This window comes from Cricetulus griseus, assembly GCF_003668045.3.
Source record: "Cricetulus griseus strain 17A/GY chromosome 1 unlocalized genomic scaffold, alternate assembly CriGri-PICRH-1.0 chr1_1, whole genome shotgun sequence".
In the NCBI taxonomy this organism is placed as follows: domain Eukaryota; kingdom Metazoa; phylum Chordata; class Mammalia; order Rodentia; family Cricetidae; genus Cricetulus; species Cricetulus griseus.
In genome coordinates, this window is record NW_023276807.1 from 230,146,614 (window position 1) to 230,218,702 (window position 72,089).

General features: G+C 44.6%; 1 protein-coding gene across 1 annotated transcript; it reads right to left on the reverse strand.

The window, feature by feature from the left end:
* Positions 1 to 657: 657 nt before the first annotated feature.
* Slc25a30 (solute carrier family 25 member 30) lies at positions 658 to 27,751 on the reverse strand. The gene is made up of 10 exons (XM_027390124.2): positions 27,636 to 27,751; positions 20,583 to 20,713; positions 18,458 to 18,605; positions 14,704 to 14,798; positions 13,858 to 13,943; positions 11,013 to 11,108; positions 10,032 to 10,156; positions 7,938 to 8,076; positions 3,766 to 3,846; positions 658 to 2,976 (listed from the first exon to the last, which is right to left on the reverse strand). The coding sequence occupies exons 2-10, from the start codon at positions 20,644 to 20,646 to the stop codon at positions 2,935 to 2,937; spliced, it is 876 nt and encodes a 291-aa protein (XP_027245925.1). The 5' UTR covers positions 20,647 to 20,713; positions 27,636 to 27,751; the 3' UTR covers positions 658 to 2,934.
* Between the last annotated feature and the right edge of the window lie 44,338 nt (positions 27,752 to 72,089).

Sequence of the window (72,089 nt, forward strand, 5' to 3'; positions counted from 1 at the left end):
ATAGGCTCTGGGCACAGGTAACATGGTGTATCGATGCAGGTTCATCAGCTGTAACAGGCACACGTCTCTGGTACAGGACGCAGATGAAGCATGACAGAGGGAAAGTACAGGAACGTGTGTACCATCACTGAATTTTCCCATGTAACCAAATGCTCTAAGGAATGCATTGATTAACAAGCAAAGCTCCCCTCTTTTACCCAGTTCTTAACAAACCATTATATATATATGTACCTCAAATGCTAACAAAATGAACATCTGGAAAATTCTTTTAAGTAACTAAAAGGTCTTGTTTTCCATGAAACGAGTGTCCCTGTCTGGTCCAGGTGACCGAGGATCCCAGCTCGGGCTTCCAGCAGCACCTTGCACTGGCTAAAAGACCCAGGAGTTGAGTCTAGCCTGTGAATGTTGAGCCAGCCTTGGAATCAAGTTCATTCATCTCTACTAACCTGTGGAGTACTTCACAAAAGGATGGGGGGGGGGGAGCATCTCCAAAGTACAAAGAAGCAAAGAGCAAGGTAATCAAAAACCTTCTCCGTGCAGTGGGAAGTACCCATGACCACTTTCACAAACACTGTTCCTGCCCCAGCCTTCTGGACCCCTGGAGTTCACCGTTGTCTAAATATGTCTATGTATCTGAAATAACAATGAGCCATTGTGTCATTATCTATTACTTCAGTTTATTAAATAATGGAACAAGGTTTATGCCATACAATCCGACCATAAGAGCTTGAAATAGAAAAGCTTGTGGAAAATGTATATTCTTTATATAACACATACTGTTTATAGCACATGAATAAATACAGAGAACAGGAGCCACTTTTTATATCACAAACAACACAAACACAATCTCCTTCAACTTAGTTACAAATACTCCATATAGTTTTCACCATACTTAATCAAAATTCCAGCGGAAGTGTTAGGGCCACATCCTTTACGGCCACCACACACTTTAAGTTGTCTCTGGGTTAGGAACATCAACTTGTATTAACTCTAGGGGCAAGGAAAGGCAGGTTAAGACCCTGTCCTATAAGGCACTTAGGAAGTTGGCACCACCCTTGTCTGAAAATACTGCAATTTGCCTTAAAACATGCTGAAGTTTTACAGTAAAATTCAAGTTTCTTTTTATCCAGGTACAGACACACAAAATTTGAATAAACTGATAATACTGCCTGATATCTACTCTTTATATGATCTTCAAAGTGGACCTGTTTCTACTTTAGAAATTACCTTCATATTTTAAAAAGTGGTGGGGTTTTTTTTTGTTTGTTTTTGGCCAGTCCGTGGTAGTGCACTCAGGAGGCAGATGCAGGAGGATCTCTGTGAGTTTGAGGCCAGTCGGTCTTTAAAAAAAAAAAGAAGAAGAAGAGTTCCAGGATAGCTAGAACTGTTACAAAAATAAAACAATCAAGCAAAAAAATAGTTTGAAAAAACTTCAATCTTTCCAATTCAAGAGAAAGCCTCTGTGGAGTCTATCACTTAAGGGAATGTTCAGGTCAGAAGAAAAATCTCTCTCACACACAGCGGAGGTCAGCAGAAGCTCCGGTCCTTTACTGCCATCTAGTGGCTTTCTAGGGAGTTGTGGACTTTCTTCATCTCTGTGATGACACTGTCTTAGCTTTTACTTTTAGAAAGCAAACCCTGCTTCTCAGACTGTTTTTCAAAGAAAACATTAATAAAGAAGCCAAGATGAAAATGTACGAAAAAAAGCGCTCAACCTTCAAAGAAAGGAAAACCTGCACACCTCTGCCTCAAGAAGGAAGGAGCCCTACGGGACAGATACGGAATGCACCTGGCATTGTGGCCGCTGAGAGTTCCAGCTAGCCCTGAGACTTTCACAGGGTACCACCTGAAGAGACTGGCCTTCCTTCTAGAAATAGAAAGTTCTTTGCTCTTAGAGACATCTTTTGCTTTGAAAAGCATAAGAGGTTTAATCAGTCTCAGAAGGAACAAAAATAGAGGGGTGTTAAATACCTCTTTTCAGAAAGGAGATAAATAGGCGATAAAGCCGTCGCTCTGGGGTGGGGTAGGGCTCAGTGTGGGCAGATAAACAGGGTGAACAAGGGTTTGATCCCCAATATCACAAAAAAGAAACAGGAAGAAATAAATTATTTTTTAATTTCTAGGAAATTAACTAGGGTTTTTAGACAAACCCACTTTGAGCTAAAGTGAAGGCTAGAAGTCTAGAGACATCCCTCTACAAAAAGCAAAACACTTCACCTGCCGAGTTACTTAACAATGGCCTGGCCTTCAGTCAGGAGAACCCCGTGGTACCCAACTGTTTACTGTGAGTATAAACACACTCACCTTTTAGACAGCAGCCTTCCCTTCATCTGACACCTTCTTCATTCAGCATAACTATCCCCATTTGATCAATATGGAAATAATAAACTTCCATTAAAAACCATAGGGCAAATGGCTAATGGTACCTCACAAAGGTCGAGTCTTCAAAAGCTTAACCTCACTTACTGTAAGTGAAAGATTCTGCCCAAACAGAAACTACAAAGCAGTGCAATGTTCTAAAAATCTACTTCTGGCACTGTCAAGGTCTGGGGGTCGGGGAGGTGGAGGTGGGCTCCATCACTCCAGAGCCTTCTCAGAGCAGCAAAGCTGCTCTCCCAGAGGAAAACTGCACACGGTTCTGATTTCCCTGCAAGTTTTCTACAGCAAGAAGCATGTATTGTGTGCATCATCTTGGGTGTCAAAGAGCAAGTCCATGGTAAAGACTAGTGAGTACACGTCATGGTTTAATCTCTGAACTCGAATGAAAAGAGTCCAGTGCCAGCACATGACAATCTGAAGAACCCAGCCTTCACCCATCGCTCCCATCCTAGAAGCTGTGATGAGCTGTGCAGTGAGAAGCAGCCAGAAGCACGGGAGGCTCTACCATTGCGGATGCTGGCTTTTCAGAAGAATGTCTTGTGTAGCATGGACTGGTCACAAGTCCAGTTTCTTCAGCTGCTCATATGTCAAAAAGAACTGTGGTTATCGGTTAAGGTTGCCAAGAAAATGTCATGTTCCAAGCCCGGCACATAGAGCAGACAGACAACTCAGCTTCTCTACTAACCAATGCCTGCAGGTCGCTTGCCAAGGACACCATTCCACTAGAGTTCCATGCAGTGTCTCAGGTTATCTCCCCAGATGCCCAAGGTCAGCTCAGAATAGAGAGGGCAGAGCTGAGACCCATAAACCCCTCAGCCTTGGGCTCTTCGGGAATGATATGCATTCTTATTAGCAAAGACCTCACTGGGCAGAGTACAACAGAGCCCCCTGGAAGCTCTTCCCCAGTACTTCCCCATTAACAAGGAGAGGGGATGCCAACCCCAGCAGCCCTACCTCTAACTTCCTTCCGTGTCTACTGACCTACCCCTCCTTGCAGGCCACCTGGATGTCAAACACTTCCAGAGCCAAGTCAGGCCCACGTTCGGCAAGCAACCTACAGTAAGCATGCTTACACACTGATGGCACCCACATCCTTCCCCCGGAGAGCAGGGGTCCATCAATCGCATCACTAAGGAATCCCGAATACCTTGAACTCCTAGAGCAGATTCTAATGAAAATACCTTCCACTAGCAACACCACCCGACTAAGAGCCTTGTGTCAAATGATGAGACCCCATACTTCCTAAAGTAGAAATGGGATGGCTATTTCTTAGAATCAGAGGAACTCAAAAGGACAAAACTCACTTCTACATTTTAATTCATAAACAAAACAAACAGTATTCTTTAGTATCAGCCTTTTTGGATCAACCACAATGGAAAAGGATACAATGATATTCCAAGGACCAAGGCGCAACCAATTTGGCCAAAAACCCTTATATAGAGCAAAAAACCCTTCGTTCTTCCATGTCTATTAAAAAAAAAAAAAAAAAAAAAAGCATTAACATCCCATTTTCCAATTATGTCGAATGCGTTAATAATGTGTCAAACTGGTATACTTTTTAGTCAAAACTAAATCCCAAGGTGAAGGATGCCCCAACCTCCGACTTAAATGGTGGAAGACAACTGAATTCCACAGCTGTCTCTGAATGAGCCTAGAGAAACCCAAGCTTGCCAAAGTGGTCTTTCCAACTGCCCTCAGTTGTGGTAAGAAGTGTCCCCATCCTGCTGCCCAGGCCACCACCCTCCCCTGCCCCACCACAGCCCATTGTGCTTAAGGTTGGTATAGCCAGCCAGTGTGTCGTGCCTATAGAGGTTACTATGTAACAAATAGAAGCTGCAGTTCCTAATGGAACTACCCATTGGCTGCTGGAGGCAGGGGATTCAGAAGATGAGGAAATACAACCATTGTTCTTTCCTGAGACCTATTCCAATCTAGATGCAAAGGATACAGGGAAATCAAATGTGTGAGTGGACTCAACAGGTTTTGGCTGATGCCATTTATAGACTGCAATTGTGTTTGTTTGTTTGTTTTGCAAGACAAAGCTTCTCTGTGTAGCCCTGGCTGGCCTTGAACTCACAGAGATCCACCTGCCTCTGCCTCCCGAGTGCTGGGATTAAAGGTGTGTGCAACCATCACCCATTACAGTATTCTTCCAATGAAAACCATCAGGGGCTGTGCACAAGGCTGAGCTCTTCTTGGCCATTAACTCTACTCAAATGCATAATATCACAAAGAACTGCTGAATATTTTCAGCTTTTGCAGGGAGCCGTAGGAAATGTACAGCAGTGACAAATAGTGTTTGGTAAGTCAACACACTTGGGGAGCCCTACTTGGCAAATCCATAGGTTATTGACTGTGAATAACTGGTTATTTTCTTTGCCCAATTTTCTCAGGTACCACTGCTACGCCTCCCTAATAAGAACAGCTGTGGGGTTCTTTCCACAGCCCTTTGGTGGTGTTTTACACTTGTAAAACATATAGCTGTGGATGATCAGGAAGATGATTTCTGCCTAGCTATATAGTTCTGATGAGTAGAAATAATACTAGGATATTTTATATCGCTCAGAGACTGACATAGGAGTCTCAGTCACAAAGACAGTCTTTTATACAGACAGCTAACTTCAGACTCCAGAACAAATTCAAAGCAGGCTGGTTGCCCCTGGAGACAATATCTGGTTGCCCCCTAGAGACAAATACACGATGTCATCTTCCCAGGTGTTGTTTTGCTGATTCAAGGTCAAAATAGAAGCAACTTTTATAAACATAACTCCTTGCAGCAATGGACCTTTCTGCACGTACTCCCCAACCAAGGTTCAGCCAACTGTTTACTGTCTGGGGACCCTCACCAACTTAGAGCTACGTGCATGGGTCAATGTGACATTCCTAGCCTAAGAGAAACTACGTGACTTACCTTGTGTTATGAGAATGGGTCTGGCCCTGAACATCTAACTTATAATTGTCCAGAGTTTGGCTGTGAGAGCAGGAGTGGCGACGTGGAGAGAGGAGACAGCTGTGGAGAAAGAAGTGTGAAAGAGCGAGAGACGTGTGAGAGAGTGAGAGTGGGTGAGGGGTGCGTGAATAATATAGAAGTGAGAGAGAGAGAGAGAGAGAGAGAGAGAGAGAGAGAGAGAGAGAGGGAGAGAGAGAGAGAGAGAGAGGGAGAGAGCTGTGGGGAAGAGCTGCTGCTGCTACACGGAGGAGCCGCACCTAGGAACTGTGTAAAATGCTGCATGGTGAGGAAGCTATGTAAATGAGATGTTTAGCTGTGTCTGTGTGGAGATTTGTGACTGCTTGGAGGTAAGGATGATAAAGCTGTATAGAAAAGAGATGAAGAAGAGAGAAGTAAAAGGTATGTCAAAGAAAGATGTGTAGTCACATGAAAAGAGATGTAATTAAATATAGAAATATGTAACTGAGCGGGAGAGGGACAAATGTGTGTAAAGAGACAGACTAAATTGAAGTCAAAGAGAAGGTCACTATCAGGAAAGCATGTGCTTGTTCCTTTTTTCTCAGGTTAGTGTGAGAGTGTGTGTTTAGCAGCAGAGAGTGTGTGTTTTCTTATTTACCCCTCAGAGAGAAAAGTCTACAACCCTCAGATAAGAATTTTTCCTTGGGGCTGGAGAGATAGCTCAGAGGTTAAGAGCACCACCGACTGCTCTTCCAGAGGTCCTGAGTTCAATTCCCAGCAACCACATGGTGGCTCACAACCATCCATTATGAGATCTGGTGCCCTCTTCTGGTGTGCAGATATACATGGAAGCAGAATGTTGTATACATAATTAATAAATAAAATATAAAAAAAAGAATTTTTCCTAAGCCCCCACTACTCTGAGGTCTTCTGTTTATTACCCTGAAGCAGATCTGGGAGATGGTCTCCACAGTCTGCATCAAGCTTTACCCAAAAAAAATGAAAAAAAATATTCATTTTATATGCTTACTCAGAATAAATAAAATAATAAATAAATGAAGTCTGTTTAAAGGGATTGATTAGAGACTTTGCTCGGCCTCTTTGTTCCTTAAAGGCTTCTGCACGCCAAACCGGCAGGCAGGGAGGATAAACCCCACACAAGGCAGGTAAACAAGAATTCAATGAGTAAGAAAACAGACTTAATTCTAAGTGGGGGCCATTCCCTTCCATGCCATCTGAGTTCCTAAACAAGCCAGGAATAAATAGCATTTCTGATAAAGATACCTTTGAGAGCACTTCCGCTTGTCTTCCCAAGTTTCCTATCTCTGCTTCATTAAAGCAACACTGGAATATCAGGGATGGAGCTCAGGCGCTGGAATCCTTGCCCAGCAAGTACAAAGCTGGTTCAGTCCCAAGCACCACATAAAACCCACTATGATGGCACATGCACCCGTAATCTCAGCCCTTGGGAGGTAGAGGCAGGAGGATCAGAAGTTCGTGGTCACACCCAGCTACCTACCAGGTTTGGGGGGAGTTAGATTATCTAAGATCCTGTCTCAAAAAAAGAAAAAGCTGGTGGGACAGCTCAGCAGGTAAAGCCACCTGCCGCAAATCATGGCAACCTGAACTTAATCAGTAGAATCCATAGGATGGAAGGAAAAACTGATCCGTCCCAGGCATCCTCTGACCTCTACCTGCTATAATCATGCCATGGTACAGTATGTGTACATAGCCAGCACCATCACCACCCACACCTCTGTCAACACAAAATAAATGTACTTTTAAAAATGTAAAGCAGGGAACTGGAGAGATGGCTCAGAGGTTAAGAGCACTGGCTGTTCTTCCAGAGGTCCTGAGTTCAATTCCCAGCACCCATGTGGTGGCTCACAGCCATCTGTAGTGGGATCTGGTGCCCCCTTCTGGCCTGCAGGTGTACATGCAGATAGAGTACCATATATACAAAATAAATGTTAAAAAACTATTTTAAAAAAACGTAAAGCAATCCTTGAAGACTAAGAAGCATTAGCACCATGCTGAGACCTGAAGCAAGTGTCCCTAAGCTTTGGCTGCTGGCAGGGAAGATAAACACTTTCCTCTGCTGAAACCAGTTCTCTAAGCTGTGGTCACATTGATGATGCTCTCTTGTGAGACACATCTGGACGGGATACTTATTCCGGTTTGACTCAAGAGGGAAAGGGTCTGCTTTGGAAAGGGACAGTTTTGTAACCACAGATAATGTTACTATTTTAGCATCCTTCCTAGCAGGGGAAAGAAAAGTATGTGGAAAATGAACTTTAATTTATAAAATTAAATCTACATCTTGGACTTTCAACCCCAGTGTGGTTGAAACTACAACATGATAACCAAAAATGGTATACGGTATGTCACACCAGGCACAGTGGCACATGCCTTTTATGTCAACGGAGGCAGGTGGATCTCGGACTACACAGCAAATTCCATGCCATTAGGGCTGCATAACTAAGACTCTGTTAAAAAAAAATAATATATGTCACATGTATCCCCCAAGGGCTGCATGGCCTCACCCATCTTAGTTTTAATGCTTGTCATAGTATAGTTACTTCAGTATGTGTGTGAGTGTGAGTGTGTGTGTGTGTTTAACTCACAATCCTACACAGACACTTATTCTCACCTGCAATAGGCAATCCAAGGTACCTTTGTAGCCAGAGCATCCGCCATCTCGAAGGACTCTTTGATTCATCATACGCGTTCTCACAACATCCACAGGGTTTGAGGCCAAAGCTCCCACCAGACCACAGGTGAAGCTGGAGCTATGGAAAAAACAGTATTGGAAAAGAAAGGGATTCCCACTCAAGTATAGCTACAAAAGGTGGGAGACAAGAGAGCTTCCTCCCAAAATTATCTTAAAGTAAATATAGCTACACCAAAAATGAGGTCCATGGGGCTGCAGACGGCTCATCAGTTAAGAGTACTCATTCTTACTAAGGACCCAGGTTCAGATCCCAGCACCTAATGGTGGCACACAGCCACCCCTAACTCCAGTTCCAGGGGATCTGATGCCCTGATCTCTGCAGGCGCATACACAGTGAACACACACACACACACACACACACACACACACACACACACAGGTAAAACACTCACACATGTAAAAACTAAGTCTAAAAATAAATAAATAAAGCACAAGATCGCCTCACTGCGTGTCCCCAGGGGGCTTGGGTTCTAGTACACTGTCGGTCTCACTAAACTGCCATCAGCCACACCAAGTATCATTGCTAAACTGAGTTGTATTTTGTCCAAAGCTGCCTGTGTACATAAGTAACTGTAAGCTGATTTACTTAACTTGCTGAGTTACATACAGCATAAAGCAGAATGGTTAGACTTTCACTTCCTTGCTGGAAAATCCTAATGTGAACATCGTGGAGAGCATCTGTACAACACTTCCGTTTCTTGGGCGGCAAACGCGCCTGCACGCACTGTAGATGCAGCTCTCTGAACCACCTTCCATCCTGAGTGCCACTCTGTTCCTGAACATTTTCTTTTTAGACTTTTTGAAACATGGTTTCTCTGTGTAACTGGCTGTCCTGGAACTCTCTTTATGGACCAGGCTGGCCTCAAACTCACAGAGATCCGCCTGCCTCAACCTCCCAAGTGCTGGGATTAACCCCGCTCCTGAACACTTCTGTTCAAACTAAACTCCGCTGACTTTCACTTCACTGCAGCTTTTATTTTATCAGTATCAACCAGCTCGGAGGTTTCCCCACCTCAGCATCCCTCACATGTTGAATTAACCATTCTTTGTTGTGGAGGTTGTGGTGCTCACACGAAGGTTTATTCATATTTGCAGCATTCAAGCTCCGCCTACTAGTCGTAACTAGTGCTCCCCCTAGTGGTGAAAATCAGCACATACGCCACACTTGCCTAAATGTCCCCGTCGAGACCGGCACTCAGCCCATCAATGGATTAAATGATCTACGACGTGTTCATATAAACGTGATACCTTGTAGTTATCAAAAACAAGTGAAGGGAAGAGAGATAGCTCAGCAGTTAAGAGGGTATACTGTTCTTATAGAATCCAAGTTAGAGCCCCAGCACCCATACCTGATGTTCACAACAGCCTGTGACCCCAGCTCTGCAGACACTTGCACCATGTGCATACACACAAACACATACACAAGCAATCAGAAGCAACTAAGCTGCACGAACAGACATGGGAATACATTTGGGATATGTTGTCACTTTCTCTTTCTTTCTCTGTGTGACCTGCCTCTGTCTCCCGAGCCAGGATTAAATGCATGCACCACCACCACCACACTATGGAAAACCAGCCTGGCCATGTTTTCACTGCTTTAAAAACAATATAATACAAAAATGACCTTACTTGCTTCTAAACTACATGTGATGTTTGTCCGCAAACATACTGTTTGCATACAGCTGCCTATGTAAAAGGCATAAAGACTTTTACCTCGTCTTGCTTGACTTCTGTATTATAATTTTTCAAATGAGAAAATATAATACTATAATATTTTCTCTAAAATTTGCATAAATTTACACAAAAATTTCACCCTAAGATAATGCATACCTAAAATATTAATTTTTGTCTATTTGTTTTTCAAGCCCTGGCTGTCTTGGAACTCGCTCTGTAGACCAGGCTGGCCTTGAACTCTCAGAGATCCACCTGCTTCTGCCTCCCTAGTGCTGAAATTAAGGGTATGTGCCACCACGGCCCAGCTAAAACATTAAATTTTCAAATCCATAAACATACAGAAAATGCGTAGAGACGGTGTCTCCCATCAGGCCTGAGAGTATCAGGTGCTTCTTGGTGATGTCATAGACTGGAAGCTCCACACCAACAACAATGGCAGCCCTCTGAGCCGTGAGTGACACACCCTGGGTAAAAACATGAGTCGGAAAATGGTTTTCACATCCCTGCAGAGAATGCCAGGGTACGGAGGCTCTACCCCACCCATTACTATTTCTGTCATTAGGTAGAAGTGTGGAGTAACAGGAAAAACGCTGTTAACAGAGTAAGAACTCAAAAGCTCTGGTGTCAGTTCTGACCCTGGTCAAACCAAGGCTAGGACAAGCCATCCGCAAATCCTCCAGTTCCTGTCACACTGAGGGCTAGCACAAGGTGATATTTAGGGTCTATTCTGTGAACCAATGAGTCAGGCATCATTGGGCTCCCAGGAAATAGCACTGTACATCAGCACTTGCCTGACCACAGACTTCACCTAAGCCATGAAACTGTATAGGTCAATCACCCAGTGGGATGGAGACCCAGGGACACTCTAAGAACGGAAACAACAAAAAGCAAGCATCAGATAAACAAAAACTGCCCAGCTTTCACAAAATCTCTTTATGTTCATTATCTGAAAGGCATCTGAAAACCACAACAGGGGCTGGAGAGATGGCTCAGCAGTTAAGAACATTGGCTGCTGCTCTCCCAGAGGTCCCAGGTTCAATTCCCAGCATCCACATGACAGCTCGCATCCATCTGGAACTCCAGTCCCAGGGGATCCAACACACTCACACAGGCACACATGCAGGCAAAACACCAATCAATGCTCATAAAATAAATTTTAAAAGAAGAAAACCACCAAATATTCCTCATGTTCACATTTTAAAGATGAATTAATAAACGCAGAAAATGGCATTCTTCTTACTCCCTAAGGACACATATTACAACGCAGTGAGGAGGAGGGGAGGGAAAAGCCAGCGTGTGGACTCTGTTCTGCAGGCTCACCTTCCACAGCCCTCTGGTCCCTTCCTGCTGGTAGATGTTAATGAAGTTGCCAATCATTCCCCCTTGAATGGCACTGTTCTGCGCTTGCATTCGGATCTACAGGTCACGGGAAAGAACAATGTAAGAAGGAAACTGGTCCATTCCCCACCCCCTCACCACCAAGGACTTAAGAAAACCACCCCAAGGGTACTTGGGGAAAACCAGCATAAACCTGACTGTGATGCTCCCTTCAAATACCCTTGGTAGACCAAAGGCATAGGTTGGCCCTTAGCAACCCCAGAGTTTCAAAGGCATTGTGTTAAGTCTTGGGTTTTTTTCTTTTCTGTCTTTCTTTTTTTGGGGGGACCATCTGTGAGTTAATGAGAAGGAAAAAGATAGGACACCCCACCCACCCTCCCACCCCCCCAGACATTGTTTCTCTGCGTAGTCCTGGCTGTCCTGGAACTCGCTCTGGCTTCAGAAACCGGTGAGAGTTACCACCCAGTGCACTCAGCTGCAGTAAATTACAGCAAGCTTAATTCTTAAATAGCTCCAAGTCGCAATTATTTCCAACTTGTCAAAGATATGCAAATAAGCTTTCTGACAGGATGCTGTTACACTTTCTTACACTCGAACTTCCACAGTTCACACAGCTCAGGAGAGCCACATGACTGAGATGCCACAGTTACATGGAGTGTTCAATGGAACCCTTTGTCTTAAGAGTGAAGAGGTGAGCTGGGCATTGGTGGTGCACACCTTTAATCCCAGAACTCTGGAGACAGAGGCAGGAGGATCTCTGTGAGTTCAAGGCCAGCCTAGTCTACAGGGTGAATTTCAAAACAACCAGGTCTACAGAAAGATAGTGTCTTGAAAAACCAAAAGAAAAAAGGAAATAAAGGGGTATGGATATATGTGCTACACCTTGTCTTTAGAGCATGTATTAACTACTGTGCACCCAACATGTTCCCAGCATGCAACAGTTTTGATGTTTGTCAGAATCTATTAGTGAAGGCTCAGAGGGCAGGGCCTCCCTTATACATTTGGTACGCTAGCACAGAGTCCAAGGAACAGAGTCTTGTTAAACAATGAGAATGGAAAAGGGAATTTCAGATGGCATTTGTAGGGGAAGCTGTAGCCACGCCTACTTAGGGGCTGGCTACATGTGTGCCTGACCACGCTTGTGAGGGCGTGGTCAGAGTGACGTAGTGTGACTGCATTTGCTCTTTCGGTTTCACTTTGCTTCTTGCTGTACAGACTACTGCCGTGCCTGGCTAGGTCGCTCTGTAAGTAAGGCTTTTCCCTATTAAATACCCTTATATTTCTACCTGACTCCGTATTGGTAATTTCCCACTATAGGCATTCCTATGGGATTTTTTAAATTACTCATCATTCCTTTGCCTTAATCCAAAACAGATTAGTTTCTATTCATTCTGTCCTCAACAGTTCAGCAATCAGTTGCTTCTAATTGTTATAGGTGATATATTTTCTTCCTTCCTTCCTTTCCCTTTCTTTCTTTCTTTCTTTCTTTCTTTCTTTCTTTCGTTCTCTCTTTTTCTTTTTTTGAGACAAAGTTTCTCTGTGTAACAGCCCTAGCTGTCCTAGAACTAGCTCTGTAGGCCAGGTTGGCAAGTGCTGAGATAAAAGGTGTGTGCCGCCACCACCTAGCAGGTGACATATTTTTGTTTGTATTTCCAGATATAAAGGTAGTAGGAAACAAAACATGTTCAGAAATACTAATGAGGGGCTGGAGAGACACCTCAGTGGTTAACAGCACTTGAGCTGGGACCTGGGTTCCAACACCTATGTAATGGCTAACAATGTCTGTAACTCCAGTTCTAGAGGATCAGATGCCCTCTCCTGGCCTCTGTAGGCACTGCACACATACGGTGCAGACATACATACAGGCAAAACAACCATATAAATAAAATAAAAAATAAATCTTGTCGGGAGTTGGTGGTAACACACCTTTAATCCTAGCACTCGGGAGGCAGAGGCAGGCAGATCTCTGTGAGTTCAAGGCCAGCCTGATCTACAGAGCAAGTTCCAGGACAGGCTCCAAAGCAATAAAGACAAATGCTGTCTCGAAAAAACCAAAAAAAAATAATAATAATAATAAAAATAAACAAATAATCTTTAAAAAAATTTAACAAGAAGCCTAGATTTATGTGATTTTGTGTAGCCCTTGCAGTTCTTAATGAACCAACAAAGTATTTTCTATGAAAAACAAAAATCAAATATATATAAAGAAAAGTTTTTTTTAACCTCTTAATCACTAAAATCTTTATCTTCAAAATGAACCCTATGTAATATTAACCTCATCTGTATCAGTGAGAAATCCATTTAGTGGCTATTTAAAAGTTTGAAATTCGGCATGCATAGTGTGGTGGTTTGAAGAAAGAAAATGGCCCCTACAGGCTCACAGGGAGTGGCACTATTAGGAATTGTGGCTTTGCTAGAGTAGTTGTGGCTCTATTTGAGTAGGTGTGGCTTTGCTGTAGACACTGTGTCACTAGGGGAGGGCTTTGAAGTCTCTGAAGCTCAAGCCAGGTCTAGTGTGTCTCAGCCTCTTCCTGCCGCCTGAGGATCCATATGCAGAAGTCTCAGATACCTCTCCATCTTGTGACCATGCTTCCTGCCATGACGAATGGACTAAACCTCTGAAACTGTAAGCCAGCCCCAACTAAATGCTTTCCTTTACAAGAGTTGCCATGGTCATGGTATCTGTTCACAGCAACAAAACCCTAACCAAGATACACAGCTTGTTACATTTGCAGAGTCTCATTATCTGAATGCTGTCCCCAGTTTAACAAACAAACAAACAAACAAAAACTGTAGAATATGCCTCTGTGATGCAGCCAGCACTTACTTTCAAAACATCGGTCGGATTAGCAATAGCTGAAGATATGACTCCAGACAGAATTCCACATACAACATTGATCAGCAGGGTTTCATCTATAAACAAAGATGAGTTTTTCCTGTAAATGACTCCAATATAGATAATGTAATCCGTTACACTCTACCTGTTCACCTGAAGATAAATGAATGCTCTGTGAATCGAGCAATTAATTTTAAAATAATTATCTACGACTCGTTTTCCACATGAAGATGTAGTTCAACTACCTTGTAAATATTCATGTTTATCCCACTCATGTTACTACCAGAGCTCTTAATAGTAAGACACGTACTCATTTAGTGCGCTCCTGAAAATGGGTGATAATTCATTCAATTTTAGAAAATTTTCAGTTGATAAGTGGAAACAATACAGCACGTAGCTAAGCATCTTGAACATAAGAGACAAACACTCCTAGCTAAAGAGCTACTGACAACTGATGACTTCTGGGCTAGGGAGAGCTGCTTCCCTTTAAGAGAGCATATGGTCTTTGGTAGGTCAGCCACACTCCAGTGGATGGCCTCACATCCATGAGCACATGGCAGCACACATTAGGCTCTGGGTCCTAAAGAAATGAACATGATGTCGGGAGAGGGTGAGGAGGTAGGGATGGGTCTGGGAAGAGTATATTTAAAAATACAAAATATCTGTACAAAGGTTCTTTCTCTCAGCTCAGTGTGAGCATGGTTTGTTTACTCTTTGTACCTAGTCTTTTCCTTAGTGGTTGAAAATTAACCAAATAATTAAAAACCCATTCCAAAATGTCTGGAATAAAGCACTACTAACCCACTGACTGTCCCAGGAAAACAGGTTGCCACTCACCTTCTGGGCGTTCCACAGCTAATCGCTTCAAGCTCTGGTAAGTGCCAATCTTGATGGTTCCATAGGAAGCCTGCCGTAGCATCGCAGGCGCAATCCTGTCACATGGGCACACGGGCAGACAACGGCCAACTACGTGTCAGAAAATCTCAGCAAGACCCAAGTACAAAGACATATCAATTTACAGCTAAAATGCATTTCTTCTTTTTTTTTTCTTTTTTGTTTTTGGTTTTTTGGGTTTTTTTGTTTGTTTTTTGTTTTGATTTCTGAGACAAGGTCTCTCTATGTAGTCTTTCTGTCCTGGAGCTCAATACGTAGACCAGGCTGGTCTCAAACTCACCTGCCTCTGCCTCCCTAGTATTGGGATTAAAGGCATGTGCCACCACACCCAGCTTAAAATGGATTTCTTAACACTGAAAACATAACAAAAACACAAGTAGGTCTTGAAATCAGAGGAAATTTTCGCTTCCTTAATGGAAGCTTGTGACTCCATACTTACCTTCGATGAGAACGCAAATATGGACCTAATTAAAAGCACAGACATCCCTTTCTGAGTAAAGAGCCTGGGAAGGCAGGTGCCTAACTCCTGGGGGACACGGTCAGGCTATTTCCTCTCTCTGTTTTTCCAATACAATACCAAGTGCAAGACAGAATCAGCAAACACAAGCCAAATGTCTCCATCCTAGACACCACCTCCCGTCCTCTGGGCAACCATCCCCCAGCTCCTCCTGCATGTCCTATCTCCTCCTGTAACCCTCTCCAAGGTGACCAGCCAGATAGACTACATGGCAGTTTCCACAGCTCATGTAACCTTTGCAGCACTTGCTCCTGGTCACCCTGTCTCCTTCCAGACCGGCTTTGCTATCACTCCTTCACGACTGTTCTCTAACCCACAGCATCCCACATACACCACCTGGGAGGTCCTCCAGATCCGCCCTTCCTCCTCCACACGCACCCCAGGAGGTCCTTATTCCCCAGGCTTCATGCTCATCCTAACAGATGACTTCTAAATCCAACCTCCCATACAGTTCTGAGGTTTCCAGGGCTGCCTACTCCTTCAATTTAGACATGCCACACATGCCCCTATCAGATGTCCTGCACTGAATTCACTCCTCCTTCTCTCAGTGCTAGCCCCCTACCTCCTGTCTCCTGTGGGATGGGGGTGGGGACTTCCAGCTACACACTGGCTAAACCCAGAAGTCCAGACCTTAGTGTTTGCCTCCTCCTTCTCACTACCTCTCCTACACAGCACCCTCATAAGAAGTCCCACCGTGCTGCTAGTCCTATAGTCTAAATAGTTTTCTTTTTTTTGTTGTTTTTAAGTTTATTTATTTAGTATGTATACAGTGTTCTGTCCACATATATTCCTGCATGCCAGAAGAGAGCACCCGGTCTCATTACATATGCCTGTGAGCCACCATGTGGTTGCTGGGAATTGAACTCAGGACCCCTGGAAGAGTAGCCAGTGCTCTTAACCTCTGAGCCATCTCTTCAGCCCCCTAAATAGTTTTCTAACCTGACTCTTCCTCTATCCTCAAGACCAAAACCTCAGCTCACATCCTCATAGTCTCTGCTCCCCCCATGATGCCCGTTTCTCAGGATTCTTGTCTTTTGACTCTTCCTCCCCTGGCAGCCATGTGACTTTCATATAATGGAGACCTGCTCATGCCAGTCTTTCTGTGAAAAACCCTTCAGTGGCTCTTGTCTACCACAGGCATAGCAAATTCAAGTGTTCATAGGCACCAGGCAGATGCCAGGGACGAGGGTGCAGGCCCTAGTCCACACACACACACACACACACACACACACACACACACACACACACACAAGAAAACACCCCCGACCAAAGCTACTACTGTCACAGTCCATGAATCTGGGCCTGGGGCTGCTCTTTTCCTTTCTCATTTTTTACCTTCAATTTCTCATTTTTCAAATATTGACATGGCTGAGCATGTTGGCACATGCCTATAATCAGGACGCTGAGGCAGGAGAATCATTTGAGTAGCTGCGGCAACACAACAAGACCTCTATGAGTTATGAGTGTATGAATGAATGAACAAATGAACGAATGAATGAATGAGTGTAAGTAAAATGTCTTGGCTCGATTTAAAAACAAAGACCTCGGGAGGAGGGATGGGGGTGAGGGGAGGGAGAGGGAGAAGAGACTTACATGTGAAACAAGCTTGTTCCCTAACTTGAACTAATAAAAAAAATTAAAAAAAAAAAAAAAGACCTCTGGAACTAGTGAATCCACGGATAGGCTTAGGGCAACCAGTGCGGGACAGATGCTGGGCATGGCATAAGCTGTCCATGTCCTGATGCTCTAATCACACTCTGGCTTCATCTCTTGCTATTCACCAGCTCCCAACATCTGTACTCCGAAACACGCGATACTGCGGGACTATGATGCTGCCGTGCTCTGCACGATTACACCTCCCCTCACTCTGTCTACCTAACTTCTTAGGCCTTCAAAGTCTGACTGTGTGCCTCCCAGATAAATGGAGTGGCTTTCCTGAAGAGCCCTGCTTCTCTGCCCTCAACACTGGGATGGACACCAGATACCACTGCAATCCCATTGCTGCATCTGCAGACCCGACCAATGACAGTTCACTGGAGTCTGTGATGCTCGGGTCCTCAGTGGTCCTCCCCATCCACGCTCACCCTTCTCCGTGCCCCGAGAGGCTGGTCCTTACAGACCACATCTCAGACAACCTTCCCACTGACTTCCAGGAGTCCAGCTAGTGGGAGAGGGAAAGAGGGAAGGGAAAAGGAGTGAGCAGCAGGACACACACACACACAGACAGACAGTGGGACACCTGCTAACCACAATCTTCTCCCACAAGGCCGCTCCTGACCTCTGGCACCATAACTAGGGTCACTTTGCCGGTTTCTAGGTACCTTGGTATCTATTAATTTGGTCACTTAAGCCTTAAAGAGTCCCTTAAGACAATCACCAAAGGGTGTTGTGTTCCCTACAGAAACGTCACTGATATATGGCCCAGGCTTTGTCTTGTTAACTTTCCCATCAAGCATTCAATGAATTTAAAAGTACTTCCAAGCCTTAACCATATGATAGTGTGTGTGTGTGTGTGTGTGTGCACATACACTTTCTTGAGGGAGGGAACAGTGTTAATTGAATGGAAAACAATATGAAGGACCTTAGCTTGAGCCATCTCTAAGAGATTATGAAGCAAGATGTTTCATATATCATAACTATCATATCAAGTACGATTTCCCTTCATTCTATGGAACAAAACCAGATGTGATGTATGTATTATACATTGACATGAAGACTACATGAGGTCTAACTTACTTCTGTACACTTGTGTATTCAGAGAACATATCAAATACTCATTTTTTTTAGGGAATTTAATTTTATTTTTTGAAATTAAAATTTAATTCTGTTTTTTTTTCTGTTCTTTATTTTTACAAGATAATATTTTTATCATGGTGAAAACCTTGTTACTTCAGAATAACTAAGGCTATTCTTTCAAAGGATTTAAAACTGTATAATGAAACATTTTAAACACATGTACTTCATATTGTTGTCTGTTTGTGAATAAAAAGTTTTACCAAAACCTTTGTTATATAACATATGTATTTAGATAAGAGTCAAGTTTGAAAGGAAAAGAATCTACCTTGCTAATTTCTCTTTTCAAATACACTCTAACGTCGATTTTTTTGCTCTACAAAGGTGATGTTTTAAATATCCATTTCAAAGGACACAGTTAAACACAAACACACAAAGAAGACTCACCCTGAATACAGCGCCCTCAGCCCTTCTTCTCGACCTATCCTCATCAGTGCGTGCAACATCCCGCGGTACCTGATTTCTCGGAAGTTGGCATCATTTGTCTGGCCTTGAATCTGGAGCCGGGTCTTAGTTAAATCAATTGGAAATGTACCTTAAAATGGTAAAGAAAAGAGGTTGGGGATTTAGCTTGGTGGTAGAGCACTTGCCTATCAAGCACAAGACCCAGGGTCTGGTCCTCAGCCCTGGGGGAAAAAAATGTTAAACAAAAAGAAAAAATATCCCCCTGAAAAAAGAAACATTAAGAAATGTCAGGTGGGACTGGAGAGATGGTTCAGCGGTTAAGAGCACTGACCGCCCTTCCAGAGGACTGGGGTTCAATTCCCAGCACCCACATGGCAGCTCACAACTGTCTGTAACTCCAGTTCCAGGGGATCTGACACCCTCACACCAATGCACCTAAAATAAAATTAAATAAGAAATGTTAGGGCTGGGGAAATAGATCACTAGGGAAAGTGCTTGCCTCATAAGCATAAAAACCTAAATTTGATTCCCAGACTCCATATAAAAAAAGCTGAGCATAGAGAACACTGGGAAAGTGAAGACAGGGGCTTGCTTGCTGGCCAGGCAGCCTAGTCTACTTAGCAAGTTCCAGGGAAGTAAGAGACCTGCCTCAAAAGAAAAAAAAAGTGGGACTCAAGGAATGACTCCCAAGGTTGCCTGCTGGCAGGCAGGCAGGCAGGCAGGCAGGCAGGCAGGCAAACAGACAGACAGACAGACAGACAGACAGACAGACACACACACACACACACACACACACACACACACACACACACACGCCTGCACACACAACATCGACAGACAGGCACAGTGGTGTATGCACCTATAATTCTAGAACTCAGGAAGCACAGAGGAGATTAGTTTGAGGACACACAGCAGCATCTTGTCTCAAACAAACAAAAGACAAACTATGTAGTCTTTTATATTTAAAAAAAAAGGGGGGAGGGAAACTAAAATAATTAACAAACCCAAAAAAATGAATAAACATCATTTGTTGTTTTCCTTCTGCTCTCATGTTGCTGATCAGGCCTTCAACTTACTATGTAGCTGAAGTTAGCTTTAAACTCCTGATCTGTTGGCCCCACCTCCCAAAATGCTGGGGTTACAGGTGTGTGCTACCATACTCAGGGAAACACTTATTTATGCCCCATCTTTTGTAGAAAGCTGAGGAGACTGCATTGCTATAGAACTTGAATAACGAGAATCATTTACACAAAGAGGAAATCCACTTAAAACCCCAAATATTATTCTTTATGTAAGAAAAGGCTAAGACTGGATTAAGTGGTTGAACAGAGGTTTTTAAAAGTTGAAGGAATTTTCACTTAGCAAGAAGTGTTTATAGTCTAAAATGAAATCTGACAAGGTAGGCAAAGGTCGATTTACATTGGACCCAATCATTTACCCACATATACACAATCCATCCTCACAGAGTAACTTTGGCTCAGTAAATGCAAGTTATTTCATTCAGGGAGAGGAAATCCATCTTCCAAAAGCCTCCATTCATTCACAGAAAGTGGGTAACCATGTACCTTGCAAGTCAACTAAGCCAGGAGAGTGTCCAAGCCAGCACAAGACACTCAGAAGCCAAGCAGTCAACAAGTGCTTTATAAACAGAACATAACCATAGGAGCAATGCAGCCCAACTGACGGGAACCCAACCAACGCCGTCAGAATGGAATGAAGGCCACACACAAAGTTAGAAAGTGATGGAGTATAGTCAACCTGTTCTGGTTCAGAGAAATCCCTGAAGCTTGCTAAACCTCTTTGCAGCCAAATGGATTAGTAGTGCCCAAATGGAGGAAAGGACGAGGCAGCAGGGTCAATCACCCAAATGGGAGTCTTGAAACCTGAAATGCTCCCAGCTTTCTTCCTCCTGTACTTTAAACCCCAAACTGCTAATAAGTATCCAAATAGCCAGTCTGTCTCAAAACAGCCCAAGAACACATGTCTGAAGATTGAGATTATTACTTCACACACTTGCATTCTGCACTCAAATGCCATGCACACCAAACGTAAAACTTGACAGCCATCAAACCCATCAGGAAAGGCTTCGGCGCCCAGGGCTCCTTACCACATTCCGCTGTGATCGAGGCCAGCCCTCCATACACAAAGGGCTTCCAGTTGAGGGCTGACATTCTCACCGTCTAGTCTCCTCGGATTTACTCAAACATCGCCTTCCACAGGTTTGCCTCCAGGTTTGTCCTGAATACAAAAGGGAAAAAAGATTAAAAACCAAAACGTCTTAGTCACTGTTACGTTGCTGTGGAGAGACACCATGACCACAGCAACTCTTATGAAGGAAAACATGTAATTGGGGGTTTGCTTACAGTTTCAGAGGTTTAGTCCATTATCATCACGGTGGGGAGCATGGCAGCATGCAGACACTGGAGAAGTAGCTGAGAGCTACATCCTGATCTACAGGATATAGACTGAACCTCAGAGCCAACCCCCAGTGACACACTTCCTCCAACAAGGCCACACCTCCTAATCCTTCTAATCCTTTCAAACAGTCCCACACCCTGGTGACTAAGCATTCACCTATGAGAGCCACTCTCATTCAAACTACCACATATAAATTCCCACACAGGCAGCTTCTGCTTCAAACTCCATCCCCAAACAACCCTATCAACGGCTGAGGCCTAGGCCCTGTGGTAGTTTGAATGAAAATGGCCCCCATAGGCTCATAGGGAATGGCACACTGAGGAGGTGTGGCCTTGTCGGAGGAAGTGTGTCACTAGGGGTGGGCACTAGGTTTCAAATGCTCTACCAGGCCCAGCGGCTCTCTCTCTTCCTGCTGCCTGCTGATCCAGATACAGAACTCTATGCTGCTTCTCCCACACTACGTCTGCCTGCACGCCACCGTGCTGATAATAGATTATGTGTGCCGTGATGATAATAAACTAAACCTCTGAAAGGTAAGCCAGCCCCAGTGAAAAGTTCCCCTTTATCAGGGTGGCTGCAGTTATGGTGTCTCAACTCATCACAGCAATAAAACCCTAAGACAGGCCCCAAACAAGCAATCTCTAACCTTACTTCTTCAGGGGCCTTAGCCTACCTTCTGCCAGACTGACACCCTGATACGTGTGCGCCCTTTCAGCACAGTGCAGAAGAGGCTGCTTTCTCGATGGTCTTATTTTATCTTAGATCTCTAATTCCTCATGCAATAAAGATTTACTATTCATTTGCCACTGTCTTAATGAGTCCCTAAGGGGAAACATACACCCCTCAGGAATACTAAAATTGGAAACTGCTATAAACTTAGATCAAATGAAAATTCCTTGACGAGAACACAGTCCACTTTGAGTGTGTACTCGGTAAATACCCACTCACTCCCTCCAGACGGTGTTATTAGCTTAGAAAGGAAAGGAGAGGCAGACCTCGGTCAGAAGTACACACTGGGTTCCTGTTGACTTCCTATGCTGTATGTTCTGCACCAACACCACCATCATCAGAAGAGTCAGCCCAACAAATAGCAGAGCACAGACTTACTTGTGTTTACTTTTGGACCATTTTATATATACATACATACATACATACACACACTTAATGTATTGTGATTCTTTTCACCCCCATTATCCTGTCTCCTCTTTCCCTCTGAACCCATTCTTCCCACCTAGTTGCCTAATGGCTACACCATTGAGAGAAAATGACACCCCCTCCTCCAGGAACCATGAGCAGTCCCTAGTTCCTCAGGAAGGGATGGGGCTTCAGTATCTCCTTTTCTATGCATGACGGGAAGGTGAGAACCCAATCTAATGCAGGTATCCATAAAGGCCGAATGTCCGTGGTTGCAAAAGCAATGACTATCTGGATGGCAGTGTTACATGACATTCTTCCCCACTGATCCAGAACTTACTGATCCAGCCGGGGTGGCTGGCCAGCGAGTCCCAGGGATCCAACTGTCTCTACTTCCCTGGCACTGGGACTGCATGCATGCATTACTACACCTGCCTTTTTACATGGGTCTGGGAATCAAGCATTTTGCCAACTGAGCTGTCTCCCCAGCCCTCCCCCACAATAAAACAATATACTCGAAATAAACCGAAGACTCTTTACTGTATTCACCACTCTATCTAGTCCTCCAAAACTCTCATTATCCCAAAAGGCTGCTCCCTCCCCTGCACAGCTTCTATATGACTGGTTTCGAGGAATGGGATGCTATACGAACACCAAGCACCTGTGTCGAAACATGGGCTTCTTTAGAAGTTCAGTCTTGAGAGAAGACCAAGCATCTGCATCATTCCTATAAATCAGGAAACTAAAGAAAAAATGGCCTCAGGGGACTCTGTGATTTACGCTTCTGCTCATAATAGCTATTTTTCAATATGACATTACAGTTGAGTCTTTTCATTCATCGGCAGGTCTTTTCTACAATTAAATATGTAAACATGGATATATGTAGACGGGCATATCTGTACATGCACACCCCTCCCCCCAAACACACACGAAACACAATAGCCTCCAAAATGCCAGCCAAATTTTACGGAAAAGAGATACTTACCTTTAATTTTTAACTACACTACCATAGCACCCTCATGCTTTGTCACTAATTAACTTTCTGGCTTTCTGTTGCTATTTTTGAGCTATCATTAATTCTTAAGTTTTAATATTAAGTGTTTTTTCTTCTGTTGGCTTTGGCTGTGGCTTGTTTTGTTTTTAAGGCAGTCTCCTATGCCAGGCAGACCTGGATTTACTATGTAGACAAAGATGGCTGTTAACTTCTGACCCTCCTGCTTCCTGGAATTACAAATATGCATCATTCTACCTGGTTTTATGTAGTGCTGAGGACCAAACCCAGGCTCATGCATGCTAGGTGTGATGGTTAATCTTGGTTGTCACCTTCACCCACCTGGGAAGAGGTAACCTCTATTGAAAAATTGTTCTGTGGACATGTCTGTGAAGCATCTTCTTGATTACTAATTGATGCAGGAGGACCCAGCCTACTGTGAGAGGTAGCATGTCTGGGGAGGTGGGCCTGAGTTATAGAAGAGAGAATGTGAGCCTGGAAGCAGGCCAGTACAGTGTTCCTCTGACTTCTGCCTTTACTTCCTTTGAGGGTGGACTGTAACCTATCAGATGAAATAAAACCTTTCCTCCCCAAGTTGCTTTGGGCAGTGTTTTTTCTCATAGCAAGAGAAAACAAACTAGCATGAAAATTGGTACCAGGAGTAGGGTGTTACTGTGATTAACCCCACCATGTTGTTCTTTGGGGGGGGGTAATTTGGAACTCAGATTTTTTTTTTAAGATTTTATTTATTTATTATATATACAACATTCTGCTTCCATGTATATCTGCACACCAAAAGAGGGCACCAGATCTCATTACAGATGGTTGTGAGCCACCATGTGGTTGCTGGGAATTGAACTCAGGACCTCTGGAAGAGTAGTAGGTGCTCTTAACCTCTGAGCCATCTCTCCAGCCCAAGTACTCAGATTTTAACGAGTGATTGTTGTGGGAGCTTTAGAAGATAACGTTGACAATGGAGGCCTGGCTTGTAACATTTTAGAGGGAAATAAAGGGTCTATTAGGGTCACTCGTGCTATTTTGGATTAGGAATCTGCTTGCTGATCAGCTAAAGCTAAAGAAGCAACTTGAATAACAAGAGACCAGCCCCAACAAAGTGAAACCTTTTGTGTTTCACTGGGACAAGAGATGCTGGTCAGCTGGGACTAAAGAATCAGCTGTGACTAATAAGAGATCAGCCTCACTGATGTGAAATACTTGGGGAATTGTTTCTTTAGAATCACCACACAAGCTGCGGTCCAGGAAGGTAAGGTTGCATCTGAAGCTGCTATCTGGAACTGGGCAATATCTAAGGGTCATCCACCTGCTATTGGTTTTGAACGCATGAGGCAAGATTGAAGGGGTCATAGCAGCTGAGGCTAAGCAACATCCAGGAGAGGCCACTAGTGAAGGTCTAGGCTCAATTTCAGTGGAAACTCTGGGATACTGGAGATGCCAGGCCTGTGGAATGTCTGACATGGGCAATGGCAAATGTGGGGTTGAGCAGGCCTGAGCTGTGTGAGCTGCAGAAAGCACAGCTGGAGAAGTGGGGCTGCCCAAGCTTTCAGGAACAGAGGGACATGAATGAATGCCAGAGACTGGACACTGAGCTATAGAATCTAGATTTGTGATTTGCCTTGATCTGACTGTAACTATGTCCCAGCTCTCGGAATAAAAAAAGTAAATAACTTAGCTTTGGTTTTACAGGAACCCACAGTTAAGAGACTTTGAACTCTTAAAGAGATAGGGAACTTTCAAAGTGTTAAAATATTTTTTTTTTTAAGACTTGGTACTTAAAAAAATAAGCTGGTAGGCTGGAGAGATGGCTCAGAGGTTAAGAGCAGTGGCTGCTCTTCCAGAGGTTCTGAGTTCAATTCCCAGCAACCACAGGGTGGCTCACGACCATCTGTTCTGAGATCTGGTGCCCTCTTCTGGTGAGCAGATATACATGGAAGCGTAATGTTGTATACATAATAAATAAATAAAACCTTTAAATTTTTTTTTTAAAAAAGGGACTGGAGAGATGGCCCAGAGGTTAAGAGCACTGGCTGCTCTTCCAGAGGAGCTGGGTTCAATTCCCAATACCACATGGCAGCTCACAATTGTCTGTAACTCCACATCTGACACCTTTACACCAATGCATATAAAATAAAGTTAAATAAATTTTTTTAAAAAATCTTAAAAAAAGAAGAAGAAGAAGAAGCTGGCTTACGAAGAACCAGAACATCTTGGGACGATGGACAAGCATCCAAATAAAAAAGCCCCTGCTGAAGACTGGTGTTCAAAGACCACAGCAAATCACCAGAAGTTTGGTTATCTTGGGTTGTAACCTGTGTTCAGTAAACTAACCCAGTTGTGTCTAAGCTCTCTTAGAAGCACTCTCCCAGTGTATATTCTTCAACCTTCCGGTGAGGAGTGACTTTTCAGAGAACCCTAATTCTATATGGTGAAGGCCAGGATGGAGATGGGTGAGTCTGGGGAGCTTCTCAACTTGAGAACTAGCACAGGGATTACAACTCTGCAGACAGCCAGAGTCAAGTGGTGGCTGTAGATCACTTCCCATCAAGCCCTTCTGTTTGGCCGTACTCTCAAAGTCAGACAGAAACCCAGTGACCAGTTCTCTTTGCTACATCCCAAACACAACACTGATGTATCAACATCAGCTGTCATTATGGAATATCTAATGTCAGGCATGGCTACACATACACTTTCCACACAAAGGACTTAAGTCAATCTTCACAACCTGTGAACTCACAACTAATGCAACAAGGTTCAGAAAAGAAAAGCAACTCTTCATTCACAATAGGGCACCCAAGCTAGAGTCTCTCTGAAGGACTGCATGGCCCTTCCTCTTCATACTACTTTGCAATCACACAGTATCTTCCAAGGCTGTTAAGTGCACACGCTAATTAATTTTTAAAAGACAACAAATGTTGGCAAGCATGTGGCTAAAGGGCAAATCTTACTCCCTGCTGGTAGAAATGGAAATCTGGGTGGCCACTATGTAATGCAGTATGGAAGGTCTTTAAAATAAATAAATAAATAAATAAATAAATAAATAAATAAATAAAAAACAGGAGGCTGGAGAGATGGCTCAGAGGATATGAAAAAAAAAAAAACAACAACAAACTATTTTTTGTTGTTCCAGTGTAGGTACATACCCAAATGACACCAAATTAACATAACAGAGATACATGCACATTCATGGCCATTGCTATCCTATTTATTCACAATAGCCAGGAAATAGAAACAACCTAGAAGTCCATTAGATGAATGGATATAGCAAATGTGGTTCATGCTATATCAAGTTCTAAGCCAGCCAAAGATACATAGTGAGAAAGAGAGCGATGAAGTCATGGTGTAACTCATTGCTTTGTATGCTAACTTTCTAAAAATTGGTACTTGCTGCTAGCACTTCTAAGAGCTTTCCGAGTTTCTCTTATATAATGAATCATTTTCATTTTAGTGTGTTCTTTCAGTCCACGGTCTTAAAGTGTAATCACATACTCTACCCTTCTGTGTTCCCATCAATCTCTCCCCTGTTACACTGTCTTTTCATAAACCTTTCCTATTCCCTGTTCTTTTTTTAAAAAAAGCACATAGTGAGGGGCTGAGAGATGGCTCAGCAGTTAAGAGTACTGGCTGCTCTTCCAACGGACCAGGAATCGGTTCCCAGCAAACACATCAAGCGGCTCACACCTGCTTATAACTCCAGTTCCAGGAGATCTGATGCTCTCTGGCTTCCTACACACATGTGGTAGACATAAACTCACGCCCAGACACAAATAAAAATGAATAAATCTTTGTAACAAAAAAAAAATGGACAGAGAAAAACAAATTCAGCACAGACTTATGAAATATAGGGTTTTAAGAACATTATAGAAATCAGTACCATTTCACATGAGTTAACTGAGTCCATGTTACAGAAGTTGGCAGCGCCAACGCCAAGATCAAAACTCGTGCCTTTCAACTTTACACTTCGCATCTCCGAATGTAGAATCTGCAAGGACGTTCCAGCATTGTTTAGCTATTCTCAGATAAGAACAATCCTGACTATCGCGAGCGTTTTGCCTGAAACTACACCCAAACAGACTTTAAAACGCATTAACACGTGAACTTCTTAAGCAATTCATTTGACAGGTTCTTCGAACGCGAGAAGCAACTCTGGCTTGTTCCACGAGCAACTGTGTGTGTATGTACTTTAAAGGAGATGGAATTGTTTATTATCCGTCTATTTAGCAACGCTGAAGATTGAGCCCGGGACCGTGTATATGCTACAGAGCTCAACCGCTGGGTTACATCTGCAGCCCTCCTGCAGCAATTCAATGGGTACTGAACCCTTTCCCGGTACTGAACTCGCAGGTGCTGAGGCTGCACCATCTCAGATCACGGATGGGAGGGGTGGACACCGGTGGGAAGAAGTGCCGCAGCAAAGGGTGCAACCGCTGCTGAGCCTCCCGGACGCCCGCCTCGGCCATCCCATGCGGCTCCGGCAGAACCACCCGAACCCCGGGGCGAGCCCGGGCCCGGGAGCCTCGTGTCCACGAACACGCCCCGAGTAAACCCGCCGCAGCGGTTCTCTAGCCGGGTCGTCCAGGCAGATCGCGGCGGGGAACTCACCCAGCGGCGGAGCTCCACCTCCTACTCCTCCGAGCCGGTGCAGCCGCCTGGGAGCACCGCAGGGCGGGAGCGGAAGAAAAGGCCGCCGAGCGGCGGGCGCGGCCCAAGCCCGGGTGCGGTCCCGCCCACATCTCACCAGGACACGCCCACACCACGTTCTCATTGGTCACTGCCGACACTCTCCAGGCCACGCCCCCGTTCACAACCGACCTAGCCCAGGAAGAGCCAGTCTCAGTAGCAGCCAGACAGGGGACCGCCGCTGCTACTTCACAGCCTTCGGTTTGTCAAGGAGAAATTGGGAAGCCACAGAGCCAAAGGACGCTTCTCCAGAGGGGCTTCTCTGTGTTTCCTGGAGCCTCCGCCGTCACTAAGAAATCATGTTGCACTTAGTATTTCTACCCTAAAGCTTTATGATTTGAGACGAGAACCCTTTACCCAGAGTCACCAAACGCTAGCATTTCTCAGCTGGATATTCCTCCCACACCGAACTCTTGAAGAACTGCCACTTATCACAACATACAATGAGCACATTTTCCATCATATCCCATATACTACCGTATTTATATTTCCTTCGCTGTCTCAAAAGGTCGTAGAAACATTCACACATTAAACGCATTCGAATTCACCCCTCATAGTCTTAGTGTAGAGCTGCACTCTCTCTTTTCTAAATTCTTCTTAACTTTGGCATGTTTTCATTCTTGTGTTCTGGATTCACGGGATTGTTTTCTCACGATTAGAGTCAGAAACATTTAGAACAATAGCGAGTACTCAGATCACTTCCTTCACATCCCGACATGCACACTGCCAGTTTGACATCATTATCCACCAAGCCAAGATGCAAAGAGCCATCACTTGCTCAAGGGTCCTCGCTCCTCAACAAAGGCAGTGGAGATGAGTATCACTCCCAGGATAAGCTAGAAGGAACCTGGTGAATATTTCATCCCCAACAATACCATTACCCAGTGGATACAGCACACACTGATGAACATTTATTACAATAGTAATTATATTACCTGCAATTCCATCACCCCTTTCTGCATTTTCTGGGTGATATCTGTAGGTAGAAAGCGAGTATCTGCCACTGCCTCCATGTGTCCTTCCTTTCTCAATCGTCTTCCTCTTTGCTTTGAGTAATGCTATGTGTGGACTGGGTTCGTTTTGAATACAACTGCTAAACCAAAGACCTGTACAATTCTGGTACTCGGGTTGCCCACCTCCGGCCATTGGGAGCCCCTCACATTACTCGTGTGTCCTGGGGATGTTTTATCTTCCAGCATGTCCCACTCTCTAGTACAATATCTTCCTTCCGATTGCACTCAGAGAGTGTAATGTTATAAAGTCCTTCTACATTGCACTTTCCCCTTTTATATTATATCATGTAACATAAAACAGAATATAGTTGGGTTCTCTTTAGGAATAGAACCAACATAATGAATATATATTAAAAGGGGATCTATTCAACTACCTTACATGATACGGTCTGAGTTAGTCCAAAGATGGTTGTCTATGGAAAGTCCACCAACCTGAATGCCTCGGCAGTCCCAATCTAACACCAAAGGTCTAGAAGATTACTATGGAGCAACTGGTCAATATTGGAAAGTCCACGAAGCCAGGTTCTGGTGCCAGCAAAGAAACTTAGAAGCAGTGGCAGAAGCACTCACCAGCAAGAAGCTAAGGCAAGCAGGCAGATGCTTTTCCCTTGGGGTTCCTTGTATCCAGCCGCTGCTGAAAGGTGTTGCCCACATTCAGCGTAGGTCTTCCCACTTTAGTTTCCCTACCCAGAAAAATCCCTCCCAGGCAAATGCTTCACGGGTATCCCAGGAGGCTTGATTCCAGAGCTGTCAAACTGGCAATCAGTGTTAGCCTCACAAACGATATGCCTTCTAACCACAGATACTTTTAAAATTGTTTTTAGATTCTTCAAAAACTTGTGCACGAGTTTTTCATGACATGTGTGTCTGTGTACCACATGGATGCCTGGTGTCCACGGAGGTCAGAAGAGGACATCAGATCCTCTAGAACTGGCGTACAGATGGTTGTGAGATGTTATGTGGATGCTGGGAACTGAATCCAGGTCCTCTAGAAGAACAAGTGTTCCTAACCACTGAGCCCCCTCTGCAGCCACCCTGATATCTTTAAATCATGAGTGATAGACACCGCTAATTTAGACGCCTGTACCATGGGCTTCATCCTTTCTCTGTGGCTTTCATCTAACCATAGGGAATTCTCTCATTCCATCAGCATTAATACATTTATTTGTGTGTTATAGCCTATAATCTACACAAAACAGTTGATTCTGTGCCAGAACATTTAAATGGTTGGTGATACAGTGGCTGTGAATGAATTCACCAAAGACTGAAGGCAGAAGAAGAGTTTACTAAAACCTGCTTCAGAAAAGTCACGGCAGATGAGACAGTGGAGAGAACTACATACACAAAGGCTTTCTAAGCAGCTGATCCTAGAGAGGGGGAGTTGTACACAGGCGGCCAGGCAGTGATTCAATGTCACAGGGCAGTGGAATAGTTGCCATTGAGGCTTATCATGGTTTGCAACAACCTGACCTTGAAGCAGCATTGGTCTTGCCTGATCCACCAGCCACAATCACTAGTCCTAACTGGCATCCATGGTTTGCAACTGAGGCCTGTTATGATTAACTCTTTCCGCCAGGATAAGAGTCCTGGAGGTAGCAGTGACCTTGTCCCGAGCTCAACCTGCTCTGAGGCAAAACAGCCTCATTCTGGGGTTAGAATAGCCCCATCTATCTCAGAATGAGACACACGGTTGCACTGCCTGCAGCACAGTCACTATATTGGAGACTTCTTATTTTAGCCTTTATAATCTTTTAAATATGATGCAATTAATGTCCAGTGATCCAAAGTTCTTAAATGAATATATTTGTCTTCCTAAAACTTTTTAACATTAATTTATGAAGATGGAGAGAGAGAGAGAGTGAGAGAGAGAGGAGAGAGAGTCTCAGGAAAGCTTGAGGAGTCAATTCTCCTCTTCCATCAAGGGTCTTAGGGTTTCAGCTTAGATCACCAGGCTTGGTGGTAAGTGCCTTTACCTGCTGAACCATATTGCAGGCATCAGATCCCCCAGAATTGGAGTTACAAATGGTTGTGAGCTGCCATATGGTTGTTGGGAATCAAACCCAGGTCCTCTGGAAGAACAGCCAGTGCTCTTAACTACTGAACCATCTCTCCAGCCCCTATTGAATCAGTTTTTATACTGTTATGTTTGTCGTGTTTTGTTTTGTTTTGTTTTACATTTCCAACCATTTTAGAGTTAACATTTCAGTCCCATTCTTATTCTCTGGACTCAGTTCCCTTGTTCCTATCAGAAAACACTGGAGTCAGACACAAACCATCATTAACTCCTAGTACCTTCCTGATGCTGGTGAGGAGGAGAGACAGGAGTACATAGATTGGTACCTCTGCTCCAGATGGATCTCACACAAGTCTACAGTTAGGGAATCACTTGGAGATAGGGTCATCTCAAGGCTTGTCCCCAAGGTGAAGGTAGAACACTTGAAGTTCACACAGCCTGGCTACCCTAGAAAAGCCTCTTTCAAGTGCACCCTTGCCTGTGGGCAGGCTTCAGGTCCAGGATGGCATTTACTGATAGAGTCATTTCCTGGGGCTTCCTAACAAAGTACCAAAAAAAGGATTGATTTTCTTCTTGTTCAAAAGCAAGATAGCAATAGTGATAATCTATGAAGGCTCTAGGGCACAGCCTGATGCTGCTGTAGGGAGCAGCCTGATCTCAGGCAGCTTCCGCACTTGGATCTTTGGGGGGTGGAGCAGTGTTTGGATGGTATTCTGCATTTGTGTCTCTACTTCTAAATTTCTTTCCTAAAAATATAACAGTCACAGGGTTAGGACTCACTGTGCTTTAGAATGTTTAGGATGTCCTCCAAAGTCCCATGTGTTAGACGCTTAGTCTAAAACTTTGCACCACTTGGAGGAAGTGAGGATAGCGGGAAGTCTTCCAATCATTAGGGGTGTGCTTTTCAAGTGGATAGTGGGACTTCACTATCTTCTCCCTTTCACTTCCTGGCTGTAAGGTGAGTGGCGGTGGCTTTGCCACATGCTTCTTGTGAGCTTGTCACAGGACAGCAGCCTCCAAAACTGCAAGTGTGAGTATTGCTTTTCTCTTTGTAAGTGAAATATCCCAAGGGTTTGTTACAGTCACCAAAAGCTGACTAGCAATTCCAGTATGACCATACCTAACTTTATTGTGTCAGCAAAACAAAACAGCTTCCAAATAAGGGCACAAGACTGTGCCCTGGGGGCTGGAAAACAGTTAAACCCACAACAGCTGAAGATGCTAGTTTCTTGCATCACAAACACCATAAAACTGTTCATGACATTGCACCATCACAAACACCATAAAACTGTTCATGACATTGCACCCTGCTCCAATTGAGAGGGGAGGGTCCAAGACAGAAGTCACAGTCTTTTGTGTGCTAATATAAGAGGCATTCCATTACCTATGCCGCATTTTTTTTTTCAGAAGCAAATGAATAAATTTATCCCTCGTTGTTCCAGGGAGAAGGAACGAACACAAGCACAAATACCAGGAGGCAGAACTCTTCAGGTGCCACCTTCAGGAAGGCATGCCACACATACATACTTTGTGCTTCCTCTTAGTACATGAGAGGTAACACACCTCATTCCACTTTGGTCACAATCTGTCACTGAGGGAAATCTGGGCGGGAGCTCACTCAGGAACTAAAGCAGAAACATGGAAGAGTGCTTCTTCTTGGTACATCTCTCTGTCTTTCACTGTTAGCATTGCTATACAGCCTAGGGCTACCTTCCTAGGGACAGTGTCATCCACATGGGCTGAGCCTCACATCAATCATCAATCAAGATAACTCCTCAAAAACATGGTCGAAGTTCAGTCAGATTGAGTCAATCCTTCTCTTGAGGTTCACTCTTCCAGAATACTGGATTTTGTCAAGCTGACAATAAATTATCAACCAGAATGATTTTTTTCATTGCTATAATAGCAGATTCTAAGTTAATTTATAAAGAAAAGAGATTCACTTCATTCGTTTCTGGTAATTGGAAAGTCCAAACTTCATATCATCTGGTGAGGCCACTGGGTCTTTAGATCGGATGGTATAACATATTGAGGAAAATAAGCTGCAACTCACAAGAGCTCATATGTCTGGGAAGAAACAAAAAAGAGTAATTTCATTTTATCACAGTCCACTTCCCAAGAAACTAATGCAGTCTCCTGAACCTGTCATTCCTGGGATAGATTCCCTTCATGGGGGTGGAGCTCCTATGACCTACTTGCCCTCCATCAGACCCGACCTAAAAGGTTCTCTCACCTTAGACCATCACACTGAGGCCCATTCTTCTGGCACTGAATATCTGGGACCAAGCATACAGAACCATAGCCAGGCCTTGCCTTGTCATGGAAGACTTAGGAAAGTCAAGAGTTTTCTCTCGGTAATTACAAAAAGGGAGTCAGAAATTCAAATCATGAGAAGGATCTGACACACCACTGATGGTGTGAACCATGGAGTGGAGTGTACATTCCTGCCCCTGCCCACATATGCCTGTCTCCCCCTGAGCTCTGCAACTCGGCAAGTGCTACACTGCACCTGCTGAGTTCTTCCTCCTGCTAATTCCTTATCGTGTGTGTGTGTGTGTGTGTGTGTGTGTGTGTGTGTGTGTGTGTGTGTGTGTGTGTGTTAACTATAGTAAACATATCCATGTGGCAAAACAAAGACTTTGTTTCTGCCCAATCCTGCCCACAGCTGTAGCTCTCTGTCCTTGGCTAACTGTCTCCATTAATGAAAGTCTTCAGTTGCACAATGGAAACAATATTTACCCTACAGGATGTCAAACCAGGTAATGTGTGCTGATGTTTTCCATCTCTGTTACAAATACACCAGGGGAATCGGTTTGTAAAAAGAGAGTGATTTGGGATCACCATTTTGGCACTTCTGGTCCATGGTGAAGCAAATGCTTCCAGGTTTCCAGGGGTGGGCTGGAATATCACAGCAGGAACATGTTATGGGGTGAAACTGGCCCACTCCTCACAGGGAAGGGAAGGAGAGAAAAGACCAGACCCCCTCCCAGTGACCTGAAGACCCCATGTTAGTCTCATCTCTTAAAACTTCCACTTCCTCGAAGCACAAAAAACAGGGACTATTCAACACATGGGCTTTGAGGGACATTCCAGATCCTTACAAGAGCAGTGTGCAAAAGCTCCTCGTGCTAATGTGAGTGCTGGAGAAAGACCTTCTTTCATCTGGCTACATCCCTTGACAGCTTCAAGTTCTTCACTGCTTCCCAATAGTGCTCAGGGTTACAAGTGTAGGCTGGCTAAAGAGAGCCCTGACCCTGTGGTCCAGCCACAGACCCAGTTCCTACTCCTTCTCCTCCCCATCTATCTGCCTCTCCACCCTCCATTCAAAGACCCCTTTTCTCCAATAGCTGGACCCTTGGTCTCTATTGCATGCAGGTCTTGTATTAGCATGGGCCAGGCCACTGTTTGGTATGGTAGGTCCCTAGGGCTGTAAGCCAGCACCATGTGACAAACCAGACTGCCTTCCTCTGTAATGTCTGTGAGCCGTGAGCTGGAAATCTAGTCTACTTAAATATTTGTCACTGCCTGCATGTATCTGTTGCTTTGTTTGTTATTAATCTGCATGTTTCAGTTGCCAGTAACACAACATCACAGGCTGAGAAAGTTATAAGAAGGAAGTTCCTTTCGGTGCATGGCTTTAGAGATGTAAGGGTGAAGGGCCACATCTTCTGATGGCCTCAGAGAAGTTCCAAGAAAACCAAAGCCACACCTGTCCTACAGATTTCACACGCTGGCCGGCTGATTGGAATTTCTCTGATTGCTGAGGACTGGAGAGTTGCAGATTCAAAGTTAAATTATCTTGAGCCATCTTTAACTAGCCATTCAGTGCCCACCTCTGTGTTTGACCTAACAGTCCTCCTGTGACTAAGAAGTGCAGATGAAGCCCAGCCTCAACCACGCCAAAGGCTGTCATCAGCACCTGGGGACTACAACAGAGATTTACTCGCTTTGCTGTAAAAACTGCCTGCCTATTATTTCCACCAATCAATGTGTTTTCATTTTTTATGCATGCGTGTATGTGTGCACATTCGTGTACACATATGAACTTGTGTGTGCATGTGCATGTGTATGTGGAGGCTCAAAACGTCCTCAGATGTTATTTTTGGGAAGGCTTTGAGACAAGATCTCTCATTGGCCTGAGGTTCACTGGTGAAACAAGGTCCGGTAGCTGGCCAGCAGGCCCCATAGATCCTCCTCTCTCTGCCTCCTCAGGGCACCTATAAGCAGGTGCCACCGTGGCTAACATTTTTAATGTGAGTTCTGCTGACTGAACTCAGTTCTCATGGTTGCAAAGCCAACTCTTGGCTGACTGAAATATCTCCCAGCCCTGAACTACAGGTGTATTTTTAAGTGTCTTGATTTTTTACTTTCTTTGTTCTCTGACTATAAAAGCTCAGTGGGACTATTACCATGTTGGAACTTGGTATTTAGAATAACCTGAATCTGAGTTCCCAGGCCATGGTTACTTATATTTGGCTCCAAAGAAGCACTACTTCCTATTCTCTGTGAAGTGAGATCTGTGCTTTCCCATGGACTCCTTGCTGGCTGAGCCTTGAGGCTGCACAGTCTATCACGTGACAAGAGACAGGGGGTATGGATGTCTTTGTTCTTCCTCCCTTTTCTTATAAAGCCACTAGAATTTGACTGTATGGCTCTTTCCCATGACCTTATCTAGAACATAAGGTCCCTGCTGATGTATCAGATAAAATTCCTCCATAGAAAAGGGGACACAAACTGAGTGTATCCCATGTCCTTGGCCCAGTGTCACATTGCTTCAAGGTAAACAATCTTGTCTGTGTGTTCCCCTCCCTTCCCTTTTCAATCTAATCACATTCAAAATACCCACTACTAAATCTCAGAGTCAGTTTCCATCCTCTTCTCAGGATGAGGATTATATACGCTTCAGAACATGGGGCCTTGAGAGTACACTCAAACCTGATCCAAACCATAATGCATAATCTTTTCTGTTTGTTTGATTTTTGAGACAGGGTTTCTCTGTGTAACTTTGGAGCCTGCCCTTGAACTTGCTCTGTAGACCAGGCTGGCCTCAAACTCACAGAGATCCACCTACCTCTACCTCCTGAGTTCTGGGATTAAAAGCATACACCACACTGCAGAGCTCATCTTTATTTGTTTGTTTGTTTGTTTGTTTGAGACAGGGTCTCCCTATTATGTAACTCTGACTGTCCTGGAATTCACTATGTAGACCATGCTGGCCTTGAACTCACAGAGATTCACCTGCCTCTGCCTCCCAAATGTTGAGATTAGAGGTATACACCATCACACCCAGTTATAATATATAATCTTAATTTTGTTCCAGGGGTCAGCACACCATAATTCATGAGCCAAATGCAGTTCCTTGTTATTGTACAGTCCTACAGCTAAGAATAGTTTTTAGATTGGAAGTATCTACATACTATTCTGGATTTGCCTCCTGGCCTCAAAAAATATGGTATTATCAATGCATTCCTTTACTGCAAACATTTGCAGTTCCCTGACCCAGCCTTCAACAAACTTCCCTCTCAAGGGCTCCTGTCTGGTCTCTGCTGTTCATTGACTATGGTCTTCTTAGTCTACTAGGGCACTGCACTAATGGGGATAAGACAGCCTTGTGAGAGCCAGTGGAGGTAAGCTAAATATCATGAGACTTCCAGGAAGGCTCCTGGCAGCCTTACAGGACAGACCAGTAATCCGATTCTCTTCATAAGATCAGTGCAGTTAATAGATTTAAATTATGCACATATTTCCATCTAAAATCACAAGTACAAAATCAATTACACATTTCAAGTAGTAACATATCAGTTTCTTTAAAGAGTATAATTTCTGTCCTTGCTACCATATATGAAACACAAACCCATGCAAATTGGCTTACATTGAACAGTTAATACTAAAAATATTAGTTATGAATTTAACTTAGCTCATCATCTCTATATTTAGTTCTAAACCTTTCTGGGATTATACAGTTATATAACTAACAACAGGCTTGCCAACTGAGTAATTGGAAGGTTGGGGTAATGGAGACATAGATGAGATTGTTGCCTTCCAGAGATATGTCAATAGGACAGGACATGGTAGACACAATGTTGTCTATCCGTTTTCTATAGTAGGCAAGCTTTATTTGTTAGTGTACAAACAATGTATCACCACAGAGTGTGATGGTGCATGCCTGTAACCACAGCACTGAGAAAGCTGAGGAGGAATTGTGAACTCCAAGCCAACATGAGCTAGGTACATATCCTGTGTTTTGTTTATTTGGTTTGGTTTCTGCACCTTTTTTTTTGAGGCAGGGTCTCTCTGTGTGGTTCTGGCTGTCCTAAAACTCTCTGAATACACCAGGCTGGCCTCACACTCAGAGAGCTCTGTCTGCCTCTGCTTCCCAAGTACTGGGATTAAAAGCATATGGCACTACACCTGGTTAAAACCTGTCTTTAAAAAAGATAAAAAGTTTCTCAAAGCCTCCACACACACAGACTTGCCCCAACCTCCTCCAGGGTCATCAAAGAAATTTATCTTTGCAACAGACAGAGACCACTACAGAAAACCACAACCAATCAAAAGGCAGAGTTGTGCACCTCAGTCCCTTGGGATACAAGTACAGAACACCACCACACGGCAGGCTCAGGGAACATTGAGGAAGAGGGGGCAGAAAGGCTGTAAGAGCCAGAGGCTCAGAGAGTTTTCTGTGAGACTCTTGTCTCCTAGTAACCCCAAAAGCTACACCCATAAAGTCTCACCAACACGACTGCCCAAATGTGAGCTGAACAAGGCTGGCACCAATGGACATGCCAAACTGGATGGGGAAAAGCCCATGGGGCCGCCACCCTACACAAAGAACTATAGGCAACTAAAGAAAGCTGGGAGCAGGAGATGTGGTCTTCCTCAAGGAAGAGGACACCAATTGGTTGTTCAGTGACAAATGATCAATCCTAAAAACATACATATAAGTAGCGGTATACGGACTGGCAGGTTATATTTAGGAATATATGTCTATACATATACACTTATGCATACAATAACAATTAGTGGGGAAAAGGGGTCATGAATTTGAAGGAGGGCAGGGAGTCATATATGGGAGGGTTTGGAGGGAGGAGAGAGAAGGGATAAATGCTGTAATTATAATCTCAAAAATTAGCCGGGCGTTGGTGGTGCACGCCTTTAATCCCAGCAGTCTGGAGGCAGAGGCAGGTGGATCTCTGTGAGTTCGAGACCAGCCTGGTCTATAAGAGCTACTTCCAGGACAGCCTCCAAAAGCCACAGAGAAACCCTGTCTCAAAAAACCAAAAATAAAATAAAAAAAAATAATCTCAAAAAATTAAGAGAGAGAGAGAGAGAGAGAGAGAGAGAGAGAGAGAGAGACTATGTCACAGTTGAATCACAGTGGTCCTAGAAATGTAAACTGGAAAATTCCTTCCCCAGCTGGTGACTAAGAGGGAGCACATCTATGGTCATGTTGGTCCTAAGGATCTGTGACCTGGGCTGACTCTGGTTTGCTTTTCCCTGAGGTAACTATTATCTAAACTGCCATAAAATGGTTAAAACAATGAAGGCTCCAGCTTAGCTCCAGCACTCTGCTTAAATCCAATCTTGGCTACATAGTTACAGGACAGAAGAGGAGGAAGAACAGGAAAAACAAAAACAAAACAGGGCAAACTCAGCAAACTCAAGCCTGTCTCACTGCAAGCTCAGGGGTGTAGGAAGGTCCTGAGATCTGGGGAGAGTGGCCCAGCTGCATTTTACTCAGAAAGGCATGTTTCTCCTATGTCCATAAAGGTCAGTTCCACAAACCTGTGGCTCCAGGGGTCAGTCTGGCACATAATCTCTCCCCTAGAAAACAAGGTAATTCCCACCGTTCACTGGCATTTACTCAGTCAAAGTTGCTGGCTGCACATCAGGAATGTACCAAAGCCACCAAAGTGTGTATTTCAAAGTGGCTAAAGTTTTAGCCAGGCATGGTGTATAAATGTGTAATCTCAGCACTGGGGAACTGAGGCAGGAAGATTTAGAATTTGAGGCCAATCTCAGCTAAAAATCAATAATCTTAAAAATAAATAAGTTTAAAAATAAATAAATAAATTTTCAAAAAGTTAAATTTAGGGGACTAGAGAGATAACTCAACAGTTGAGAGCATTGGCTATTCTTCCAGAGGGCCTGGGTTCAATTTCCAGCACCCACATGGCAGCTCACAACCATCTGTAACTCCAGCTACAGAGATTCCCACACCCACCTCTGACCTCTGCAGGTATCAAGTATACACAAGGTGCACAGACACACATGCAGGGGAAACACACAATAAGAAAAATTTTTCGCTAGGCGGTGGTGGCGCATGCCTTTAATCCCAGGACTCAGTAGGCAGAGGCAGGTGGATCTCTGTGAGTCTCCAGAGTGAGTGCCAGGATAGGCTCCAAAGCTACACAGAGAAACCCTGTCTCGAAAAAAAACCAAAAAAAAAAAAAAGAAAAGAAAAATTTTTCAAAGTTAATTTTACTGTATATGAATTTCACTTCCATTTTATTTTTAAATTAATATTTATTTGTTTATGTGGCACAGTCTTGTTCTGTAGTGCAGGCAGACCTCAAACTCATGGCAATCCTCCTATCTCAGCTCCCTGAGTGCTGGGGTTACAGGAGTGTACTTCCAAGCTTGGTGTCAATTCAGTTTTTTTTTTTGTTTTTAAATGGTGACATCAACAAAAACCATTGGAATGCAGACGACCAGAGCAATGAAAACATGGAGGTTTGGTGGTGGTGGTGGTGGTTTTATTTGTTCTGGGAAGCTGAGGACTTTAATATGAAGGAATAAAAAACTTAGAAAGATGAAAAACTTTTTATTTTTTTCCTTTTCTTTATTTTTTTATTTGAATTAGAAACATTGTTTTACATGTCAATCCCAGTTCCCACTCCCTCCCCTCCTCCTCTACCACCTTCCCTCCCACAACTAATACCCTACCTATACCATACCATTTCTGCTCCCCAGGGAGGGTGAGGCCTTCCATAGGGGGTCATAAGTGTCTATTGTATCCTTTGGGATAGGGCCTAGGCCCACCCACGTGTGTCTTGGCTTAGGGAGTATTCCTCTATGTGGATTGAGCTCCCAAAGTCCACACCTATGCTAGGGATAAGTACTGAACTACTACAGGAGGTCCTGTGGATTTCCGAGGTCTCCTCACTGAAACCCATGTTCCTGGGGTCTGGATCAGTCTCATGCTGGTATCCCAGCTATCAGTCTGGGGACCAAGAGCTCCTCATTGTTCAGGTCAGCGGTTTCTGTGGGTTTCACCAGCCTGGTCTGGACCCTTTTGCCCATCACTCGTTCTTCTCTGCAACTGGATTCCAGTTCAGGATGAACAACTTTTTAAATAAGTGTTTTAATTTTTATTTCTTTTTATAGTGTTTTGCCTGCATGCATTTTGTGTCTGTGTGAGTGTGTTGGATCCTCTGGAACTTGACTGACAGACAGTTGTGAACTGCCATGTGGGTGCCGAGAAATGAGCCTGGGTCCTCTAGAAGAGCAGCCAGAGGTCTTAACCACTGAGCTATCTCTCCAGCCTCGAATCAGTCTTTGTAAATAGTGAAGCAGCTAAACTGAAACTAACTGATCAGCAGATGGCTGTGAAACAGGTATCCAGGGCTAGCTCACCTTGGCTCCATTTCCTCCTCTGGAAAGCCTCAGGAAACCTGTGTCGCCATAGGTCCCCTCTAATAGTAACCAAGAATGTTCAGACATGATCCACCAGACCAGTCACCTAACGTGACCAAGGAAGCCACCGACAGGGAGCTGAGGGTGGCCCTGTCAGGGAGGGGAACCACTACTAGACAGCAAAGGTGGCACGCAGAGACCATTCTAGTTGTTTGATATAAGAAACAGAAAGACTTCAGCTAAAAGCAGTAATGATCAAGAGGCTAAACACCCAGTCACCGTCATGGTGTGGCCCCAGAGCAGGGGTCTGTGGTAGACTGATTCGGAAGGGTTGGTCAACAGCAACAGTACATCACCTGAGCTGTAATTGGAGTCATGGCATGACTCCACAGAACACCCCAAATCTGTCTTGTGTGGCAGGACTGTGTGACCAAAAACAACGCCCTGCTCCTGTATTTCACTTTGTAGCCTTACAAACTGGCCTTTCTTTGTGGGATATAATTTTGGGGGAGGGGGTGGTTATCCCCAAGCAAGAGCACACCAATTGGTTGCCCAGTGCCAAATATTCAGCCCTGAATACATATAAGTAACATTATATGTATTTTAGGAATACAGATTTCTGTACAAATGCATATATGCATGCAACAACAATTAATAAAAAAATCATAAATTTGAAGGACTGTGGGGAAGGGGATATGGGAGGGTTTAAAGGGAGAAAAGGAAGGGAGAAATGTAGTCAAATTGCAATCCTAAAAATAAACAAAAAAGAAAAATACAACTACATTTTAAGTTTGATGTGGAGCAATAGGAGGGCTTGCCTTTACATACATCAATGCCCAAGCTAAGGAGACAGGCCTGAAAGGGGGTGACTTCTACTGGAATGCACCTCCTCTCCAACTCAAATGGCCTGGTGCACATTGCTTCAGGTGGTAAGAACGTGAGGACCTGAGTCACACACACAGTGAATCGTACTTTATCCCTACTTGTGTGAGCATGAACAGTCACATGGAATTGTTAGGGATGATTGACAGCCAGAGAGGAGGATGGAAGAGACATGATGCTATGTGAAATGATCAGGTACAGGAAGACCAATAGCGGATGAGGCCATCTGCCAGAGGCATTGAAAATAACCAAACTTGCAAAAGCAGGGTCAGAGGCTTTGTGGGGTGGGAGGAGGTTGGGGGGGGTGCCCATCGGATGTAATGTTACAGTGCTACTATATAACAGTTCCTCTCCTCTAAGTACTTGGGAAGCTGAAACAGGAGGAATTAACATGAATCTGGGGCTAGCCAGGGCTAAAAAGTGAGGTCCAAAATAGACAGGGCTATAATGCTGAGACCCAAAAATGCTGAAGCTGTGAATTTAGCTCAGTTGGCAGAGTGAGTGCCTGGGTAGCAGGCATAAGGCCTGTGTTCCCTGCCTGGGACTGCACAAATCACATCTGATGGTGCATGCCTAAAATCCTAGCCTTTGGGTCAGGACTGGGGGTTTGGTCAGCCTGGGCTACATAGAGTTCAAGGCTGGCCTGAACTACACGAAGCCCTTACTCAAGCAAAAACAAAACAGTTTGATGTCCACTTGAGGTTTTGCTAAAGCCAGGTAGGGTGGTGTACACCTTTAATCCCAGCACTTGGGAGGCAGAGGCAGGCAGATATCTGAGTTCAAAACCAACCTGTTTTACTAAGTGAGTTCTAGGGCATCCAGGACTACACGGTGAAAACCTGTCTCAAAAAACAAACAAACAAACAAAAAAAAAAAAACAGAAAAGAAAAAGATTCTGCCAAGAAGATAGAGCTCACAGAAGCAGGGTTCTAGCTCACATACAACAGAAGACACACAAAATAATTATAGCAAAAAGACAGAGAAGCAGTGGGGAAGCTGGCCTGTTACCTTCATGCAACAGTGATGTATACATTAGGTACCTGCATTTTGTCCAAACACATCAGACTGTGTACATTGTACCCCGTCTGTGTAGTGGCACACACCTGTGATCCTAGCACTGGGGAGGCTGAGCCAGGATGATAGTGAATTCAAGACTGGGTAATATAAGGAGATTCTGTCTCATAACAACAACAAATTATCACATACCTTCGGCATGTACAATTTAGATATATTAATTACACCCTAACAAAACTGTAAGAACATTAAAACACTACAGTTGTGGGGTTGGGGTAGGACTGTGCTAAGAGTCTCTTATGGATATCCTAGGAGGCCTGGAAGATGGCTCAGCAGTAAGAATACTTGTTGTTCTTACAGGTGACCTGGGTTCAATTCCAGCACCCACATGGTGGCTCACAACCATCTGTGACTCCGGTTCCAGGGTATCCAATGCCCTCTTCTGACTTCCCCAGGGACCAGCTGTGCACAAATAGTGCACAAATGAACATACAGGCAAAACACTCATAATATTTTTTAAAAATCTAAAAACTTTAACAACAAAAGAAGAGAAAAAAACAAAAACAACAAAATCATTATGGCTCTCTTAAAGAAATGCATAGCCGGGCTGGAGAGATGGCTCAGAGGTTAAGAGCGCCGACTGCTCTTCCAGAGGTCCTGAGTTCAATTCCCAGCAACCACATGGTGGCTCACAACCATCCATTATGAGATCTGGTGCCCTCTTCTGGTGTGCAGATATACATGGAAGCAGAATGCTGTATACATAATAAATAAATAAAATCTTAAAAAAAAAAGAAAAAGAAATGCATAACCACAGACTGCACATCTACCCCCAATACTCACTATAGACTAAAGAACATAAGCCAGGCATGGTGGCGCATGCCTTAAGTCCCAGCACTCAGAGGCAGAGGCAGGCAGATCTCTGTGAGTTTGAGGCCAGCGAGTTCTAGGACAGTTGGGGGCTACACAGTGAAACCCTGTCTCAAAAAACAAAAACAAACAAACAAAGAGCTCAAACTTAGTTAGCCCAAGTAGCAAGAGTTCTGAGCAGGTCAGACCCTCAGCAAATACTGATAAACTCGCAAATTCCTCTGCAGAGCGGCAGCCTCAAACTGCAAAATTCAAGCTGTGTTCATGCTGGAGCTGCCAACAGCCTGTGGTGGGCGTTTTCCCTTCCTAGTGTCCTTTCTCACCCAAGGTCATCACTCACTTGATGGCTCAGGTCACATGGACATCCAGATTCCTTCTTCGAACACCAAGCACACAGAGGTTTTGAATTGACAGATGTCTCTGTAGCACCGGAAGCTCCCTCTCCAAGTTTGGATTTTTCAACAGTCTAGGAAAGATTCTCAGAGACCTGTGTGTGCCCACATACCACTGCCACTCTCTCACGTGATCACCTAAGAGACAAGACCCGGGCTGGGGTTTATTGACCAGGTCATGTCTGTTCCCCAAGCATAAAAAAAAGTCTATGAAAAAATAAACAGGATGACCTTTTCCCCAAATACATTTCCTCTAACCAGAGTTCATTGAAAGATAAAAGCCAAGGACAAACTTGCACTCCCCGTCTCGTTTTATGTGCTCTGAGCCACCTCCTAACTCTGCCAGCATCTTCCAGGCACCAGGACCTGAAGTCCAAGTGAACCTCTTTTCATAAGTGAAACAAACCAAAAGCTAAAGAGGATTTGACAAACTGATCTATATATGGTGTTTGTTTTGTGGTTGTTGTTCTTGTTTGTTTTGATTTTTGTTTTTTGTTTTGGTTTTTCTTGACGGGGTTTCTCTGTATTACAGTCTTGGCTATCCTGGAACTCGCTTTGTAGACCAGGCTGGCCTCGAACTCAGAGATCTGCCTGCCTCTGCCTGGGATTAAGCTGTGCACCACCACTGCCCAGTGACACTTCTTAAATTTATGCTGAAAGAAAAAAAAAAAAACAAAACTGTGAGGGATGGACAGATGACTTTTCCAGCTGTGACTCTATCACACTGGTAGTGAATGCTTAATTAATGTCATAAATAACAAACCACAGAGCATCTGGAAATCCAGCAGGTACTGCTGAAAGCTTCTGTTCTTTTTTATTTGGGTGTGACAATTGTTGTAATTTTTAAAAGTGGCTCTCGAGAGAAAGACACTGTGTGACAGAACTTGGGTAGAGGGTTTTTTGTTGTTGTTGTTGTTGTTGTTTTTGGTTTTCCGAGACAGGGTTTCTCTGTGTGGCTTTGGAGCCTATCCTGGCACTGGCTCTGGAGACCAGGCTGGCCTCGAACTCAGAGATCCGCCTGCCTCTGCCTCCCAAGTGCTGGGATTAAAGGCATGCACCACCAATGCCCGGCGGGTAGAGGGGTTTTTTATTGGGGGAAAGTAAATGGGAAAGGGAGGAGGGGAGAAGGGAGACCAGCCTCTGGGAACAGGAGTACCAGAAGAGAAGACAGGCAGAGAAGCAGAAGGAGAAAGAGAGAAGGATGGGAGGTGGGCAGGGCCCTTTTAAAAGAGAACATAGTGAATGTGCACAGGTGGTGCTCCACCTGACAAGGAACTAATCAGAAGTTAGCTGGTGGGCTCTGGACGTGCTTTATGGCAAAAGTGTCGTATCAGTGGCATTGTACAGAGCATAGCAACCGTCCTGGAAGGCCCTTTAGGCCATAGCAACCAGTTGAGCAATCGACACAGGACAGGTCACCCAAGCCTGGGAGTGCACCAATCCTGAGACTGTTGCATACCCCAGACACTCCCCTTGCTCTTCTCAATTATTTCCCGTCCCTGTTGGAGGGATGAGGGAACTGAGTTAAGACAGTTAACTCATTAAACAATAAAAATCTCTTTTGTATCGGAATGGGTCTCTTGGTGATTTGGGGGGTTCAGAATTTGGGCACAACACAATACCACCAGGTTATGTGCACAATGATGGTCCCCAACTTTGGACCTTGCTAATTCTTCTCACCATCACTCATAAGAGAAAAGTACCCCAAAAGAAACATAAAAGAAGGTGAACTGTCTAACTTCCAACTTTATCTGTACAGTCCAGAGAGTAAGCTACAATAGCCATACTTTGGGTTTTGAATGAGTCTATTAAGTATATAGCAAAATATACTTTTGAAATAATAAGTAGCAACATAGAGTATAAAACACCATCAAATCAGGCACTCATAGCATCTAGCAGCAATGGGTTGGAAAAGTTTCTTTAAGGCAGCTAACTGAAGTTTCCAATAGAGTCCTGAACAGATCAGAGTGTCCTGGCTGGTGAGGCTCCCAAGAACAAGTTATAAGAAGGAACCAAACTGAAGCCATTTTGAATTAAACTTCCATCTTGAATAGGGGTCAAGTAAAGTTTAAGTTCCCAAGACCTCCCTGGATAACTGACATCCTACTTGGCAGAGAGACATGTATGTGGGTCACTGACATCCTGGTTGACTGTTGAGACATCAATGGGGGGAGGGGGGTTTGCCGGATCACAGTGGAGTAAACCAACTGATGAGAACAGGATAAGTGTATCACAAAGAAATGTTCCTAGGAAAGTCTCCTGTCCCTGAATACTGATGGAGAAAATGTAACTGTAACTTAGCACAGATGTTTGTGGTTTTTGAGCTTAAAAGCTCTGTAACATCCTGACTCCCAAAAGCAGTCCCACCCAGAGTATGTACTGTTGTGCCTGGCTGGTCACTTTTAACCTTTCAATAAAAATCTGACTTTGCAGGAGCTCTTGTGTGTTCTGGTTGTTTGGGATCTTCTCAGACCCTACAACAAAGTAACAACAGAAAGATGCATCATCCGACTGGCCACTCAGAACACCCAGCAGAAGCTGGCTGGAGAAGTTGAGGCAGTCCACTGGAGTTCCTGGTTGAGCTTGCTCACCATGTGTGAGCTTCCCATGGCTTCTCTCCCACTGTAGACATTTTTATATCATAAGATAGACAATAATCACGTCTGTTAGAAGTGCTCAACCTCCTAACTGTTATCAAGGACACAATGTTTTTATTCTTGGACTGCTTTCTCTTTCCTGTCATGGAGTTGGAGGGCTGGCCTGTGCTCAGACAAGAGTTCTTACAGGACACAACACAAACATCTGTGGGTGTAAAATGGAGGTGAAGGACAGCCCCCTCCTAGACCCAGCTTCTCGGCGAACTCAAGCAACACATAACAATTGATTAATATGACACACATTATACTGTAGTATTTCCATAGTCAGCCCCTAGAGGGGCAAATGTTCTCCTACCCAGAACAGTAGGATTTCTATTATTTTTTTGTGTGTGCGGTCCTGGGGATTTAACCCAGGGCCTTGCCCATTCTATGATAGCCCTCTGTCACTATTGCCCAGAACAATTCCAATTTTAATTTTGCCTGATTGTGCTTTACAAACTCAACTTCCTTGGGGATCTAGGCACTTAGTCCCTGGCTCCAGAGACTAGACCTGGCTTTCTAGCCATGGGTGGGTGTATGCCCTCAGGTATTGGTTTTTTTTTTTTTTCACTCAGGGCTTAAGTTGGACTCCGGGGCCTTGAACACACAAGGATAGCTCTCTACTGCTGCCCTACATCCTCAGGCCCGCTCCTAAGTCTTGAGACTTGTGTCCTTTTGGGGTTAGTAGAAAATGAAAAAGAAACAAAAGAAAAATAAAATGTGTCCTGAATAAACTGGTGGAGAATGGCATATGAAAATAGAAATATCCTGGTGGAACCATGAGTCATATAGATAGCTGTAAAAAAATAATCAATTTTATTTTCTCACCTTGTTCACTTATTCATTCAACAATCACCAACTGAGTGCATGCTAGCTAACAAAAGGGAAGAATTGCCTTTGTCTCTAGAGATATATAATCTTTGGAAGAGAAAAAAAAAATCCCAAAGAGACTATAATGACCTGAAGCAGCTCTGGGGAAGCTTCCTGTAGCACATGGCCCTGTGGCTAACTGAAGGAGCCTTAAGGCACTGATGCTAGGTGGGGAGGGGGGGAGCACGATGACAAGATAATGGGCCTGGGGTGGTGGCGCGCGCCTTTAATCCCAACACTTGGGAGGCAGAGGCGGGTGAATCTTTGTGGGTTCCAGGCCAGCCTGGTCTACAGAGCGAGTTCCAGGACAGCCAGGGCTACACAGAGAAACCCTGTCAAAAAAGCAAAAGCCAACAAAAGAACAAGATAATGGAAGGGGAAAAGTTGATTCTAGAGTATTTGACCATGCCCCTGTGGTGGTGGGGAGGGGCCATGGAGGTAAACATCAGGGTTTCTGGCTTGGGTCAAAAGTTGTCTAGTGATAGCACATAGAAAAGATTCTGCAGGCACATGTGTGTGCAGGAGTGAAGGCCAAAAGTCAACGCTGGGAGGAGTCCTTCTCAATTGTTTCCCACCTTAGCTTTTGAAGCAGGGTCTCTCACTGAACCTGAAGCCGAAGATCCAGCTAGACAGTCTGGCCAGTGAGTCCCAGGGAACCTCCTGTCTCCACGGCCTCAGTGCTTGGATGACCAGTACGCATTGTCACAGTTGACTTTTTTACATGGAAGCTGGGGCATGAACTCAGGTTCTCATGCTTACACTTGATTCACTGAGCTATCTTCCCAGCCCCACAGCAGATTTTAGGGAAAGGGCAATTTAGATGGGAAGACAATCATTATGAACACACTGGCTCAAGGTGGCTAAGACTTAAGGGGACATGTACAGATATATGGGCCTAGAGTTACAGAAGCTGGTGTTAGCTAGAAGTGAATGTATTCTGTTGGAGCCTCTGGCTGGCTCCTGTGTGATTAGGAAAACCCCATCCCCCCTGTCCTCTCTCTCTCTGCCCTCTCTCTCTCTCTCTCTCCCTCTATCTCTCTCTCTCTGCCCTCTCTCTCTCTCTCTCTCTCTCTGTCTCTGTCTCCAAACCTGACCCTCTCAGAGACTCTCTAACAAAGAAAAAGCATCAAAAAGCCCAGTTCCACATTCCTGGCGACTATTGAAAGCTCCTCCCCTGTTGCCACCAGTAGCCCAAGTCTCTTCCTAAGCATTCCAGCTTTTGACTATACTTGGCCACAAACCCAGCTTGGGCTGGACACATCATCACCCCTCAGCTACAATCTCCCTCCTTCAGTTCAAGTGGGTGGCTTCTCAGGCCTCAATCTCTGGGACTAGAGAACCCACTCGGGAGTTGCTTTGCTCAAATAAACCTGTTGTTATACCTTTTCGTTCGGGTTGATCTGGCTCACTGCATCAGCAGAGAAACCTCTTGTCGGGGTACAGAAAGCCTATTAGGATGTAGAATTGATGACATCATACCAGCAATCACTGAAAGGGATGAAAGCCCCCCAGGGGCAAGAAGTGGAGCAATGAGTTACGAGTCTTTTTAGCAAGTACCAATAGGGAGGACATGAACCAGTATGATGGGGAGTGCTCATACCTGGGGAGGAGCCAAGACATCACAGACCAAAGGACTGTTGTGAGTGAAATGTCTGTCCCTCTCAAATTCCTGTGTTGAAATCCTCAGCCCCAGTGGGATGGGACGAGGAGGTGGGGGCATTTGCTGACATGCTCTGCCCTCGGGGTGAGATTAGTGCTCTTCTAACAGAAGCCAAAGGATGTGGGCTACTTCTTGTTGCCCTTCCTCTCTTCCAGTACATAGGACACAGCCATCATCTCCTCCATCAGATGTAGTGAGAGGAGTCCAATGACACCTGTTGTCTTTCTCTAGGACTTTTAACCCCCAGAACCATAAGAAATAAATTTCTGCTGTCTGTAAAATGCCTAGTTTCTGTTATTTTGTTACAGCAGCAGTAATGGACTAAGGTGTACGGTGACTGGGTTTTGAGGATGGAGCCTTTATGATCAGATGGATCATAAAAACTAAGAGGAGAGAGCTTGCTTTTTCTGTTTTTGTCAAGGAGACGGTCGTTATCTATGGTCCCTCATCAAGAACCCAATGATGCTGGTACTCTGGTCTTGGACTCCTTGCCTTCAGAGTGACATACGAGAAATAATAATTTTATGTTTAAGCCACCCAGAGTAAGACAGTATGTACAAGATAAACTTTTGCATGTAGGACATTATCGTTTCTTCTGAGAAAAAAAAAAGCAAAATATGACGTGGAAAAGAAGAAAAAAGGTGAACAATAGCACTGGGGCACAAGGGAGATAAGGTTGCTGAATTCACTAGGTTAGGAGCTAACCACCATGTCTGCTGCTGTGTAAGTAAGTACCCTGCCAATGAGCTACATCCAGTAGATTTCTGAATGCGACAAGTTTCTGTATGAACCCACATTCTACCAAAAGAGACCTTGGTTCTAAGTCAGTGAAGTTGTGGGAATCTGGGTAAAAAGAATCCAGGGGTCTCTTGTCTGTACAATGAGGCTCAGTCTCTCAGCCTCAATTGCATTCTACTTATTGTATTATGATTACTGGGATGTATATGGGTGGGTACTGTCCCATCACTACAGACTGGTGTCCTCTGGGATGATGACCTGATCTCTGCATTTCCTTCTTCCTCTCAGAGGTTAGATTACATTAATACGATGCTGCTCCAGCCTGCTCTCTGCTAGCCTTCTCAAGCTAAGAGACATTTCAATGAACCATGGAAACCATCCCACCAGGTCAGTCATGAGTGGGAGAAGGCGAAGACTCAGAAGTACTGGTGTCCTGGTTATAATGGAAGACTTACCAAAGATCAGTGGGGTCTCTTGAGTACACAGAGGTGCCTGGGAGTGTGAGTCATCACTGGCTTGAGCCCTGTGAAGTTCCTCTGCTAAGCTGACAGGGGCCTGGAACCAGCTTCCATGTGGCTCTCAGCTTTCCTAACATGCCCCAAGCTTGCCCCGGACCTTCATCCCAGGCACCCTGCCAGGCTCCAGCACAGCAGAGGCCTTATCTAACCAGAAAGTAAAAGCAACTGACCTTCTCTGGAGAGCTCTGCTTCGTTGAAAAGTAAAATCTTTTGCAGAGCATGGTGGCTCACACCTCAGGCCTATAATCACAATGCTTGGGAAACAGAGGAAGGAAGGTAACTCTAAGTTTGAGGCCAGCCATAGTGTTCCAGGTTAGCCTGGGCTTCAGAGTGCATCAAAAACAAAAAATGATGACGATGAAGTCTCTTAACAATTTCCTTCATATTTGCTATTTAAAGGCTACAGGTCTAGGAGTTGGGGGGGTGGGGTTCAACAGCAGAGCACTTGTCTAGCATTTGCAAAGCTCTGGGTTCAGTCCCTGCTATCAGCACATTTTTTTTTTTTAAGATGGGAGAGGATAGAGGTACAGTTGGCCTGTTTGGAAGAGATTCAGATAAATGCTTTACCCACAGTCCCATAAATCTACCTGGGAGCTCAGTGCCTTCTCCACGCCACCATTTCTCCCTTTTCTTTTACCATTTCTCTACTTTTATAAGGCCAGATCAAGTCTCCTCCTCAAAAAAGCCTTCCCAAATGGTTTACACACTAAGAAATGGAAGTAAAACTAAGGTCTACCTTAGATCATATATGTGATGAGTTAGCAAATCTGTCTTAGTTGGGCTTGCTATTGCTGGGATGAAACACCATGATCTAAAGCAACTTGGGGAGAAAGGGGTTTATTTCACTCACAGTTCCATATAGTAGTTCATCCGAGGGCAGGACTCAAGCAGGGCCAGAACCTGGAGGCTGATGCAGAGGCCATGGAAGAACCTGGAGGCTGATGCAGAGGCCATGGAAGAGTACTGCTTACTGGCATGCTCCTCATAGCTTGCTCATCCTGCTTTTTAAAAAGAGAACTCAGGACCACCAGCCCAGGAATGTACCACCCAAAAGGGACTGGGATCCCCCTCATTGTGACGGATAGTTTTGTGTCAACTTGAAACAAGCTAGAGTTATCAGAGGAGGAAGCCTGACTTGAGAAAATAACTCCATAAGATTGGGCTGTAGGGAAGCCTGTAGGGCATTTTCTTAGTGATTGATGGGGTGTAGGGAGCCGTCCCTGCATTCTCCATTACAAGATGGCGCCTGCATCCGGCAGGCACCGAATGTAAACAAGTTATTGCGCAGGCGCTGGGTAACTTTCCATTCCTTGGTCTCTGCCTCTCCCGTGGCGTCATATGGTCCGATGAGCTGCAGCCAATCATGGGGTAACACGTCGGAGGCGGTGGTTGCCAGCCTTTATTAGGGGATGGGATTCTTGGCTGGGGTCTCCGCTCTGGTAAGCTTATGCTCTCTCTCTCTCAAGACGCATAAAGCTTTACTGCAGAAGGATCCGAATGTCCTGTGTTGTTCTTGCCGGCAAGACTATCGCGCGGGACAATGGGGGAGGGTCCAGCCCATTATGTGTGGTGCCACCCCTTGAATGGTGGTCCTGGGTTCTATAAGAAAGCAGACTGATGGGGCTGGAGAGATGGCTCAGCAGTTAAGAGCACTGACTGTTCTTCCAAAGGCCCTGAGTTCAATTCCCAGCAACCACATGGTGGCTCACAACCAACCTGAATGAGATCTGGTGCCCTCTGCTGGCATGCAGAATGCAAGACTGTATACATAATAAATATATAAAATCTTAAAGAAAGCAGTCTGAGCAAAACATGGGGAGCAAGCCAATAAGCAACACTCCTCCATGGTCTCTGTATCAGCTCCTGCCCTGCTTGAGTTCCTTTCCTGACTTCCTTTGATGATGAACTGTGATGTGGAAGTAAACCCTTTCCTCTCCAACTTGCTTTGGTCATGGTGTTTCATCACAGCAATAGTCACCCTAAGACACCCACCAATCACTAATTAAGAAATACCCTACAGCCAGGTCATATGGAGGCATTTTCTCAATTGAGGTCCCTCTTTTCAGATGGCTCTAGCTTGTGTCCAACTGACACAAATCTATCCAGCACACTGACTCCCTAAAAGGTTTGGTTGATGGTGTTATCTCATTAGTTAATATCACCAATGATCAACCTAGCTGAGTGTTCATCTGACCACCAGGCCCTTGATAGCAGTTCTTCTGGCTTCACCGCACCATCAGTGAGCACAAAATAGCCACCCAGTAATGTTTGCTTAACCAAGAAGCTGGAGTTTTACCAACAGCTCTCTTCTGGATCCAGCCTGTTTAATCCTCTAATTGCAAACACAGCCTTCTACTAAAACTCCCACTCCAGAAAAATCCAGAACAGTGCAGGGAAAACAGCAAGTTCCAGAGGAGTAACTTAAATGGAGTGCAGGTTCCCTTGGGAAACATTCTGAGTTACTGAAGCAAACAAATTGAGAATTCATCCAAAGCAAACCAGCCCTGGGGCCACATGACTCCCGACTGTAAACTGCATCATGAGGACCTGCTCATGGGAAGGTGACCTTGACAGAAGCAGTAAGTGATGTTAGTGATGCTAAGGCACTGATGTAGTGGGATTTGTCTCAAGAAACAGTTCTAACGTTTCCCAGGGATTTAGAAAACAAAGCGAGACCATGTGATTTTAAAGGATTGTTGTCAGCGTTACCTAGACACTTCATCAAGCTGAATGTTACTGCAAGAGGACGTCACAGGCTACTTTTAATCTTTGTTGGATACTTCAGAATTAACACTGGCCAGAATCGTTCTTTCTGAATTCTGAACAAATCAGATCTACTTGTTATGAATGCAGTTACCTCTGAATGGGGATATAGCTCAGTGGTAGAGCCCTTGCCAAGTATCCACGAGGCCCTGGGTTCCATCTTTAGTACAACCCCACCTCCAAATGCAGTTAACTAATAGGGCAATTAATATTTGTTATCAGTTATAAAATTACGTAAAGCATGTTCAGTTAAAATGTGGTTCAGCAATCCTAAGACTCATGACTCATGAGAGATATACATATATATGTCCCATGTGTTATCTACTTTCTTCTGTTTAGTCTATTAGACAATCTGCCATACACCCACACCTGAAATTCCTCTAGAAGGTTGAGGCAGGAGGATTGCCTATAGTCTGAGGCTAACCTAATTCACAATATGTAACTCAGGATCGTCTAAAACTTTCTCCTGCCTCAGTTTCCCAATTGCTGGTATTACAGGTATGAGCCACTATGCCTGGTCTTTTCCGTACTGTCCTTTGAACATAAATAAAATGTATTCTAGATTTCCACCAGTGAGACTCCTGTGAGATTGTTTAATGTGAGTGAGTTTCTTCAACTACAGCACTCAATTCAGTTTTTCAAAACATGCAAAACAGGGAGTGTCGACACAGAAGGGCCTGACTCCAACCTCCACCCTACCTTTCCATTCAGGGCCACAGGACTCTAAGATCCACTCAGACATGCCTTGAACTGTGCTCAAGACCACTAAGAGGAACCGGAGAGCCATCTCAGTGGTTAAAAGCACTGGTTGTTCTTACAGAAGACCTAGATTCAGTCATCAGCACCCATGTGTTGGCTCATAACCATCTCTACTTTCTGTTCCAGCAGATCTGGAACTGCCCTCTTCTTGGGCACCAGGCATGCACATAGTGCACAGACTATGTACACACAAAACACACATACACATAAATAAGCAAAAATTTTAAAAGACCATTAAGAATAGAGACTAGGACTGGAGAGATAGCTCAGTGGTTACTTCTGTGTATGTTCACCTTATTGATTGTTGAATAAAGTACTGTTTGGCCAATGAGGCAGCAAGTTAGGCAGGAGGATTCTGGGAAATGTAGTAAAGAAGTGGTAATCCAGGCAGGAAGTGACATAGCAGGGAAACTCATATTTAAGGAAGGACAAGCAGGAAGTGATCCCTTTTCCCCTCCTCTCTTCCTCCAGATTCACGATGTGATCCTAGACCAGTGTAGAGCTATTTAAGTCCCTAAACTTCCTACTCGCTTTATCCTTTCTTTAACTCTGACCCACAAATCTCATTTCCAACCTACAGTTATCCCTCCCACTGTGCTATTCATGCCCAAGTCAGCACCAGCATCATTGGTAGTTTGTCATCTCTCTCACTCTACCACCAAGTGCTCTTATCTTCCTCCTCAATATCACCGTCAGCCCTTCAATTTGTCCCTGGATAAGGACAACATCATCTCCAACCCTATCTGCTATAATCCACTTGCCATTATGTAAAAAGGAATGTCTGACTTATAATGTAGCTCATAATTAACTTGGACAAACACCCTATCCCATTCTCTCACTGTTAATTAATGAAGGTCTTCAGAGTTCAGCTGTCCCTGATTGTTACAACATGATATCGAGACTTTGCAATTACCTATAGAATTTGATGGGTTTGGAGGTCAGTGACTGGATTTTACACAGACAGGCTCTTTCTCCTACTCAATCTGCCCCTCCTCTTGTGTGACCCAGGCCCATCTGGTTCTGAAGCAGGAATGTCATGGTTTCTGGTCTGAATTAGAGCTGGATACAGCTGATCTCCTTTATGGCTTGGCTCTGTGACTGACAAGCATTGGGAAAGGAAGTGAATGCAGGTCAACCGATTACCCAACTGTCTGGGTTTCACTTTATTCTCATAAAGTTCTACTTTTGATTCAAATCAATTTAAGTATTTAGAATGAAAATCCCTGAAATGTCATCCAGGTTTTGAGGCATCCATTTTAAATATCTATCTATCTATCTATCTATCTATCTATCTATCTATCTATCTATCCATCCATTCACCCACCCACTCACACACACACTAGCTATTGTAGTAGGCACAGTGTATGTAACAATAAATGCCTCAAAGTCCTTGTCCATTTGAGGTTTACCTCCAACTTAAGAGAAGGCAGATGATAAACAAGCATTCAGGAAATGCTGCCATGTAAGACCTACTTATATAAACAAAGCTCACTAGGCAGTGGTGGCTCACACCTTTAATCCTTGGGAGGCAGAAGCAAGATGCTATCTGTGAGTTCGAGGCAAGCCATGTCTAATTATCAAGTTCCAGGACAACTGGGACTAAATAAAGAAATCTGTCTCAAAAAGAAAGGAAAAAACACAAAGTTGGATGTGTGGCGCATGCCTGTAGGCCCAGCTACATAGGAGATGGAAGCAGATCACCTGAGCCCAGGAGTTTAACAAGGAACAAAAAAGGAGAGTGAAAAGGAGAAAGGTGGGGGCGGTGCTAGGCTGGATTAAGTGTTGGGCTCTGAGAGGAGAAGGAACACATGAAAGCACAAGCTTTCTCACATCTGGGAGAAGAGCAGAAGGAGCAAATATTTGAGAATTGAGGCACTGGGGCCACATAATGCTAAGGCCTGTCTCGGGTGACTCTGCTCCCTGGGGTGAGAAGATGCAGCACCAACGACCCAAGGCACTGGGAGTCAGTGAGTAGCAGAACATTCGGCCAACTCATTTATTCAGGAAGTTAGGCCTGCCTTTATACCCCCTTCCAAGGTCCTATTGGCTCAGGTACTGACTCTGCTGCATTGTCCTTTCTTCATTGGTGTCTCTTGGTCGGGTGCCTCTCCCTCCTCAGCAGTCTCTGGGTGTAGAGGCGGGCTTGGCTCAGGGAGGAAGTGCCTGCTGTGCATGCTCATGCCGGCCTGGGGTAGAGTGACTGTGGCTTGGGTAGGCTGGCCACCGTTTCTCCTACCATGGCCCTGATGCAATGATGAGTGTTTGGGTTATGTGAGGAGTAGGGAGGAAGGGGGGCAGTAGGGCTGAAACTGTAGTGATGGGCGACATGCAGAGCCAACAAGCCAGGGAAAGCTCACATGAGTACTCGGATCTCCTAGCTGATCCTATTCTGAGCATGTGCTTCAACATACGATGTGCCCAGGTTTCTTTTATCAAAATCCACAGGTTCAACAGCAGTGGTAGCTAATCACTGTATCATCTAGATGTGTTTCCAATGGATCCTGCTTCATTCTGTATCTCCCTGCTTTCCATAATCTATGCACAAAGCATGTCACCTCTGCTCTACTGTCTTAGAGTATGGGCTCCTTCCAGCAGCACCAGGCCTGCTACAGCCCCCCAGCCCCTGACACCAGGCCTCCTGCAGCTCCCCAGCCCTGCCACCAGCCTCCTGCAGCAACACCCAATAAAGTTGATAATAACAGTTCACATAGCATAGTGAACTTCTCCCAACTGTGGGTCTTCATGAATTAAAGGACAGCACATAAAGGCTGAAGCAGTTTCCACTGGGTCTTGTAGCCTGAGGGCATAGCAGGACCTACTTCTCCTTAATAGCCTTGGTCCCTGAGAGATGGGGGTTTGCAGAGTCTCTTCAGAAGGTGCTTCAGCAAAGGACTCAGATAGAAATCAGAACAGAGCACCATAGTACCAAGCAGGAAAGAGTAGAATAGGACCTCTGTAATTGGACTGTCACAGGAACCCTCAGCCAGGGGACATTAGAGGAAGCACTCAGGTCGTCCTGAAATGCTGGTTGCTTCAGAACACGTAGCATATGATATTTAAATATTCTAAGTCAGTGATTCCAACGAATAGGATGGACAAGAGCCCAAGAGGGTAGCTTACAAGCCCCTTTTTTGTTTGTTTGCTTGCTTGCTTTGGGAGACAAGTTAGCAGATGAGATCTGAGAGCTTCTGGATATGAAATCTGCCTTGACCACTAACAGAAGCAAATTACTTTACTCTGCAAGGCTCGGTCTCTTCATCTCTAAAATGGGAAGAATGGTACCCAGGAGCTAAGTTTCCTGGGAGATCATGCATGTAGTACGCACGATGCTGGCAGGCACACAGTGAGCGATAAGCAGGGCAGGCAGAGCTGTGCAATTTTGTGGATTCCTTGTGATTTTCCAAGCATGTTCCTCCAGACCCACTCAGGCTGTCTTGTCCACAGGCTTGGAATATTCCTTCACTACCAGATCTTTCCAGCCAGCTAAAATGCCATGCCAATGCAACCATTTCCTATCCTCCAAACCACAGGAGAAAACTCGCTGCCTCTTTGTGTCATTTCCATGTTCCTACAGAACATGTTTCCTTGTATCAGTGTCAAAGGGGAATCTTCCTTTCTGCCACCCTAAGAGTCAGAGTCATCACCTCAGTAACAAAAGTCAGTCTATCAAGAAAAAAGCATAACGAATGTATTTGATTATAGGTTTTTTTAGATTTATTTATATATTATGAATACAGTGTTCTGCCTGCAGGCCAGAAGAGGGCACCAGTTTTCATTATAAATGGTTGTGAGCCACCATGTAGTTGCTGGGAATTGAACTGAGGACATCCAAAAGAACAGCCAGTGCTCTTAACCTCTGAACCATCTCTCCAGCCCTGCTTATAGTCTTATATGATGTGGGACAGCCAAGGCCCACCATCCCATGTCATAGTTAGGTGATGGAGCATGGACAGCCCTGGAGAAATGCAACTGGGGCAGGGGAAAAGGTCTGCCCTAGTAATAATAAACCTGCTGTGAAAAACCACGGCAAGACTAAGTGTCCAAATTCTTTCTGGCCTCTATGACATGTGTGTTCCTCCTAATAGAAGACAGAGCCTTTTCTGAAATGTGCGTGGGGAGGGGAACCTATAGTCAAAAAGATAGGTAAGAAAATTTCTGTCTGTATGAACAGCTTGGAGGAAGCTAGGGCAATGTTTTTAGGCTTTAAAAAATTATTTTGAAGCCGGGCGTTGGTGGCGCACGCCTTTAGTCCCAGCACTCGGGAGGCAGAGGCAGGAGGATCTCTGTGAGTTTGAGGCCAACCTGGTCTCCAGAGCGAGTGCCACGATAGGCTCCAAAGCTACATAGAGAAACCCTGTCTCGAAAAAACAAAACAAAAACAAAAACAAAACAACAACAACAAAAATGATTTTGATCTGCTTGACCTGTTCTGGGGAAGAAGTTAGTCTCAGTGGCTTTCTTGGGGGTAGAATGAGAAGCAAGAAATAGGAGGACCTGGACTGGGGGCCACAGGCTTGAGAGATGCCCAAGTGCTGCCAAGAGACTTCGCCTGCACTCTGGGGGAGCCATGTGGGTTCCCCTTTTCTGGCCCTGGCCCTGTCACTTCCACGTAACTGAGAAGCTGCACCGTGTGCCTTAGTTCTCAAGTTAAAGCTGGTTTGCTTCTGGTTTAAAAGCACTGTTCTGGGTTGTTCTTCCCGGGTTATGTCGTGTGGAATTTGACCTAGAGATCTGGGTTCCTGCTGATAGACCCTTGAGACTTGTTCTGGGAAACTGTTCTGATTGTACTTAAGCATATGTAATTTTATATATTAAATATTAACTCATATATATATACACATACATACATACATACATGTTTCTAACTTTCCCAGTTCTACAGGGAGCAGGTGACTTTCCATCCAAAAAGGCAGTTACTGGAGAACACTCAGTTTTGCCTCCCTTATGTATTTTCTATCCCATCTGTTGCTGCTTATACAAAGTACTTTCTATTCAAGGTCGCTGAAGCTCTGTTAGCTCTGATATCTTGCTGGAATGTAACATTCTGTTGCACTTTTTTTTTTTTTTTTTTTTTTGGTTTTGGAGACAGGGTTTCTCTGTATTGTTTTGGAGGCTGTCCTGGAACTAGCTCTTGTAGACCAGGCTGGTCTAGAACTCATAGAGATATGCCTGCCTCTGCCTCCCAAATGCTGGGACTTAAAGCGCCACCACTACCTGGCCAGAATGTAACATTCTGTAACTCTTAAGATTTTGTAAAACTCTCTGCTGGGTTTAGTCTGATGCTTGGGTGAAGCTTCAGTTTTTGATTCCCCTCTGGGGAAAACAACACATTTGTTGGGGAGCCTAAAAGTAGACTTGAGGCTGTTAGAGATCTATTGCTGGTCAGTCCAAAATCCCGAAAGTTGAGAGAAAGCCATTGTTTTTAATTCCCACTTAATATGAAAACATTGTTTTAAAACTGCTTCTTTCCCGGGCGTTGGTGGCACAAGCCTTTGGCCCCTGAACTTGGGAGGCAGAGGCAGGAGGATCTCTGTGAGTTCAAGACCAGCCTGGTCTATAAAGGACAGCCAGGGCTATTATACTACACACAAAGAAACCCTGTATCAAAAAAAGGTGATAAATGTAATTTTAAAGAGCCAAAGTAAACTCTCTCTTGGTCTGAGAAGTCAAGTATGTGACAGGTGTGACCCTATAACAAGCTGATGTCATAGAAATAAATCAGGGATCAACCTATCAGGAAAAGGAGGGGGGAGAATTTGGTGAAAGAAACAGAAAAAAAATGTGAAAGAACCTTTAAAACAAATCCATCAGGTAGGAGAGAAATGAAAAGACTGACGTAAGCAAGAGGGCATATTCTTGGTAAGGAATGTGAAGAGGAAAAGGAAGAGGAAGAAATTCTTAATGAGAAAAGATGTTTGTATGGCAAAATGTGATTTTTCTCCCCTAAAATAGAATGACTAGCTTTCTATAAAATGGAAAAGGAGAGATAAGGGCAGAGCTCCTTAGAAATGGGCAAGTGATTTCACACAGCCACTATTAAACATTTTTAGGAAGCTGCGCAGCCAGGCGTTAGCAGAAACAGATGCTTAATAAACTCTGCTTCGTTAAGACTTGGCTCCCTTGGTAGTTAAAAGCCTTCCAAACTTTGCTGAAGACATAGGTGATTATTTTAATTAGACGTAAGGTGGTTTTGTTTGTTTGTTTGTCTGTTTTAAGCCAGTTTTTGCTAATGTTACCAAGAGCTAATCAATATTAAGAGAACCTCGTAGTTTAAACAGAGTACTACACTTATTTTTTTAATCGCTGTATGAAATTTGAACTTGGGGTAATCATTGTTCACTTGGCACCTATAAGTTTCTCCATAGATCTTGTGAAACGTGTTCCCTTGAGAGTTTGTTCGACAGATTACTAAATATAGACAACTCTTGCAGGTTATTAAAAGAAAGGAAGAGGAAATTATATGGAAAGGAAATCAAGTGGGCTGCAGGCCCTAAGGAGAGTGCAGAAGAGACGGTCAAAATAAGTTGGAGGGGAAGAATGAGCTGACCCCTTGGGAACAACTTTTAGAGAAGAAGAAAGAAAAGACTAAAAAGGAAGCAGAGGCTCTCGCTGCAGAGGACCCTGGAGATGAGTTTCCTTCTGATGTTGGTCTGAATGATCCCGACCTCGCTGAGGAAGCTAAAAAATTAGGTATAAAGAAAAAATCAACAAAACCTACAAAAGACAGCACATCTTCCGAGGAAGAAGCTGGACTAGAAAAACAAAAGGCTGAAATGACCTTGCCTGTGATGGATGAGGGAAAGGACGACAAGAAACACCTCAACTCTCACAAGATTGTGGCGCACCAGAGCACCAGAGTCTGAGCGAAAAGAAGAAGAAACAGCTTATGAAAAAGAAGGAGTTCTGGAGGATGACTTTGAGGTAAATGTTAGCGACACATGGTTTCAGGCAATGTACACTTCCCACTTAACTCAATTTGGATCCCTCTGATCCTAATTTCAAGAAAACAAAGGCTATGGAAAAAATTCTGGAGGAGAAAGCCCGGCAGCGAGAACAGAAAGAACTACTTTATACAAGCAGTAAAGAAAGCTGAGCAGGACACGGGAAAGTCGGCACAGAAGCGGCCGGTAGATCCTGCCTTGTCTTGGCTGATGAAATATGTGAAAAACAAAACAGAGCAATTCCAAGCCAGAAAAAAACAGAGGTCTCAAATTCACAGAAATAGTATAAGGGATAATGGGAATGAAGCCGCCTTTCTAGAATATGAAAATTTTTCCGTTTTTTGACCATTGTAAAGTTTTTCTTCATTGGGGCTAGAGAGATGGCTCAACGGTAAAGAACAACGGTGCTTTAGCAAAGTGTCTGAGTTTGGTTCCCAGCACCCACATGGCAGGTCACACCCACAGGTAATTCCAGTTCCAGGAGATCCAGTGCCCTCTCGTGGCCTCTGTGAGCATTGCAGGCCCATAGTGCCCACACAAACATGCAGGCAAAAAGTCACACACAACTTTTTTTAGATGTTCCCCTTACATAATTGTTCTACCAAATTGTAAATAACTCACATTTTATACTGTGCATTTCCACAGATTTGTCATAATATAATTGTGAACTGTAAAATTTATAAGATTTTTATATTGTATGAAGTCCATTTCCTACAAGTACAGTGTTAGTCTAATTTAGCTTCGTAAGAGACTGTTTACAATATATGTAAAAATAGTGTCCATTTTTCTGTACAAAGATAAAAGCAAATTATATATATGTATATATACATATATACATACATTTATATATATACATATGCAGCGCCTTATTCTGTGAAGACAGGTGGCAGATCTAAGTAGCCGTTAAGATAATTTATTTTCCTATCGTAAGAATGGAAGCTGTGAACTATTTTTTCCATGCTTAGTAATTGTCATGTAGAACTAATTTATGAATCAAAGTGCAAGACATTTAAAAAATAAAGTTTGTTCAAAGGGGCTGGAGAGGGGCTCAACAGTTAAGACAGTTTATAATCTTGCTGGTTATCTATCGTCCTACTTTTGTTTCTGCTGCCGTGTTAAAACACCCTACAAAAGCTGGGCGTTGGTGGTGCACGCCTTTAGTCCCAGCACTCGGGAGGCAGAGGCAGGCAGATCTCTGTGAGTTTGAGGCCAGCCTGGTCTCCAGAGCGAGTGCCAGGATAGGCTCCAAAGCTACACAAAGAAACCCTGTCTCGAAAAACCAAAAAAAACAAAAAAACAAAAAAAAACAAAAACCACCCTACAAAAGCAACGCAGGGGATAATGGTTTATTTGAGCTCCCAACCCGTTACAGTCTGCAACTGAAGGGAAGTCTCACCACGGTCAAGAGCAGAGAGAGAATGAATACATACATGCTTCGTGCTTGCCTTGCTCTCTCGCCCACCTTTAAGCTAGGTCTTCCCCTATCAACTACAAAACGAGGACAATCCCTCACAGACGTGCTCCAGGCCAGCCTGACCTAACAAGTCCTCTCTGGGACTCTTCCCAGGTGATTCCAGACTGTGTCAGGTTGACAAACTCACCATTATGGTTCTTTACACCCTCCATGTGATACTACATGACTGTCGTCTGGAGACTTCAGAAGTATAGCCATTGACAACAACTAACCCATGAGCCTTTTCGGGTGCCAGGTCAGAGAAAATGAAATTCTGCTGCTCTTCCAGAGGAGGAACCCATTACCCACAAGATAGTTCCCGGGTATCTGAAACTCCAGTCCCAGGGGATCCAGCACCCCCTTCTGGCCTCCACTGGTACCAGACATGCACGTGGTACACAGACATACATGCAGACTTCCCTTATCAATTCAATATTGGTTTATTGATTTGTCTGTTTCAAGTTCACTCTTTTTTAAAAAATATTTATTTATTATGTATACAGTGTTCTGCTGCAATGTATCCCCGGACGCCAGAAGAGGGCAACAGATCTCACTACAGATGGTTGTGAGCTACCATGTGGTTGCTAGGAATTGAGCTTGGGACGTCTTAACCACTGAGCCATCTCTCCAGCCCTCAAGTTCACTCTTTGGGGAGGGGGCTATATAGCTGTGGTTGTCCTGGTACTCACTTTGTAGACCTCGCTGGCCTCAAACTCATAGACATCCACTTGTCTCTGCTTCCTGAGTGCTGGAATTAAAAGCATGTGCCACCATGCCTGGCCCAAGTTCAATGTTACCCTATCCCAGAGGAGGAACACAAGGTTCATACTGGTAGACAGGACTAAGACACTTCAAAAAGTGCTTAAGTCTGGATAACCAAAAAATTAATGAACAGTGAAAGAGGTGATACAGAGAGAGAGACATCACACATATTTTTTGTTGTTGTTGTTGTTTTTCTGAGACAGGGTTTCTCTGTATTGTTTTGGAGTCTGTCCTAGAACTCGTTCTGTAGACCAGGCTGGCCTCGAACTCACAGAGATCCGCCTGCCTCTGCCTCCCAAGTGCTGGGATTAAAGGCATGCGCCACCAACGCCCGGCTAACATCACACATCTTAAAATGGCTGACCACCTGAACGGCTGGACAAGACTGACCTCTGAAGTGACTTACTTCTGTTATACATTGTTGTAGATCTCCTAAAACACACACACACACACACACACACAGAGAGAGAGAGAGAGAGAGAGAGAGAGAGAGAGATGCTGTCCCTCAGATTCCTGGCTCTCTGAATAAAGCACAATCCCTGTCTCTGCTCATTGCTATGGGAGTGACGAGCCCAAGCTGTCATAGATTCCAGTTAAAATTCCAGAGGGACAAAATGAGAGTTAAAATACCTGGGTTAGATCCAGTTTTCCTGGAACCACCAGTGTGACCCAGAACGTGGCTTCCCTCTTCTAAGAGGGCAACATCACAGAGATCTTTAGCCTCCTGACCCACTCCACCTGCCTCCCTGGGCTGTGATGAAGGCTTTGTAGACTCTGCCACTGTGTTTCTGTTGTGCTGCCCTAAAGTTAAAGACATAACTGTGGCCCCAGGGCTCACAGCAGGAGCTTATGCAAGCACATGAAAGGAAGGAGCAAACTGGACCAGATTCTCATTTACTGCTGTGATGAAACACCAAGACCAAAGCAACTTGGGGAGGAGACTTTTTTGTTTGGCTTACACTTCCACATCATTCTCCATCACTGAAGGATATCAGGACAGAAACTCAAACAGGGCAGGAACCTGGAGTCAGGAGCTGATGCAGAGACCATAGAGAGGAGATGTCTACTGGCTTGTTTCACTTGGCTTGCTCAGCCTTCTTTCTTATAGAACCCAGGACCACAGCCCAGGGGTGGCACCACCCACAATGCACTGTGCCCTCCCCCATCAATCACTAAGAAAATGCCCTACAGGTAGGTTTGCCTACAGCCCCATCTTATGGAGGCATTTTCTCAATTGAGGCTCCCCCCTCTCAGACGACTTTAACTTGTGTCCAACTGACATAAAACTAGCCGGCACAGGGCTTATGCAAGTACATGACAGGAGCAAACTGGGCCAGATTTCCTTCCAGCAGTGTCTAGGGAGATGAGTGGGGGCAGGGGTCATCCAGCTGAGTCCCACAGGGAAAAGCATCTGCTCTTTCTGGAACTGAAGTCAAAGGCATTTATTTGTAATTCCCCAGAATTACATATAAGATATAGTCTTAATTTGCATGTGTCACTCAGGACACTTCCCTGGCCCTGGGGAAGTCTTTTAAGGGGAAACTGGCTTGGATATGACTGGAAATCCCTGTTAGTGTCATTTAATACATAGAAGGATGCAGCACTAGGTGTGAACCAGAGATAATGCTTTACACAAAATGAAACTGGGCTCTAACTTGATCCGGACTAGAAACCTGAGAACAGGCAGAGCTGCTGCAGAGTTGCCCAGAGAGTTCCCTCCTGAGCTAGCAGGCTGCTGAGAGGAGGTAGGTGGGTGAAGGGGGCGCAGAACTGGACAGATTGGAAAGTCCTATCTGGGCACTGGGGTGGGAGCAGGAACAGTGGCAGATCTAATGGCAGGGATGGATGCAGGAACACAGGGGCATGTTTGGAAGGAAACCAAGGAGGCCACCATTCAGCCTGCCTTGCCTCAGTGACCACTGCACAAAAACAATTCTGTAGCGCGCCCTGTCTTAGGGGTGCACATCTGTTTCCCAAAACTTTCCATCAAGACTCCAGAGGTCTATCTGTCCCGGTGACATTTTCCCAGGGGAAGGAACTCCTGTGTCAGGGTGAGGTCAGGGTAGAGCTGGACAAACAGGCTTGACCAGTCCTGTCTGAGGCCCTCCCTTCCGATACCTCCCCTCCTGCTGTCACAGAATTGGTTCCTGCTCCACCTGCCCAGCACCTGTCCAGGTCAGGCCTCTCTCTCAATACCGGCAGCACCTGCCTCCGCCCAGTTCTTCCCAGGGCACTAACCTCGCTCCCTGGACTTCTGATGACTTGCTCTTCATCTGTCGAGATCTCCTCCCAGACCTCAGTGTGGTGGTGCCTCTAACCAGCTCAGTTTCTGCTCAGTGTCACCTCAGAGCGGCCTTCCATGACACACCTCAATAAATAGAACAAATAGGACAAAATCATCCTATTTGTGTGATCATGTTCAGCAGCCTCTCACGAGAATGCATCTTTGCTTACTGTAGTATCCCCAACCCCCTAATCCTCAGAACCCATTGAATAACCTTTTGTTTCGTTTTGAGACAGGTTTTCTCTGTACAGGCCTGGCTGTCCTGAAACTCACTCTGTAGACCAGGCTGGCCTTGAACTCACAGAGATCCGCCTGCCTCTGCCTCCCGAGTGCTGGGATTAAAGGCATGCGCCACCACCACCGCCTCAAATAACCCTTTTAATAAAGCGAAAGGTTTACGTGAACATGTGGATCGATCCAGGCAATTTAACAATGGCATCAATCATTATTACTCTAAATATTTCCTTATCTATTGGATAAAATGGTAATGACGACTCCAAAGGAGAGCAGGAATTATTTCTTCCACCCCACTCCCCACCAAGAAAACCACTTTATTTTCCTCTAGGTTACAAAATGGTCTACAAAGCTACACAGAGAAACCCTGTCTCAAAATTAAGAAAAGAGGAGGAGGAGGAAGAGGAGGAGGAGGAGGAGGAGGCCAGGCAGTGGTGGCACACGCCTTTAATCCCAACTCTTCGGAGGCAGAGGCAGCAGGCCTCTGTGAGTTCGAGAGCCTGGTCTACAGAGAGAGTTTCAGGACAGGCTCGAAAAGCTACACAGAGAAACCCTGTCTCAAAAAACAAAACAAAACAAAACAAAAACAAAAACCATTAATCACCAAACCTTTCAAAGACTGTAATGTGTGCTGGCAAGACCTCGATCCAGCTTCATGCAAACAAGTCTGTCAACCTTCCTGAACTCAACATCCTTTATTTAAAAAATACGGGGAGGTGGGTGGCTAGTTAGGAGTCCTGGCTGGTTTTCTAGAGGATCAGGGTTTGATTCCCAGCGTCCAATGAGCGTCTGTAACTCTAACTCCCGATTCGGGGACTCCAACACCTGAGTTTTGCCAGCACCAGGCACACATGTAGTGTGCAGTGATAGACACACAAGCAAAACAGCCAAACACGTACAAAAATAATGAAATGTTACTTTTTTTTTTTTTTTTTTATACTCTGGGCTCCCTACATGCTGTAAGAACACTTTAATTAGAAGCTCCAGTCTTTCCTCACTGGTCACGTCCGCCTCCTGGAAGAACACCTGAGTAAGCAGAGATATCAGTCCCGCTCCGGGGCCAACTTCTACCATGGCCAGTTCCCAAATCACGAGATGGGGCCGGGCTCCTCTCCACCGGAACGGAGCGAACTCTCTAATAGCCTTTGATTCAGAGCAGACGATCCTTGAACCCTAACCCTTTCAGCCTTGAAGCGAACTTCACCACATCGTCTTCATCACCTGCGTTTTACAAGTGGTTGGGGGGCGGGGGGTGGGGGGCACACGGAAAGGTCACACAGCTAAGTAACAAGCTCGGAGTGGAGCCAGATGCATCTCTTCCTCTCAGCTGTCAGCTGAGTCCGCCACAGAAATTTCCGTCAAGGAGTCCCCGACTTAATCTGCAGGAGCACCTTCAAAGGAGGGCCCAGGGTCCGCCCGATTCCTGCGGGGCCAGAACTTTTGGGGCTGTGGTCCGGAAATCCGCCTGGCCCACGGCAGCAGCGTCTCGACATTGCCATCTGATGGACACACAGCGAAACCGCAAGCGCAGCCCTCTCCTCCGCACCAAGGGCTCTCCACTCCTGCTATGCTCCCCCACCTCTTTGGAACACGGAAAAGGAAAAGCAGTTTCCCATAGCGATCGCAGACGAGTACTGCAGATCCGCTGCTGTGAACACACAAACAAGTGAACTAAGACTAAGTCTGGCTGGAGCGTAGCTTCGTAGCATCTGCACAAGAGGAACTTGGTTCAATCGCCAGCGTTTACCAAAATATGCCTTTAATTAGAACAATAATAAACAAGACACTGGAAGAAGAAAGGCAAACACATGGTCATTCATTCGAATGTTCAGGTCACCAGTGGGTGGAGGGTTCTGGGATGAAACCGAAAACCTGTTACAGTCTGCAAGCTCGAGGCCAGCGCTCTACATCCCAGCACCAATACAAGAAATTCTTCCTGGTGGTATTTATGGTCTAGTGTTGGTAAAAGGTGTCAAGAAGAGTAACTAGCTATTTAAGAAGACTGAGAGTTCAAAGCCTGCTAGGCTATATAATGAGTTCAGGCCAGCCTGGGCTACCTGTCTGGAAAAAAAATAAAAAAGCTATAAAAAAAAATGGTGGCCAGTGCTACGAAGGAAAAGAATTGGTTCTGAAAGGTCTGCTTTAGGAGGATGGTCAAGGATGGCTCATTTCTGGAGCTGGCTTGACACTCAGGAATTAACCATGTAACACAAGGGGAAGCCAGTGTGGCTGGAGACTCATGAAGGAGTTAAAACCACCGAGAGGTTGAGGAAGTAGTGGCTTACAAGTATCTACAGCATGGCAGGCCTACAGCCAGCATGGCAGGCACCCTGTCTGGAAACATCACCCCTCCCCACCCCTCACCCCCAAAAAAAGAAAAGAAAGAGAAAGCAAGAAGTGATGACAAGGCTAAGATAAGAGTTTCAAGGACCAAACACTAAGGCTGGGTGTAGGAGAGAGATGGGGAGAGGAGAGGGCAGTGTGTGAGCAGGCCAGTGAGGAAGTGCTCACAAGATCGGCCAAGAAAAAAAAAAAAGAAGAAGTGGTTTCCACCAAGGAAAGAGGCACCTCCTTCCAGCATCCTGACTGTGGGAGGAATAGGCCCAGACTGAGTCCCAGTGTCCAGCTCTGGGCTAGCTTAAAGGGAAGCCCACTCACTGTTAAAGTTCTTCCTTGACACTAAAAGGTCAAAGGTGAAGTCAATGTCAACACTGTCTATTAATCTCTCCTGAGAGGAGAGGGCAGGGTGGCAGGGTGGCAGGGAGACAGGATGAGTAGGCTGGAGACTGGGCCCACAGATCTTCAGGAGGAGAGGTCTCCTCTGAGTGAACGAAGGTCGGGTGAGGCTTTATTACTCCATCCTCTTGTTATTCCCTGCCTGCTTTTCTTTTGAATTCCTCTATTTATTTATTCTTAAGATGTATTTCTTTTCAGCCAGATGTCGTGACCCACACCTTTAAATCCAGGACTCTGGAGGCAGAGACAGGTGGATGGATCTCTGTTAGTTCAAGACCAGCCTCCTCTACAAGAGATTGTTCCAGGACAGCCAAAGCAGCTACATGGAGAGAATGTGTCAATTTTCATTTTTGTGTATGGGTGTTTTGCCTCAGTGCTGGGATTAGAGGTGTGCATCACCACTTCTGGCTGTTATGGGTTTTCTACCAAAGGATATCCCTACCTTCCCTCATCTCCTTACTCCATCACCACCACAGACAGGCTGTGAAAACAGCAGAGTTGTGTGGAAGATGAGGACGGAAACTATAATAAAGAATATTATAAAGAATGCAATAAAGAAGCCAGGCAGTGGTGATGCACGTCTTTGTTCCCAGAACTCGGGAGGCAGAGGCAGGCAGATCTCTGTGAGTTTGAGGCCAGACAGGCCAGAACAAATTCCAAAACAGGCTCCAATGCTCCACAGAGAAACCCTATCTTGAAAAACAAAAGCAAAACAAAACAACCCCCCCAAAAAAAGAAATAAAGAACAAAATCAATGGAATAAATTAATGCAGCCAAGAAAGGAATTATCAAGAACTGGTCACTATTAACACAAGCCAGTAACATAACACTCAATGCTGGGGCAAGAGACAAGTTCTAGGCCAGCCTAGACTACGTACGTAGTGAGACCTTGTCTCAAAAAGGAAAAAGAGGGCTGGAGAGATATCTCAGCAGTTAAGAGTGCACACTACTCTTCCAGAAGAACTGACTTTGGTTCCCAGCACCCATATGAGGCAGCTCACAACTCCTAGATCAGCACACAACTTCAACTCAGGGGACCCAAAGTCTCTGCAGGTTTCCTCAGGCACTATCTGTACAAACACAAACTAATTTCTGTAATTTTTAAGAGATCTTCTCATATCCTCTTTGAAGGCCTCTATCATTTTCTTTTTTCCATTTTTATTTAAATTCTTTAACTACTACTCATATTTACATATCCATCCCCCCAATCTCTCACCCTCTCATCATTTCTATAATTTTTTAATTAATAGAATTTTATGAAGAATTAGAAAAGACAAGTTTAGTGGCAAATGCCTTTAATCTCAGCACTCAGGAGGCAGAGGCAGGTAGATTTCTGAGTTTAAGGTCAGCCTGGTCTAAAGAGTGAGCCCCAGGACAGCCAGGGTCATATAAAGAGACCCTGTCTCAAAAGAACAAGAGAGAAAGATTGAGAGATATTGAGATGATCAATATCAATGAGAAATTGATATTGTGTGCCATAGGTGTGTGTACACGTTCATGTGTACATATGTGTCAGGGATGCACTTTCACAAGTGTGTTCTTGCATGCGGAAGCAGAGATTGACATCATCTGTCTTCCTCAGTTGTTTTCCACCTTATTAGAGACAAGATCTTACTGAATCTAGGGCACACCAATTCAGCCAACCTGGCTGGCAAGTGAGCTCCAGGGCGTTACACTTAGCCTGTTATGGCCCACGAGGAAGGAGAGAGGTGACACTATGGGTTCCAAAGATTTTAATAAATCCACCACATAAGTGAGTTTCTCTGATCAATCAGGGCTGCAGGACAAGGACTCGGGAGCTTTGCACTCCTGACAGCCCCAAGAAGAGACAGAAGAGGGGTTTATAAGGATAAAATTCACAAACATTTGTTGTCAAGTTTCAGTTTCAGTTTTCACCAATTGGGATTTAGAGATTAGGGACTCCCTTGAATGTTCCATCATTGTCAACCAATACACAATGGAAGCTTTCAGTCCAACCAATCAGATTCATTTGTTCCTTATGTGGTTAGGAACAGCCATAATGTTTCTAGAGAATTAATGATGCATAACAACTATTTCTATGATTTAGGGAGGATGTTGGTCAACCATTAGAAAGTTCTCGGCTCTCCTAGGTCTTGGGAACCTGAACTTTATTTCACCCTGCAGGTAAAATGGAGTTCGAAGTTAAATGGTAGTACTCAGGCCAAGGTGCCCTTGCCTAGTCCCTTCCCAGGAAACTGCCTGATGTTGTTCTAAAGTCACCTGGATTTTTTTGAGTCATGGGTACTTGCCATCCAAACTCAAGTCTTCATGCTTGCATAGTAAGCATTTTACCAACTGAGCCACCTCCCCGGCTCCCAATCTGAGAAATTGTTGTAGAAAAGAAAGCAGAGACAAAAATATTGAAACTACAAAGAAGGAATGATGGCAAGATCTGCAATCTCAGAACTGGGGAAACTGAGGCAGGAAAATGGGAAGTTCCATTCCAGCCTGAGAGACATAGTGAGACTCTGTCACAGAAAGAAAAGGAAAGAAGAAATAAATGGGTGGGGAGAAAGGAAGTTAACACAAAGAAAGAGTCATGAGGCACAGAGACAGGAGCGGTGACTTCCAGGTGAAATATGGCAAGGGAGTGACACAGAAAGGAGAATAAATTAATTTCCTGGAATTAAGGAGGTAGAAGACCTCAACTAACGGGGTCTGGGAGGGCCAAAGGGGAGAAATGAGGGAAAGTGACAGTTACACATATTACTGTGAACTTTAGAATATCAAAACCAAAGAAATCCCTAAGAGTCTTCACTGAGAAGGGGCCATCATTGGCAAAGCTCTCCTCTCTCTGAGCAGCAGCTGCCTGCTTTGGACAGGGCAGAATGAGCTATGTCACAGGTGGGGGCGTCTAGCACCTCCTTGACTGGTTGACAAACTCAGAATCTGTGTTGACCCACAAAAGGAAGTGAAGAGTTTTGTTCCCAAGCTGATACCATCCAGGGAGCTGGGAAGATGGGTCCGTGGATAGAGTACTTATACCCCAACCATAAGGTTCAGGGTTCAGAGACCCAGAATCCAGGTAAAAGCCAAGAAGGCATGATAGCTGTTTGTAATCCCAGCACTCAGGAGGCAGGGGCAGGTGGCTCTCAGTGAGTCTGAGGTTAGCTGGTCTACAGACTGGACTACAGGCAAGCCAGAACTATGTAATAGAGGAACCCCCTTTAACAAAGTGGAGTATGATCTAGGGAAAAAATCCCCAACATCAACTGTGGGTCTCCACAAAAACCCACATACATGTGAACACCCATACATACACACACGCACACAAGCCACACACATATACATATGCAAAAAACATATAAATACTTCAAAAGTTCTACAAACTGGGTATGGTGACACTTGCTATCCCAGTGCTAGGGATATGAAAGTGGAGAGAACCATGACTTGGAGCTCCCTACATCACCTCGGCTGGCCTCATAGCAATCCTCCTGCCTCAGCATACCAAGTGCTAGGGTTACAGGCATGAGGCACTATACCCTACCTGGCTCAGAAACTTGTCTTTTAGAAGCAGTGTGTTCCATTTGACGTGTTCACCCTGTGGAGCAGATGTTGAGTCAGTCACGGGCTTCCCACAAAGAACAAAGGCCTAGAACACAGCTGTCTTGCACACAGACCACAGATGGAATATCTGTGTGCTCCGACTCCTTGCAGTCTAACGTCATGTCAGAACGATGAAGAGGATAAGGAGCACCTGTAAGAACTGATTCTGTGGAGTGGGAAAACAGCTCAGTGGATAAAGTGCTTGCCATGCAAGTATAGGGACCTGAGTTCAAGTCCCAGAACCCCACATAGAAAAAAAAACAAAAACAAAAAAAACAGGCACAATGGTGTGTGCTTGTAATTCCAGTGCTGGGAAGACAGGCAGAAGGATCCCTGAGGCTCACTGGCCAGCCAGCCTGGACTACTTGGTGATCTCCAGGCCAATGAGAGAGATTACCTCAAAAAAACAAGATTGAAGTTGGGTGCGGTGACAAACACCTTTAATCCCAGCACTCCAACAAAGAGGCAGGCAGATCGCTGTGAGTTCAAAGCCAGCCTGACCTATGTAGAGAGCTCAGAACATCTAGAGCTACATAGAGAGAGCTTACCTCAATATATGTATATTCAAAAAACCAAGGTAGATGGCTAGTGAATGACATCTGAGGTTGGTCTCTGACCTCCACAAGCACAAGGG

Excerpts from the sequence above, each read along its gene's own strand:
- Slc25a30 (XM_027390124.2), bottom strand. The coding sequence starts at position 20,646 with ATGTCAGCCCTCAACTGGAAGCCCTTTGTGTATGGAGGGCTGGCCTCG. Across the intron at positions 18,606-20,582 it reads CTCGATCACAGCGGAATGTG|GTACATTTCCAATTGATTTA; the intron begins GTAAGGAGCCCT and ends TACCATTTTAAG. Across the intron at positions 3,847-7,937 it reads CCTTGGATTGCCTATTGCAG|ACATGGAAGAACGAAGGGTT; the intron begins GTGAGAATAAGT and ends TTTTTTTAATAG.